The sequence below is a fragment of the Sciurus vulgaris genome (genome assembly GCF_902686455.1).
Source record: "Sciurus vulgaris genome assembly, chromosome: 16".
Lineage (NCBI taxonomy): Eukaryota > Metazoa > Chordata > Mammalia > Rodentia > Sciuridae > Sciurus > Sciurus vulgaris.
This window is the reverse complement of record NC_136477.1, coordinates 2,238,938-2,308,810: the sequence shown is the minus strand read 5'-3', so window position 1 is coordinate 2,308,810 and position 69,873 is coordinate 2,238,938. Positions and strand designations below refer to the sequence as shown.

The 69,873-nt window shown below is 61.8% G+C and overlaps 1 protein-coding gene across 5 annotated transcripts; it reads right to left on the bottom strand.

Annotated features, from left to right (window-relative positions):
• Nucleotides 1-27,304: 27,304 nt before the first annotated feature.
• On the bottom strand, nucleotides 27,305-69,212 carry CELF5 (CUGBP Elav-like family member 5; the record flags this gene model as incomplete). Of its 5 annotated transcripts, none has more annotated exons than XM_079115194.1 (12): nucleotides 68,900-69,212; nucleotides 55,897-55,979; nucleotides 41,999-42,050; nucleotides 40,297-40,425; nucleotides 39,136-39,215; nucleotides 37,464-37,610; nucleotides 36,672-36,813; nucleotides 36,445-36,591; nucleotides 34,819-34,881; nucleotides 33,750-33,833; nucleotides 30,991-31,134; nucleotides 27,305-29,756 (listed from the first exon to the last, which is right to left on the bottom strand). In XM_079115194.1, exons 1-12 carry the CDS (start codon nucleotides 69,156-69,158, stop codon nucleotides 29,629-29,631), a joined length of 1,458 nt encoding a protein of 485 aa, XP_078971320.1. In that variant the 5' UTR covers nucleotides 69,159-69,212. The 5 variants fall into 5 exon arrangements, with proteins under 5 accessions (XP_078971320.1, XP_078971321.1, XP_078971323.1 ...); XM_079115195.1 differs by having other exon boundaries at nucleotides 42,002-42,050; XM_079115197.1 differs by having other exon boundaries at nucleotides 29,615-29,756; nucleotides 30,991-31,093.
• Nucleotides 69,213-69,873: the final 661 nt, after the last annotated feature.

Below are 69,873 nucleotides of genomic sequence, written 5' to 3'. Positions count from 1 at the left end.
GGAGGGGCCCTTCCTGGGGGCCGCGGGGCGCGGGGGCAGGAAGCAGCTGCGCGGGGCGCGGGCTCCTCCACTTCCGCGGTGCCAGCAGGCGGCTCTCCTCGGTGCCCTCGGTGGGGACTGGGCGCCTGCCCCTCCCGGGGACTTGGCTGGGGACTTGCCGGCCGCCCCCGCCGGCATCCCGACGTCCAGGGCCGGGCCTGAGGAGAAGCTGCCCACTGGGGGATCAGGCGTAGGACGGGCGCACGCAGGGCGGTGGCGGAGCGGGTCCTTCCTGCGCCGGACTCCGCTGGCCGAGGGGCTCCAGGCCCCGCAGAGGGCCCGGGGTGGCTGGGGCGCGGGCTGGCGCCGCCGTAGCCCCATGTCCTGGATCTGGCCAGCAGCACCCAGCCCCGGGCGTCCACCAGAGCTGGGGGGGTCTGGGACGCTGATGGGCAGGCGGGCTCCAGGACCGGCACCAGCAGGGCACCCCCAAGCTGGCCCTCCTCCCCCCAGCTGGGGAAGCTGGGGATCCAGCTGGGAGGGCGCCAGCTCTGCCAAGGGCTGCGGGTGGTCAGTCTGGGAACCGTGCCTCCTGCAGACTGATCTCCAGGCCCTGCCTGCACACTGGCTGGCTACCGCCCGCCAGCTCCAGGCCTTTTTCTCTTCTGGGAAATGGGTTTGTAGGGCTACGCATTTGGAACCTGGTACACAGTTGGTGTGAAATAATTGCTTGCCTTGGTTGGGCTGCAGGAACTGGAATCAGGGCCACACAGAGAGTGGGTGGGGTGTCAAGCACAGTGATCCCGACGGTAAGAGCAGCCGACGAGTCACTGTGGCCACACTTGGCATCCCAGCCTCTTGGGAGGCTGAGGCAGGAGGATGGCAAGTTGGAGGCCAGCAACTTAGAGAGACCCCGTCTCAAAATTAAATGAAAAGGGCTGGGTGCAGCTCAGGGGCAGGGCAGCCCTGGGTTCCATCCCCAGGATCAAAAATAAATGAACAAATAAGAATAAGCAGTGGGCCTCTAGGGACAGCCCACCTTGTGGCGCCCGCTGCCCTCCGCGTGACCTCGGTTTGTGCTGGTGACCTGTCTCCCTCCCTGGGACCCCAGCAAGGCAAGGCCGGGCTGCTGGGTGGGGCCGGGAGCGAGCAGGTTTTGAGAAGGGGTGGCACACGCCCAGGGTCGGCCTCAGCCTCCTGGGCCAAGACCCAGGCTCCCTAGGTGACAGGCTTGTCCCTCAGGCTCCTCAGGCCTTCTCGGTGGCCAGAGGGCAGCAAGAGGAGGAGGCTGGTGGCTGAGCCCTGTGGGGTGGACCGCCCTGGGCTGGTCACTCAGCCGTCCACCTCTTTCCCTGATGATCGTGGGACCTGGGAGAAGGCCCAGCCTCGAGTGGCAGCTGTGGCTGTAATGGCCAGACCATGCCTCTCCTCACAGGCGCCCCTGGGGGCCCTAGGCTCCAGCTGTCCCTCTGGGTGGCCGCCGTGTGGATCCACCCACCATCCATCGCTCCCGCAGGCCACCCTCCTGCGGAGCCCCCATCAGGCACAGAACCAGGGACGGCGGGTCTGGGTGCCTCAGACAGAGCTTCCGGGAGGAGAGAGGGAGCGCAAGCCCCAGGCAGCCGGCGAAGCTCCTGAGGTCCAGAGGGTGGGCGCGCGCCTGCGGGGCGGGGCTGGGCGCGGGGTCCACGCCCCAGAGGGGACTCAGGGAGGCTGCTGCAGCCCCAAGGCTGTCCGCTTCCAGACCCGCACCTGCCCCCCAGATCGCCAAGACAGAGGTGGGAGTGGAGTCACGTCCCCGCCTGCAGCGCCCCTGGCTCCCCGCTGCCCTTCAGGTAAGACCCCTCCCTCGACCCGAAGGCCCTGCACAGCCTGCTCCCCGCCTGCTCCTGGGCAGCAGCCTCCATGCCCCAGCACCGCGCCCTCCCTGCCTCCTGGAGGCTGGCTTCTGCCCTCCGCCCGCAGCCCCACCCTTCTGCTCCAGGGTGTCGCCTGGCCACTGCCGTGCCCGGAGCCTGGGGCAGGGCTCAGCCTTGTGGGAGCTTGGTGGACATCTAGACCGAGGGTCGGCAGACGTGGCCCTGGTTTTTGTGGATGGTTTTAACGGCACCCGGGCACCATCATTGTGGGTCTGCAGCTTTTGTGTGGCGAGGTCAGAGTGAGGGCCCGCCAGGCCCCAAACAGTCACTCTCCACCCCTCGTAGAAAAGGGTGCTGAGACTAGCGGCCAGCGACCCGGCGGCCGAGCTCCTCCTGGGCCTGTCCTGGTTCCCAGCACCCAGCAGGCGGCCTGGGGACACTTCCCGCCAGAGCCTTGGTTCCCATCTTCCAGGCGGACGGCGGAGCCCGAGGCACAGAGCGCCAGGCGGGAGCGTGTTCACCACACCAAAGCCCCTGCCAGCCCGAAGCGGGCCCTGGGCCGGCCAGGGAGGGGAGGCTGGCCAGGGAGGGGAGGCCGGCCACGGTCCCCCAAGAGCTCCGCCACCCGCCTGGCGAAGCCACTGGGTGGAGGCTGGCTGCCCCGCACCTGGGAGGCAGAGCTGCCAGCACGGAGAGGCTCACCACGTGGGCGCAGAGGGGCTACGTCGGCCCAGCGTCCCATGGCGGGGGACGGGCACAGGGAGAAGCGGCGGGGGTCACCCAGGCCCAAAGCCCTGCTCAGGGAGGACGCCATCCTCACTCCTGTCCACCCGGACTGCAAGAGGCCCCAGGAAAGCTGGCCAGAGGGGCACAGTGTGGGGTCCTGCCCAGGCCAGCACCCCAGAGCCAAGCCGAAGGGGCTCCTGAGACCAGCAGGCGCTAGGAACCCTCGGCTTGGGTGGCTGCACAAAGGAGATGACGGTGACGTCACCTCACACCCACCTGAGGGGAGACTGAGGACAGGGACGCCCGGGGCTGCGGGCGGGCCCCTGAGAAGCACTGCGCAGCACACAGCTCGGCACCACGGACAGGCCGCTGTGCCTGCAGCTGGGCCAGTACCAGCCCACGAAACGGCCAAGAGCCTCCACCCTCGAGGGCACGAGAAAGTGAGGTGGCCCCGAGGGTGGAATATCACACAGCCACGAAGAAGACCCACCTCCATCTCCAGCATGTGTGTGCGTTGACTGTCCTCCCACAGAGGCCCGTGTTCGGGCGCCAATGCCCAAGACCGCGGAGAGCAGCAGGTCTGTAGAGACCGTCGAGTGAAAGCAGGTCATTAGGGTGGGTCCTGACTCAGGAGGATATGGTCCTCAAACAGGACATCCAGGCAGATGCACAGTGGAAGGTGCTGCATGGACACTGGGCCGTGACCAGTGGCCCAGGAGGGGCGGGGACAGCCACACCTGGAGCTTGGACTTCCAGGCTCCAGGACCGTGAGAGCACACCGGCCTGCTGTGGGGCCTCCCCTGTGAGGCACGGCCGACCCGGTTCAGCCAGGCGGCGGTCACACCCGTGATCCCAGGCACTTGGGAGGAGGCAGGTTTGAGGCCAGCCTCAGCAACTTAACAAGACCCGTCTTAAAATTAAAAATGGAAAAGGCTGGGGTGCAGCTCAGGGTGGTTAAGTGCCCCTGGTCGGGCCCCCCTCCCCGCACATGCACCCAGGTGGCTCTGCTCCCGCTTTGTCCTTACAAATAAAGCTTTATGGGCACAGCCACCCACTCATGCCACGTCCAGGCCTGCAGCCGCCCCACAGGGAGAGCCGACGTGCTGACAGGGTCAGCCGCAAACCCCAAAACCCTTCACAGGAGAAGCCGCTGAGCCCAGGCTACAGCAGCACCACCGAGGACCCTCTCCCACTTAGGGCCCAGCGCGACCCTGCGCCCTGGGACCAGGCGCCACCCAGGTGCGGGGAGCAGAAGCCAAGCAGAGCTCGGGAGCTGCGGGGCCTCTGGGGCCGCTGGGGGCATAGGGGCGTCATTTCCTGCACAGAGGCTGGCTGGGGACAGTTCTTAGGTGCGGTGGGCGCCTTCTACCTGGGCACAGAGCCCCACAGGACGCGGGAGAAATGCAGGCAGGAGGCGGGTGCCGCGGGTCCGGGCACAGGCACCATGACAGAAAAGTGATTCTGGAGGACTCAGATTCGTTTCCAGGACAACGCTGACCTGGGCAGAGGGAGGGTGGAAAAAGGGAGAGGCGCGCAGAGGCAGGTGGCACCCAAAAGAAGCCCTGCGCCCGCCTGGAGGCCGGTCTCCTGGTCAGCGCTGCCCTCTGGTGGGACTCACAGGCATCACACCGGCTGTCCGAGCTGCACACCCTGGTCCTAGGCTGCGGGGGTCCATCCGTCCTCGCACAGTGCGCCATTTAAAAAGCACCCCCAGCCAGGTGCCACGCCTGTGACCCAGCGGCTGGGGAGGCTGAGGCAGGAGGTCGCAAGTTCAAAGCCAGCCTTGGCAACTTAGCAAGGCCCTGAGCAATTCAGTGAGACCCTGTCGCTAAATAAAAAATTAAAAAGGGCTGGGGTGTGGCTCAGTGGTTGAGCGAACCTGGGTTCAGTCCCCAGTACAAAAAAAGAGCCCTTCTCCCTCCGGCAGCCTGTCTCGTCCGTCTCCATCCTTTGCCACCTCAAGCCAGGTTCCCTGAGCATTCTTACACACTGGCAGCCACGGACGCCGAGGAAACGGGCTGGGACGCAGCAGAGCCATGTTAGAAGATTTGCAGGGGGGCTGGGATGCAGCTCAGCTGGTAGAATGCTTGCCTTGCAAGCTCGCGGCCCTGGGTTCAGTCCCCAGCACTCTGGGGGGACAAAAAAGAAGCTTTGCAGAGTTGACAGATAGGAAGATGCTATCCACGTAGGTCCTCATGCCGCATGCGCACGCGCACAGGCTGCCTCTCCACCCACGCCCTCTCACTGTGAACAGTGACCATCCACCCAGGAGCACCCCAATTTGTGACAGATGCAAATGCCCTTAGATACCACCCAGTGTCCCCTGGGTGGTCAGAATCCCTCCTGGTAGAGAACACATGCCCTACATCTACACAGAACAGTGTGGAAGGAAATTTGTTCCTTAACAATGTGAATTTTAGATCTCTCATTATAGTTTTAATTAGAATTTCTTTTTCTATGCATAAAACTAAACAACTTTTCATACGTTTTAAGAACTCTATTTCTTTTGGGTCTTTTCTGGAATGGTTTGTTCAAGTCCTCTGCATAGTTTTTCAGTTGGTCTTTTCTTGTTGATTTCTGGATACTCTTTACATATTCATTGATCAGAAAAAAATTTTCAAGTATGGTACAAATATTTCTGTAATGTCTGTAGGGTTGTTTTGGCCTTTTTACCTTGCAGAAAAAAATTAATTTTCATGTAATTAGCACTAATTTTTTATGGCTCTTGGGCTCTGTACTTGCTACAAAGGCCTCCTCCTTCTGAAATTCTCACTCTCATTTTCTTCTAGTACTTTTAGTTTAAACTTTAAGTATGTATATGCATGGGTAACTATATTTATGGTTAAATCTTTCACCCTTTTGTGATGCATATGGGTAAAAGATGTGTCATAGGGGAAAATTTAAGTTTTTCTTAGATACCAAAATATTGTCTCACCTATAGGCACCCCTGAAAGGGCTCCAATACCTACAGCAAGATATTAATAATGCAGTGTCCGATCAGAAGCCACAGGATAACATTAATATGCATAAATTCATACCGGTAGTCACAGTATTAGATAAGAAAATAGAAAAGAATAGGAAAAACTTCCTTAAAAAGCAATTTCAAGTGACATTTGTAGAGTCCCTCCCTGGGGTCCGGGGGCTGAAAGCTCCCCCCAGGGCTGGGCCGCCTGGTGAGCGCTGAGAGCAGAACAGCCGTGCAGCGGGGGCCCTGGGGTCCCCGTGCGCAGCGCGTGGCCGAGGCGTCTTGGGTCGGAGTGGAAGCTCTGTCCAGGTGCTCGTCCCAAACCCAGGTCCCCAGCCCGGCCAGGCCCAAGAAACCACCGACACCCAGGAGGACACCCCAGCCGGGAGGAGCCCACAGGGACCGGTGCACCAAGGTCAGGAGGGTCCTGTGGGGCCCTGGACCCAACGGGGATGTTGGTGGAAAAACTCAACTAATCACTAAAGCCGAAGGTGTGGGTTTGGGGGTGGGCATCGCGTGGGTCTCGGCTACCTCGGCACCAAGGGTCCACTGTTCCTTTAGCGTGGACGTACCTGTGCGTGAGGCACTTTGTACCAGGGACTGAACCAGGGCCTTAACCACTGGGCCACACCCCAGCCCTTCCCTGTCTTATTTAGAGACAGGGTCTCACTGAGTTGCTGAGCACCTCGCTGAGTTGCCGAGGCTGGCTTTGGACTCGAGGTCCTCCTGCCTCAGCCTCCCAAGCCACTGGGCCACAGGCGTGGCCTGGCGCCCAGCCTTGGGTTAATGCTTCAGCTCCTGTCCCATCTTAGCCGTGAAGACGCGGATCAGGAAGGGTGTTCACTCGGGAGCAGCGGCGCAGGGTGGGGACTCTCTGAAGTCTGTCTAACCTTCTGTGTTTCCTTTAAAATGGTGCCACCGAGATTCGGGCCAGAGTCGGGCTTCTCTCCACTCACTGGAGCCCCCTCCCCACCTGCTGTGTGTTGTGGGCACTTCAGTCCCTGACCCAGTCCCGCCCAGCACCGGAGCCTGAGAGCCGAGGCCGTCGCCAGCCTGGGGACACGCTGTGCAGCACGTCGCCTCCCCTCGCTAGCTGGTTTATTTGGCGCCCATGGTGTACCGGGCCCCAGTGCTGAGCGCTAGGGACCAGGCGGGGCAGGACGGGAGTCTTGGGCCCTCTTGTCCTCACCCCACAGACGCCTCCCGGGGATGCGCAAGGGCCCAGTGCCCCAGGCTGTGGCCCCAGGACCTGCCCTGTCTGGGGAGGGCTGGGGCGGTGCTGTCCTGAGAACGGAGACCGAGCTGGAGCCGCTGGCACGCTGAGAACAACCGCCCAGGAAGGAGGACGTGCGTGGGCCAGGGCCCTGGGGCAGGAGGGTCCTCCTGAGAGCCGGCGGTCACCGTGCTCCTGGCCCACCCCTCCCCACCGCTGCCACCACGCGGCTCCACCACGGTGCCCCCTCTCCCAGAGGCACTGATTCCAGACACCAGGCCCCTCAGATTGGGTGGCTGAGGCCGACCCCACCCCCAGCCACCTCCAGCTGGTAACAATCCACAGAAAGGGGTCATTAAGCCGCCCGGCTGGGGTGGCCGGTAACCAGCACACAGGCACTATTTTAATTTTCCACTGATTTGTCTGCGGTGGGTCCCCCAGAGCTTCGCTGTGTGTGTGTTGGGGTCGGGGGTGGATATCAAGTCCCAAAGCTGTGTGCCAGGCAGGAGGGCAGAGGAAAGGACTGGGTGGGAGGGGCAGTAATGGGGTCAGTGTGAACAAAGGCGCTCAGCTCCCCACATCTCCTCTGCTGAGCTGGCCCACGTCTCGAAGGCTTTGGGAGACTGCCACTGACTAACCTCCACCTAACCGCCCACCATCCACCCATTCACCCATCAGTCCCCCACCCACCCATCCATCAATCAATCATCTACCCATTCACCCAGCACCCATCCATTTATCCACCCACCCATCCATCCACCTATCCATCATCCACCCATCCACCCATCCATCCACCTATCCACCCATCCACTCATCCATCCACTCACCTACATACCCATTCATCCACCCATCCATCCATCCACCCACCCATCCATCCACCCACCCATCCATCCACCTATCCACCCATCCACTCATCCATCCACTCACTTATATACCCATTCATCCACCCATCCATCCATCCACCCATCCATCCGCCCACCCATCCACCCATCCATCCATCCATCCATCCATCCACCCATCCACCTATCCATCCATCCACCCACGCACCCACCCATCCACCTATCCATCCATCCATCCACCCATCCATCCACCTATCCACCCATCCACTCATCCATCCACTCACTTATATACCCATTCATCCACCCATCCATCCACCCACCCATCCATCTATCCATCCACCCACCCATCCATCCATCCACCCATCCACTCATCCATCCACTCACCTATATACCCATTCATCCACCCATCCATCCATCCATCCACCCATCCATCCACCTATCCACCCATCCACTCATCCATCCACTCACTTATATACCCATTCATCCACCCATCCATCCATCCACCCATCCATCCGCCCACCCATCCATCCATCCGCCCACCCATCCATCCATCCACCCATCCACCTATCCATCCATCCACCCACCCACCCACCCATCCACCTATCCATCCATCCACCCACCCATCCACCCATCCATCCGCCCACCCATCCATCCATCCATCCACCCATCCACCTATCCACCTATCCATCCATCCATCCACCTATCCATCCATCCACCCACCCATCCATCCATCCATCCACCCATCCATCCATCCACCCACCCATCCATCCGCCCACCCATCCATCCATCCATCCACCCATCCACCTATCCATCCATCCATCCACCCACCCATCCATCCATCCATCCACCCATCCACCTATCCATCCATCCACCCACCCATCCATCCACCCACCCATCCATCCATCCATCCACCCATCCATCCATCCATCCACCCATCCATCCATCCATCCACCCATCCACCTATCCATCCATCCATCCACCCACCCATCCATCCATCCATCCACCCATCCACCTACCCATCCATCCACCCACCCACCAACCCATCCACCTATCCATCCATCCACCCACCCATCCATCCACCCACCCACCCACCCATCCACCTATCCATCCATCCACCCACCCATCCATCCATCCATCCACCCACCCATCCACCCACCTATCCATCCATCCATCCATCCACCCACCCATCCATCCACCCACCCATCCATCCATCCACCCATCCATCCATCCATCCACCCATCCACCCATCCACTCATCCATCCACTCACTTATATACCCATCCATCCATCCATCCACCCATCCACCCATCCACTCATCCATCCACTCACTTATATACCCATTCATCCACCCATCCATCCACCCACCCATCCATCCATCCATCCACCCACCCATCCATCCATCCACCCACCCATCCATCCATCCATCCACCCATCCACCTATCCATCCATCCACCCACCCAACCCACCCACCTATCCATCCATCCACCCACCCATCCACCTATCCACCCACCTATCCATCCATCCATCCATCCATCCATCCATCCATCCATCCATCCATCCACCTATCCATCCATCCACCCAGCCATCCACCTATCCACCCACCCATCCATCCACCCATCCATCCACCTATCCATCCATCCACCCACCCATCCACCTATCCACCCACCTATCCATCCATCCATCCATCCATCCATCCATCCATCCATCCATCCACCCATCCATCCATCCATCCATCCACCTATCCATCCATCCACCCAGCCATCCACCTATCCACCCACCTATCCATCCACCCATCCACCCACCCATCCATCCACCATCCCTCACACCTCTCCACCCACCTGCCAACCTACCCATCCACCTGCACTCCTCCGTCCACACATACATCCATTTTTGGATCCGCGCATCCATCCATCCGTCTTCCCATCCACCCATCCTTCCCCTGACCACTGGTGGCCGAGGGCAAGATCACAGGCATTGGCCAGGGTCCAGTGAGCTCCTGCCCCACTCAGCGTCTCAGGACGCCCTCCAGGTTGCTGGCCTCAGTGCGTCCTCCCGTCTGCCCTTCTGCGCATCCCTACCTCAGGGACAATCCACGGCCACTCCCCATTCCTGAGTTCAGGGTGCACACATCGCCTCTCTTGCTCCATCTTCCTGGCTCGGGACCTGCTCTCTGGGACCCTCTCTGGCATCTGTCCCCATGGCTCCCTGCTGCCTTCAGTTCCACCACCTCGTGCCCATGGCTGGGTACCTGCACCACACCTCTGGACAGCCCCTGGGCTGGGCCTGCTGTCCACGCATGACTGCTGGACGGCTCTGGTCCTCCTCCAGCAGACCCAGGCATCAGGAGACCTGGTGCCCTTGCCTGCCAGGCTGTGCCCTGCCCCTGGTCTGACCCATGGCTGTGATGTTAGCTGGTCACCCCCTGGCCACCTCCTGAGAGGCTGCCCCTTGCCAGGCTCAGCCTCCCCATCCAGAGATGGGGGGATGCCCGTTCCTTCCCAGCAGGCTCATTGGGAGCCGCCGTGGGCAATGACCAAGGGGCTGCTCTTGGGGTCTCCTCAGGGCTCTGCGTCCCCGACCTCGGGAAGGCAACCTGGTCTCTGAACCTGGACTCCCGGCTCTGGGTGCTTCCAGAACTGGCCCAGACAGGCGCTGCCCTTCTGGACTCCCAGAAGAGGGCAGGAAGACCCCGGAGGGAGGAGAGAGGAAATGCCCAGGTGGGATACGTGGAGGGACTTCCAGATGGCAGCACTGGCAAGTGGGGCCATGGCTTGTGGGTGAGAGGCTGGCCCTAGGTGCAGCGGGTGGCCGCTGGCCTTTCACCTCCTTCCTCACCACCCAGTGGGGACAGCTGGCCCGGTTCTCAGCCCAGCGCTCTGGGTCGGAAGCGGGTGTGGTCCCCAGCTCCTGGGGTCCCCTGCCCCAGGCCCCGGCTTCCCCGCTGGTGAGGCACAGGCGCCCGCCCTCTGGGGTCAGGGTGGTGACTGTGCCGGCCCCGCCGCCCGCCCGCCGCAGCCACATTCCCGCGGCTCTGGGGAGCATTCCGTGGTTAGAGCAGACTGCCCGGCTCCGGGCGCCTCAGATGTGGGCAGAGTGGGTGGCGGCCGGCGGGCGCGGCGGGGCGGGGACGCAGCCCAGGGACCCCCGCCCCAGCGCCTGGCGCGGCGGGAGGCGGCGGGCGGCACTCGAGGCTGCGCCGGAACCACGCTGAGGGGGCCTCCGCCTCGCCCCCCAAGGCGCCCGAGGGCTCTGGAAACCAAGGCTCCGGCCCCAGGCCCTGGACTTGCTGTCCTGTCCCTGCTGCCTGCCCGCTAGCCCGCTCCCTGCTCCAGCCACACCCACTCCTCGGCAGCCTCCAACACCAGGCCCCTGCCCCAGGGCCTTTGCAAGCTCCTCTTCAGAGGTGGCCCCTGCCCGGGGCTTCCTCATCCGCTTGTGAAGCCCCTCTAACTGGGCACAGCCCTCATCCTGGTTGCAGATTCTCTCATCTGTGTGTCCATTTGCTATCGTCAGTTCCCCTGCTGGGCTGCGCGCCCAAGAAGGGCAGGCTGGGTCTCTTTGGTTCACTGTGGACACGTAATAGGCACTCAGTGAACTGATGGAGCAACCGCGGAAGTCCTTCTGGAATCAAACCACAATCTTTCCTGCTTTACACAGTTCCTGACCCGGGCAGGGGCGGACTCTGTGGACACCTCCGTGGCCACTGGTGGCTGGAATGCCCACAGAGGCCGAGCTCTGGCGGCTCCACCACTCATGCCTCCGCGTCCTACAGACGGGAAACAGACGGGCTTCGCGCTCCTGGACGGACCCGGGAGGCAGCTGCAGAGGGCGCCCCAGGCCGAGGCGCTCCGCCTTAGGGGCCCTTGCTGTGGCCGGGATGCCGACCCGCGCTGCTGTGGCGCCCAGCTGGACAGAGGGGCTGATTCATCACCACGTGCCCATCATCACCCGCCGCCATCTTCTTCTGGTTTCAAAGGAAAATGAAAGTAAAGGACCCCGCGGGGCCGCCGTGCCCCGGAGGCCGGCCCGCCACCCCCGACCCCGACCCAGGCACAGATGCCACCCAGGCGCCTGCTCCTTGGGTCCTTGGTGTCCAGGGAGTTGCCGGGTCCACTCCACCAAGAGAAGGGAGCCCGGCCGCCGGCGTCTCAGCCAGTAGCCGAGGCTGGCCCTGCCTTGGCCTCCTCTGCCCCAGGGTGGCCCTGCCCCTGCCCGAGGACGCGGTTCCAGAGGTCCTGGGTCTGGCTGCCTCGTCCTGGAGACTCTCTGTGGGTCCCGGGGGAAGGGAGGTGACGTGTGGCAGCTCAGGCTGAGCACGGCAGTCGAGACCCCTCCCCGGCTCTCCTGCCCCACAGGCCATGGAGCCAGCCACGCCCTCTCCTCCTCTGGACGCACTGCCACTGACTGGCCAGTGGGCCCGCAACCTCCCCTGTCCGGGGTGTCCATCTCGACTGATAAGACCTCGAAGTTGAAGAGAAGCGTTCTTTTCTCAAACTGCCAGTTCTGCCTGAGCCTGGAGGGGGGGTGCGGAGGGCGGCCTGGCCTCTGCTGGGCCTCGTCCTGCCTCCCACTGCCAGCTCAGCCCTGCGCCAGCCGTGAGACCCGAGCGGCTCCGCCTGCCTGGGCTTCTGGCCTCATTGACGAGCTCCAGCCGCCCTTCTCCCGAGACCACCCTCCGGCTCCAGGCCCCCTCAGAGCTCGCCCCACCTGCCGAGCCCCCAGACCTGGCTGCCACGTCCGCCCACCACCTGCAGATGCCCGAGGAACTTCAGAAAACGTACAGTGGACAGGTCCCTCCTCTGCCCACAGCCCTGTGGCTCTCCCAGCTGTGCCAACAGGCCAGGCGCATCCTGCCCCAGGGCCTTGGCACGGCTGTCCCCTTTCCTCTACTGGCGAGTTCGTCACTGCCGGGTCTTGGCACCGACGTGCCCTCCTCAGGGCAGCCTCCCCTGTCACCCTTGCTTCCCCGTCACAAACACTTCCCTCCCGGCACCAAGATTCCCTTCCCCTCTCCCCGGAGCTCCGTGGCCAGGGCCTTATCTTGGTCCCTGCATGTCCTGGGGTGGGACTGGGACCTGGGACACGGGGCTCGAGACACGTTGACCCACAAGGAGCAGAAGTGAAACCATGCTCCCGGGACATGGGGAGGCCCTGAGGCGCGAGGCCCTGGGAGGCGGCCGCTGCCCAGGGTGAGACCTGCCCCCGTGAGACCCAACCCTCCCCGGGACCCCAGAGCGCCAGTGGTGAGAAGTCCAGACCCTGCTGCATGTCCCTGGCGGGGAAACCTGTGGGCCAGAGAGGGTGAGCTGCTGTCCCAAGGGCACAGAGCAAGACAGAGTGCAGAGTCCAGCCCTGTGTGGGAGGGTTCGGGCTTGCACTGCGGAGGGCTGGGGCAGCGACCAACAGAGGGACGGACAGAGGGACAGACCCAGGCGTGGGGCCTCCAGGGCCTCAGACGTGGGGCGTCCAGCCAGGTCTCCTGCAGCCCTGCCCATCCTGCAACCTGGCTGCCCCGGAATCACTCTGGCTCCATCCGGCTGGTACCAGCTGCAGGCTGTGGCCTTCCCCGAGCCTGCAGTGGCCGCAGCGCCTCGCCTTCCCCAGCCCACCCAGGCACCAGCCCGGGCCACCCTTGGCCTGGCCCACTGTCTCCCCTGCAGTGAGCGGCGTGACCGCCCTCTGCAGTCGGAGGACACAGATGGGAAGGCGTCGGGCCAGGCTCACACAGCACCTGACCCCGGCCTCCGACCCTGAGCCAGCCAGCCCAGTGCTGCCCCGCTCCTGCCCGGCTCCCCGACCTCATTGCACAGGACCCCTCGGCTGAGGCCCAGGGACAGTGGGGTCTTGCTGAGTCCACGCCTGTGGGTCCAGGTCTGGCCAGGAGCTGTCCCCGGGAGCCCACCGTGGCCGGCCAGCAGGCTTGGCTGTGGCGTGGGAGTGGCTGGGGGCACTTCCAGGTGCGCCGTGCCCGTGGCCTCCCCTCTGCCTGCTGTCCCCCTCGGACACTGCACGCGGCCCTCCCAGCGAGACCCAGGCCCCTGGAGAAGCCCCGGCGAGCGTCCACTCACCATCCACCACATCCTGGCTGTCACGTCATAGCACAGCTGCCACTGGACGGAGCTCTCGCCCGGCCTGCTGGGCCCCGGGGGCCCCGGCACCTCCATGCCAGCGGGCAGCCGCAGTCCCCGGCGCCTTATTCAGACAGAGCTGCAGGGTGCGCCGGCCGCTTGGCCCCCAGGTGCGGGCAGCCGGCATCCATGGTGCCTGGCCTGGGAGGGAGGCAGGGCGGGCGCTGCCCCAGGAAGGTCTCCACCAAGTGGCCACCCACAGCTCCAGGAGGCTGGCACGGTGGAGCGTGTGTGTGCGTGCGTGCCCGTGGCCAGTGGTTGGCACAATCAGAGCCAGCGAGGATTTGTGAATGAGGCTCAGACTCTGATTGGAGACCCCCGCCCCCGGAAGGAGCGGCTGCTCCCGCCCGCGGCCCAGGCAGTGCTAGGGCTGCTGCTGGGAAGGACCGCAGGGCCAGGGCCTGGTGGGGAGAGCGGGCGCAGGGTTCTGACGCCTGGGACCGTGGACAGGGAGACTAGAGAGAGGGGGCCAAAGGCGCTGGCCCTGCAGAATGGTGTGGAGCCCTGGCTCGGGGGGGACAGCTGGGGTCAGCGTCCCCTGGCCCTCCAGGCTTCTGCCTCCCCAACACCAACAGCCCTGGGAACGGTGGACGGAGATGCAGACCCCAACCAAGGAGCTCAATGGCCATTATTTTGTCTTCCTTCGCTCTCCCAATTTCTGAGACAAGCCGAGGCTCTTTGATGTCATTATTTAATCGTCGTGTGCATTTCTGGGACACCGAGGGAGTGTCCCAGCTGGAGGAAGGGCTGATCACTGATCTGTATTGGTTGCACGTCCTGACCCCACACTGATGGAAGGCAGGATTAAAGGGAGACAGCAGGAAGAACTTCCTGGGGAGGAAGTCCCCTTGGCTGGGGAACTGCGTGAAGAGATCAGGCTGGAACTCCTTGGCCTCTGCCTTTCCATGTGGCGCTGGGGTCTCTTAGGGGTAAGCAGAGGGAACTGGACATTTTGGAAAGCAGGTACAGGGCACCAGAGGGGACTGATGTACATCTGGGGTGCAGGTGAAGCTGAGCAGCACCGGGGGAGAGGGCCACTCTGGCCTTGCCCCTGAGCCCTGCAGGAGGCTTCCCAGGCTGAAGCTCTGCTCCCCTGCCCCTCATGGTCCCCAGGACAAGGTCCCCACGTGGCTGGCCCCCACTGTCCACTCCCTGACGGCTCTGGGGACTCTGGGCCTTTGCTCAGCCCTCCCTCAGCCCGTATGCCCTCTTTCCGTCATCAGCTCCTATGCGTCCTTCCAAAGCCAGCTGCGTCCTCCCCAAGAGAGGTGAACAGAGCCAAAAGGAAGCAGAGCTACAGAGACAGAGGGACAGAGACAGAGAGACGGACAGCAGGAAAGCTCAGAGCCAGGAGGGCCCGGATCACCGCCTGAGTCCCTGCCTAGACAGCCTGGACGAAGCCCACACCCCAGCCTAGGCACACAGGGCTGGGGATGCCTGTCCAGCTTGGCCTCCTCCAGCTTCAGGGGCTGCGAAGGGCCTCACCAGGGACTGTACTGTGCACCTAGTGGGGCCATTGAGGGAGGGCAGATGGGAGCTCGTGGTTTGGATCGTTGGTGGTGGCGGCACCTGCTGTGTGCCCGCCCTGGGGAGAGCCAAGGGGGTCACCGCTGTGATGTTCCCCTGTACAGACAGGAAGCTGGAGGCTGGGGAGGCTCACTCAGGAGCCAGGGCCACAGCGGGCGTGCCCCTGGGTTCCACTTATCTGAGCTTTTCTTGGGGGCTGGAGGTTGGTGCCATGGCCCTGGTCAGTCTTTTTAATGGATCTAGAAGGTCAGGGCAGCCCTTGTCCCCATTTCACGGAGAAGGAAATGGAGGCTCAGAGAGGGCAACCCAGAGTTGCCTAGCGGTTCTAGGGGCAGCTGGGTGTGGGAGGTGGACAGGCCCGCTGCGCAGAGAGGCCCCTGGGTTTTCCCATTAAAACCCTGGGGCCGTAGGGAGAGGCCTCTGGCTCAGGCTTCCCCAGAGCCGCACCGCCATGGCTGTGGTCGTCTGTCCCGGGGCAGTGGGCCCCGAGGTGCCCGGAACCCTCCCCCCAAGGGTGCCCGTGAGGCAAGAGCCCAGATGCGCGTCTTGCAAACAGGGAGTTTCCGCCGTTTTCATCCGCACCGACCGCGCAGGCCCGCTGGGGGCGGGGCCTCGCCTGGCCCCGCCCCGCCCGGCTCGCCCACGTGCGGCCCCGCCCGGGCCCTAATTTGCCTCGGTACCTTGTGGTCGCAGGAGGCAATTACCCCACAGCTGTGCGGTGGGCAGGAGGCACTCAGACGGCGGGTCGAGCCGGCCTTGGCGGAAAGCAGATGTGGGAGGTCGCCTTCGGGGGAGGGCAGGGAGGGAAGAAAGAGGCAGAAAGCCGGGGAGACGCCAGAGAAGCAGAGGCCACGACAGCCCGAGGGACGCAGGAGGGCGAGGAGGGATGGGAGGGCGCGTCACCTGGTCTGCCACGTTCTCCACGCCAGCAAAGGGGCCCAGGAGGCCTCGCCCAGTGACCGAACCTGCCCACAGCCGGGCCAGGATGCCCGTGAGGGCCCCCGCCCCACCCCACCTCCTGTCCCCCACACTGAGAGCAGAGGGGCCAGGTCCTCGGTCCTTGCCGGCTCTGGGCTGCAGGCTCCCCAGCACGGCCTCTCTGGGCGCTCCTGTCCCGCTCCATCTGCAGCCAGCTGTTATCGACGCTTTCCTCATGGCACAGCCATTTAGCTGAAAGGACTCAGCTGTCCTTCAGAGGGTGGAACGGGCGCTCCGTGCCGCCTGCAGTAAGAGCCCCCACCGGCGGCAGCCGGGCCCAGTGCGCAGCGGCCTTCCAGAGACGGTGGAGGTGGACGGCGGAGGGGGGCTGAAGCGGCGGGAGCCCGCGGAGGGCTGTCCCCTGCTCCCCGGAACGAAGCAGAAGCTTGTTATTGTTGGGGCGCTGAGCTGCACCCCAAGCCCAAAGAAAGTTCTCGAAGGCAGAAGAGGGATTAAAAAAATAAAAAGAAAAAACAAACAGAAAACCCTGTGGTGTGGACGGGGACAGGTGGGAGGAGCTGCAGACTCCTCCCCAGGGCTATGCCAACAGGGAGACGATCGAGTGGCATCTGTCCTGCTGACAAGGGACTGTCCACCTGAACCCATACCCAGGAAGCTTGGGTAGCAGTTCTCAGGGAGAGAGAGGGAGGTCCTGACCAGCAACACAATAGTTTGGATCTTGAGTGTCCCCAGAGGCCGGTGTACTGGAGGCCTGGTCCCCAGTGGCACTATAGGGAGGTTGCAGAGCCTCTCTGAGGTGGAGCTGGAGGGAGGTCTCAGCTCCCTGGGGTCGAACCCTCAAGGGATGGTGGGACTCTGTGTGTGGCTCTCTCTCTCGCTTCCTGGTCGCGAGGAGAGAAGTTCATGCCTCCACATGCTCCTTCATGATGAGCTGCCGCACCACAGGCCCAAAGTCACAGGCCAGCTGACCATCAGACTGAAATATGCACAGCCATGATGAAAAACACCCTTCTCTTTATTAGCTGGCTTTCTCCAGGTAACAGAACGCCGACTAACGCAGGGCTCCTGGACGGAGAGAATCAGCTGAGCCGTCCAGTCTCCCCAGACTGGCTGATAAATTCGGTGCGATCTGATTAAGACCCAGCGAGGCTAGGCGAGGCTCAGCGATGAAGCACTGTGGAGCGTGTGTCAGGCCCTGGGTCCTGCGCCCACCCCAGAGCCGGGACAGAGGCCTCAGCAGGATGTTTTTGTTAGCTATTAATAAGCTCATCCTGAAATTTATGTGGCATGGCAAAGGAATAGAAAAATGGAGCAGAATTGGAAGAGTCGCACTCCCTGATTCCACAATGACCACCAGTGATTCAGAACCTGAAAACCGCATGCCCAGCAGGGTCGGGAGGGGCGTGCAAACGCGGCTGCTGCGTTTCTGCGGATAAAGTTTCACTGGAACGCGGCATGGCCATCCGTTTACACCCGTTCTTGGCTGGTTTCAGGGCGCAGTCTGCCATGGCTCGAGGCTGTGGCCTGTAGAGTAAGTCTTCCTACCTGGAATCTGTCAGCTCTCAATCAAGACAACGCGGTACCGCCCAGAGGATGGGCCGCCAGTCGATGAAACCCAACAGTCCCGCACCAGGCCAGCCCGAGCCCAGTGCCTTTCAAAGGCCAGCGAGGGAGGGGGCAGGGGGCTCTCAACGTGCAGGCCCGTGACAACTGGCCATTCACACACAGCCCTGGTCTCGCACCGAAAGCCACCCCGAAATGGATCCCAGTCCTAAAAACAAGGTGAGGAACGTTTACAAGGGAAAAGTCTGTGCTCAGTCCATAAAAGAAAAGTGTGATAGACCAGACTCCGTCAAGATCAGGAACTTCTGCCCTTTGTATATGTATTTTATTTTTTTGTGGTACTGGGGATCAAACCCATGGTTTTGTGCTTGCAAGGCAAGCACTCTACCAACTGGAGGCTGAAAGAGAGCGAATCCTAACCCAGAGGAAACGGCCTCAGGGTGCAAGTCTCTGGAGGAACTTGCGTCCAGAGTATCCAATGGACTCTCAAGATTCACAAATAAGAAATGAACCAGGCAAAAAGTACTCAGTGAGCAGAGGGTGGGAGCAGGCCAGGAATCACAGAGGAGGCCCTCGGTGCCACCAGCCCACAGGGAGAGCACATACGCCACAACGAGACATCACAGCACACCCACTGGAGACACTACAATACATAGAATTTAAAAACGGGCAATGCCAAGTGCTGGTGAGGATGTCGAGCAGCCGGAAAGGTCACACACCATGACATGGTCTGGTCCCCTGGGCAGGGGCTTGGTGACAAGCCTCACCCGGCTCCAGCCTGCCTGCTGCTTGGAAGGCCTCCTCTGCCTTTGACCCCCCCACACACACCCCGCAGCCCTGTGCACATGCCTCCTCCCCCTGGAGACTGTCCAGTCTCCGGCACCCACTGGGTTTGGTCAGCCAGGCAAGCTGCTCCCATCTTTGGGTCTTGTTTCCCATCTGCACAGTGGACCTCCTGAGGGGCTCTTTGTGGATTTTGTCATGAGAGTCCCTGGGTCATCAGACGTCTCCAAGCAAGGCTGCAGGCAGCCACCTTCATTCACCCACTCGTTTATTCATTTGTCAGACTTTCATTGAGCACAGGCTGTGCACAGAGCCCCAGGGACGTAATGGGACCCTCCTGCCCTTGGGAGCTTAGGGCTGATGGAGGGATGGACGCACAGGCACACTCACCTGGTGCTTGTGCCGGTTCTGCTGGGGGCTGAACCCCCGCTGCACACATCCAGGCCCCCTGTGAGTGGCAGGGAGGCGGCAGCTTGCAAACCCCGAGGCACAGCTGGAGCCCAGTGGCTGGACAGAGTGATGTGGAACAGAGGGAGGAGGGAGGCCTGGAGGGTGGGCAGGCCAGGCAGGGCCCTGTGGGCCACAGGGAGGACTTGGGTTTGTATCCCAAGGGAAGTGGCACCATGGAGGGCTGTGGGCAGAGGTGGGTGAGACTTGAGTAGGCGCTCCAGTGCCCGCAGGTGCCAGCTGCCTGCTCTGGGAAGACACTGGGGTGGGTCACGGGTGGAGAGAGAACGGCCAAGGGGCCTGGGCTGGTCCAGGTGAGAGCGGTGCTGGGGTGGGCCCGGGTGGAGGCAGAGGGGCCGGAGAAGCAGGCGTGAGAACGGATGTGCTCTGCTGAAGCCACAGGACTCGGCGCTCAGAGAGCACCAGCCAAGAAGGAGGAGCAGATAACGCTAAGCAGCGGGTTTGGTCCTGAGAAGCAGCTGCTCTGAGAAGTTCCCGGGTTGGCGGCTGAACACATGTGACATTTTGATGAAGGGGAATAGGCAGGCGTAGTAGAGAGATCAGGTCGGAGGCCCTGTGGGCTGGCTTCTAAGGGAAGCAAGACGAGAGCTCCCTCCCCTCCCATCCGCTCTCCCACACCGCACCGGAGTCCCTCTGGCCAGGGCTTGGAGCTGTCCGGGACCCCCAGTGCTGAAGTCCGGGCTGATGCAAAATGCCTGCTACATAAGTGAGGCTCAACTCGAAACCCTGGATTTCATCCAGGATGGTAAAACTGTTGAGGCGTCATTGCTCCTCGCTGGTTTCTGTGCCTATGCAGCCCAACCTGCCTCTTACAGCTGTGCAAACTGGGGTCACAGAGAACCAGGAGCCTCATTTCCAGCCTCCTTTCTGAAAGGTTACTGCGCCTTTAAGGATCACAATCACCAGGACTCTGAAGAATTCAGGCTGTGGATTGGCTGACGGCCTCATGAATATGTAGATCACACGGGGGTGGGGGAGAAGAGGCGGGGCGGGAAACAGCGGCAGGTGGGTGGGCGTGGTCAGGGATTTTTGTACAAATTGTTCTCTACAGCGAGCGTCCCCAGGACCGACAAGAGCCCCTAGCACACAGTAGGTGCTTAATGAATGTGTATTGACACTCGGGTCCAGTAGGATAGGAGGTCCTACTTTTCCCTATAATAATATAAAGGCTGCTATTTACGGCACTCATTTTGATCTGCACAATAATTCTGGATGTGCCCACTATCACGGGCCCCATTTTAGAGACGAGGAAATCAGGACAATAAGGTTCAAGGGCACGCAAACCTTGGGTCGTTGAGCAGATCTTGAGGCTGGGCCTCCTATGCTAGTTGCTTAGTTTGGCCCCCATGGGCCCTGCTTCCATCCTCTGCAGCCCGAAGGTCAACCAGGGCCTAGGAAATTCCTACCTGTTCGCCAAGGTCGTTCCTGTGCCTGGAAGGCCACATGGGTCTCTGTTACAGTCCAGCATCTAGGAACTGCAGGGTGGGAAGGGAAGGGCTCCTGACTAGGGAGGAAAGGGCGGGTGCAAAGGGTAGAGAAGGAGGCGCGGGTGCTGCAGGCTTTAGGGGATGCGCAAAAAAGTTTAGACGCGGTAGCTTTTGCAACCGCCCACCGAAACCAGGCGGAGAATCACCGGGTCCCCTGGTCCTCAGCGCAGCGCGCCCAAGCACACTGGGGCCCAATGAACGCCCGGACGCATTTAAGCAGACGCTGCTTCTGGACGCAGGCGTGGGTCTCTGCTGCCCCCTGCTGGTGGTCCGGGGCGAAGCCTCCGGGAGTGAATTCTGAAAGGAGCTTTTACGCTCCGCACGACCCTCTAGACCGGGAAGGGCTTCGGGTTAACCCGATTTCCCTCGTTTTCCAAACGCGAAGCAGCCTCAGACGACTTCGCTACTTGTCCAAGGTCACACTGCTGACCAACGTCAAACCGGATTCAAACCCCGGACAGCCTGGTCTGGACGTGACCACCGTGCCTTTGGCGAAGGTAGCAGGCAGCCTGGAGCCAGGCCCGGGGCAGAGAAAATACTGCCAGCCCCTAGCCAGCGCCGGCTCTGCAGCCTGAGCCCCCACCTCGGTCGCCCTCACCGGGAACCAGGTCCCGGTGCATGGTTGCCGTGGCGATTCCAAGGACCTCCATGAGGCACTTGGGTCTTCATGAAACCAGCCATTCCCACTGGTCCCGCCGGCTTGCCTCTGGTTGCCTCCTCCACAGACATTCCGTGGAAACCGTTGGGGGGATCTGGACACAGTAACTGGGGTCGAAGTCCCCAGTGGCTCCACCGGAGACCACTCAGTTCTGTCTTCCAACAACATGGCTCCCCTTTGCCAGGCGTCTGAGGGCACGCGGGCATTTTTGTCACAGGGCGGCTTAGCTGGGTCCCTACCCCAAGGGTCTCTCACGGGCTCTGGCCAAGAGGTCTCATCTGAAGTCTGGGCTGGGAAATAGCCAGTCCCTGCTCACAGTGCCCAGCTGCTTCGCCCAGAGCCAGCACGAGCGCCCGAGACCTCTGGAAAGATTGTCCTCCGCAACCCAGCCTTGGGGGTGGCGCTCCCTGGCCTGCGCTCGTTGGAAGCGAGTCTCAGGTCCCCCCAGGGGAGGGGATTCCACGTGGGGTGAACACCAGGGTGCAGGGGTGACAGGCCAGCTCGGAAAGTGTCCCCCCTCCCCCGCAGCTGAAGATCCGTGACTGCACAGCAGCTTTCCCAGAGAAGAGCGACCTCTGGTGACGTCGACCGCACGGCCACCTTACAGGTGGGGAGACGCCGGTTGCAGTGGGCTCCCACCCCGCTGCCGGCCTCATGGTGCCTCCATCTTGCTCACCTGCTCCTCCTGCCACATCCTCGGAGCGCTGACTGCGTGCCAGGCTCTTGCTGGCTGCTAGGGATGTGGTCGCCTCGCGCCATCTCTGCACGTGGGTCCTGAGCCTTGCTCCCCAGCCGGCCTGCCAGGTCCCCCCAGGCACAGCCAGTCCTGGGCAACTTCCACATCTGGCTGGTGGCAGTTTTGGGACAGGGACTTGCTCCGCAGTATCGGGAGTCAAAGCATATTCAGGGGGCACCCCGCACCTCCCGGCGGACTCTGCCCAGAAGCACGGTTCCTGCAGTGAGACCGACACTTGGAGAGGCAGCGGGCGGATCAGGACGGGCCTGACACTGAGTGCCGCAGAGAACGAGCCACCAGGGAAACCGAGGCGGGGCCCGCGTTCAAATCCTGGTTCTTCTGGTACCAATGGAACCATGGCACCCGTCACCGTTCTGGCCCTTGGTTCCCATACGTGGGTGGGCAGGAACGAAGAGCGGGTCACAGGTGGCCCACACAGGGGTGCTCAGTGGACACGGAGCTTTGCCCTGTGGCCACCACAGGTGCCTCAGGAAGGAACCTGCTGGGAGTTGCAAGCTGTCCACTGCTGTCCTTTCCCTGAAGCGCCTCTTTCCCGTGAAAACAAAAGTGTTTGCAATGAAGTCTTAATTTCCTAAGTGACTCGTCAGGATTGTTATTATAATGCATCAATCGATTTTACTACTTCACTGCTGGTCCATCAACAGTAAGTTAATTATTAGCTTATCATGCACCAAAATGTCTATACTTGCTAACAGTGATATCATTAGCAAGTATATTAAAATAAAGAACGTGGTGGGATTATCAATGAATCAACTTCCTGAAAAACACCTCCACCTCGTAATGATTGATCTGGGGCTCAGATCCCAAAGTCTCCTCCCCGGGCCACACCCATGGCCATTTTGGCAAATCATAAACTTGTCTCCACAGAAAACACAGTAGCTCTTGGAAATGACTTTTATTAGACCCTGTGTCTTGGGAGGATTTCCTTCTTTTTAACAGATGTGTAGTATTCCACAGTGGAACTGCCCTGGCACTGGTGACCAGCGCATCCACATGGCCCCATTGGGCTCCACTTGCTGGTCTCTGTGCTCTTGTGTCACCCCACCTCTGGGGGAGGTCCGGACCCAGTGGCTCCCTCACAATGAATAGGACAAGCGGGGGCAATGCGTGTGACCGGAGACAGGTGAGCACTCTCTTCTCGGATCACCCAGTTTGGGGGCAGCAGGCCGCCGTGGGGTGGAGAAGGCCGTGCCGTGCCAGAGAGCCACCCGGTGATGAGCCGCCAGGCCTCCATGCACAGCCGGTGAGGGAGGTGGCTGGGCAGCAGCGCCTCTGGCCCAGGCACCCGCAGGGGAGGCGGCCCCGGCTGGCACGAGACCCGGGGTCGGAGCCACTCGGCTGAGCCCGTGTGGCTGGTGATGGCCGCGTGCGGCCTCGGCTGTCTGGCAGGGAGGGCGTTTGCCCACTCTCCAGAGGGACGTGTGTCCTCCCCTTTGAATCAGGCTTTGCTCTGGGCACGGAGGCGTCCCAGCCCGCGGGGCGCAGGGCTGACCCCAGCTTTCCCTGCTCTCCCTGAGTCCGGCCTCCAGTGGGGACGGCGGCCCTGCCCACCATTACGGACACACCCAGGGACTGTGGTCTTGGGGTTTCCTAGTTGTTGATGGGCCTTTACTTTATTTGTTTCTATGTGGTGCTGAGGATCAAACCCGGTGCCTTGTGCGAGCCAGGCCAGCGCGCCACCGCTGACCCAGCCCCAGCCCAGACGGTGCTTCGAGGTGGATTTAGTCAGCCTTCTCGCTGCCGTGCCCAGACACCAAGCAGCGCAGCCCTAGGGGAGGAAAGGCTACGCCAGGGCGCTCGGCGTCCGAGGTCTCAGTCCATAGAGGCGGCTCCATTCCTCGGGCTCGAGGAGACAGTGCGGCAGAGGGGGACAGCCCCCTCACGATCAGGAAGCAGAGAGGCTCGGCTGGCCAGGCCCCAGTGCACACCCCACGTCCACGCCCCAGTCCCCACCTCCTCCCCACACCCTCTCAGCCAGCCCAGCGGGGTGAGGTCCCGCAGCGGGGTGAGAGTGCCACCAAGCCATTTCTCCGACCTGCCTCTTCCGGCCCCCGCGGGAGCTTTGGGGGACAGTACATCCGAACAGCAACAAGGGTGCCCGCTATGAATGCCAGCGACGCGGAATTACATTAAAAGTCAAAGCTGGACCGTTAGACACTGTAGCTCGAATCCCAATCTAACATACTTGAATTTTAGCCGCTGCACAGGCAGAGAAGTGGTTCAGCCCAGCAGCCAAGGCCAACCAGACGGCCTGGGGTCACCTCCAGCTGTGCGATCTCAGGCAGGTCACTTGCCCTCTCTGGGTCCCTATACCCTGATATTATTCACAGAACATTTCTCAGAGGGTCGTGTCAGGTTAAATGAATTAATCCCATAAAGCTCAGACAGTGCTGCTGCTTGGCTCTCTGCAGTGATGGACATGTGGGAACTGAGCCCTTAAAAAGGGGCTTTGTGGGCTGGGCTGTGGCTCACTGGTAGAGCATTTGCCTGGCACCTGTGGGGCACTGAGTTCCATCCTCAGCACCACATAAAAAATAAACAAATAAAGGCATTCTGTCCATCTACAGCTACAAAAAATTAAAATAATACAAGGGGGCTTTGTGTAACCAAGGAAGGGAAGGGATACTTTTATTTAAACTCAAATAGCCACACTTGGTTTGTGGTTACTGTTGGACAACATAGGCCAGATATAATGCCTGGCAAAGAGTAGGTGCATAATTGGTGCTTGGGAGGAATAGTGTCCTGCCACACCACCTCCAGAGGTCAGCTTAATGCTCTATGAGCAGCACCCCAGGTCTCCTCGTTACGCCAGCCTCCACGCATGCCTTCTGCTCTAAGTCTCTCTGTGGCTCCCTATTGCCCCCAAGGTAGGGCCCAGATTTGCCTGGCGTCACTTAGAGTCCGGCCCGCAGCACCATCTGGAAGTGCCTTTTGGATCCGGGTGGCTTTCTCCGTTTCTGTCCACATTCCTCCTAGACTTTGGCCTCTGGAGGGCAGAGACCGGATCTGGCCACCATGGGCACTTATTGATGAGCGCGCCTTCTCGCCCCCTGTCCCTCGCCCGCCGCGGTCATCGTCCTGGCGTCCCACCACCCGAGCCGGCCCCGCGGCTGCGATCCTCTCCAGCTCTCGCCCCAGCTGGGGCCTGGGGGGCAGCCTGGGCCTCGGTTCCCTCGGCCTCCTCCAAGAGGCTTCTGCAGAGCTCCTGGCAGGCAGCGGGCGGCTCCCAGAGCCGAGGGGCCATGGCTCGGCTCCGAGGTCACCCCAGCGCCCCTCCCGCCCCAGGCTGTCCCCGGAGGCTGCACCCTCACAGCCTTCAGGACTTGCTCCGAGGACGTGAAGTGCCCCGTGGGCGAGCCCCCAGCCCATCCTGTCCACCTTCCCACCCTCCCGCCGCTCACCCAGGCCCCACGCGCACTCCCGAGCCCACTGGCCTGGCCTCCCGCGCCCGGCTCTGGGCTCACTGGCCGTCTTCCCCTGGCCACGCAGCACCTTCCCAAACCCCCGGCTAGGGCCCTGGGCTGGGCCCGGCCAGCGTCTACGCAGCTTAGCCCCCTCCTCGGGGTCACCCCAATGTCGCCTGAGCCAGGTGAACGGGAGCCCGCCAGGGCCGCCGAGGGCAGGACTGCAGGCTGCAGAGACAGGGCAGGCCGTGGGGCCAGGTCCAGCACGGCGCCTGGGGACAGCCCCGCCGAGGCGAGCCGCCTGCGTCCAGCCCAGCAGGTCCACGCCGCGGGCACCACGGGAGTGAACACCTGCTGCGCGGGGGAACTCGGACACCCAGGCTGCCGCGGCAGGTCGCGGCTTCCGAGGGGGAGAGACGACAGCCACCGCCACCGAGGGATCTGCTCCACGCACGCCCACCCGGCCTCGGCCCCGGGCAGGAGCAGGCGAGGCAGCTGCAGCGTGGACGCACCTGAGGACCTCCTGCTGTGAGAGCCAGACACACAGGCCACTCTGGGTCACTCACTGGGTGACCAGACACGGGGCGTGGACTTGCAGGTACCAGGCTGGGGAAGGACTGGGGCTACTCATGGGGAAGGGGCTTCCTTCGGGGTGATGGAATGTTCTGGAACTAGACAGAGGGGGTGGTTGTGCGACCACACAAACGTGCCCAGTTGCTGTCTGTCACTCTGAAGAGGCTGAAGTGCAGGGTGGACTTCACGCTACCCGAGCTTCAGCTCCATTGTTGGAATGGTGCAGACTCCCAACCCCACGGCCCAGACCCCGCCGACCGGTCCCGGCCAGCGCCGAGTAGGCGTCTGGTAAGCGTCTGTTGAGTGAGTAACGGGATGTGTGGGAGGACTTCCGCACCTGCTGCTTTTGGAAAAAGGACAGACACTTCTCAGGCTTCTGGACCAACCCCACGGCCCCTGGACCCGGACGGGCGTTTCCTTGTGACTCGGAATGTCTCCTCCAGGTCCCCTCGCCCTGTCTGGCTTCCTCCGAGCCTGGCGCCGCTGGTTCTTCATCCACAAGAGAGAAAACGAGGCGGGAGGCGGGTCTTTAGCAAGTAAAACTTTTATTAAATAAACTTTTAGTTTTTCTCAGACCAAAGAGCGGCGTTTGGACTTGAAGACGCTTGTCGCTTCTCACCTGAACAAGTGACAAGGAGCTCTCCAGGCACGGGAAACCTGCTGACACGAAAGCCAAACCACGTCAACCCAAGACTCCGAGTCCTCGCCCGGCCCTCGTGTGTGCGTGTGAGAAAGTCGGTCGAGGTTGAAACTTCATGAAAGTACTCGTAGCAGAAATAAAGTACATCGTACAAATCACGCAGGTCTCGATGTGGAGTATAAAAATGGTATTTACAGCCAGTAAACATGGACTATCGACACCGCCGGGCGCCGCACGCACTCCCGCAGGCCCGCGGGGCGGGTGCCGGGCCCGCGAGGCTGCGCAGCACTCGCCGGCGCACGCGGGGACGGGACACAGGCGCGCACAGGAGTGTCTCGGGACAATCACCAAACTCGGGAACACCGAAACGAGTTTGCCAGGAATTTTTTCTTTTCTTTTCCTTTTTTTGTTTCGTTTTGTTTTTTGTATTTTTTTTCTTTGTTTTTTCTTTTTTTGCTGTGGTTGCCCCCCAGGTCAGTCACCACGTTTTGGTAGAAACAGAAGGGAATGCTGTATCTCTTTCTCCTCTTAGAAATTCGTTTTGTTTTTGAGCTTAAGTCATCCGGAGCCTCATCTGGCAAGAGGCCCGGCTGGACGTCCTGACGGACATGCCTCTGTGCTTCGCGGGGGCGCGGCGGCCGGTGGCTGTACAGGAGCGCCCCCAGACCCCCAGCTAGAAACAAACACCTGTTATCGCTGGATTTCCCCCCATCTTTTTTCTTTGTACCTGCTCAAAAAGACAGAAACAAAGAAAGAAAGAAAGAAAGAAAGAAAAAAAGAAATACCGAAAGAAAGAAAGAAAGAAAGAAACAAAGAAAAAAACTGTCGAGGTATGAAGGTCACTATCAAGGTCACGGTCTTCCATAAAGGGGTGCTTGGGCAGTCAGTCGGGTTGGGCGCGTCCGACACGCTTGGCGATCGTGGTTACAAGACCTTAAATTCGAGGCTGGTGATTCAAAGGCAGGGACGATGGCTGCCTGCCCGGGAGCGGGCAGTGAGGGACAGGGCCTCCCCCAGCCCTGGCTGCCCCGGCGGAAAGCTAAGGGCTACTGGTCACACAGTAAGGCTATGACTGAGGGGTGGGGCAGAGAAGGGTGTGGGGCCAGAGGGGCTCCTTGTGCCACAGGAAGGCAGGCCCTGGCGGGGGCTCCCAAGAGCAGCAGCCCAGTCAGGGACGCTCCAGCTGGCCGGGTCAGAGGCCTGGGAGAATCAGGGGTGGCGGGGGCCCAAAGTCCCAGAGGTATTTCTGTTGGCGCATTCCTGGCCTGATGTTCCAGCTGTGGGTGGACGGGCACCTGGCCGCCCGGCCAGCCTCGACCCCTCCTCCATCCCTGCGGAGTGACCGGCTCAGGGTCACCTCTTAGATGGAAGGAAGTCGGAAAAGTTTGGCCCCATGAGCAATACTCAAAAATATATATATATACTGTCTATAGCTCTCTGTATATACGCATATGTATACATATAGGAAAAGCTGTGATTTCCTTCTGGGAAGCCACCAAGGGGTCCGACAGGCAAGGAAGGCCCTACAGTCGGGGGCAGCGGTTGAGCCCTTGGCTCCCAGCCCAGGAGCCCCGCCCAGGACAGAGCGGAAGGCCCCTCACTGTGGCCTCAGAAGGCTTCACATTTTGGGGACGGGGCGAGGGAGAAGGGGAGGGGCGGGCTGGTGTCCACACGGTTGTGACTCAGGGGAAAGTCCTGGTGGGAGGGAGCCTCCTGGGGGAGGCCCCTCGCCTGGGGGAGGCTGTCAAGGAGCAGTCCTGGGGCACCTGCCTAGGACGCCGCCTCTCGCTCGCCCCAGCCAGGTGGGGACTGGGAACCCAGGGCCCATCTTGTCCAGAGAGCACAGCCCCTGGTTCTGGGGACAAGTGGGACAAGGGTGCTTCTCTTCCGACCCCTTCCCGCTCCCAGCCAGTTAAAGTCCAGAAGCCAGTTTCCCCCCCGCCGTGTTCTCGCTCGTTGGCAGTTGAGCACCCAGACGCTGGTGACAGCCGAGCACATAGTAGGCTCAGTGAGGCTTGCCAGCTGAGAGCGCATCGTGAGTGGACGGCAGTGTGGTCTCTGCTGTGGCTTCCGGTTGGTGGTCCCCAAAGGCACTTCCCTGCAGTGCCTGACCGTGCAGGTAGGGTCCCCTCCAATCTGTCCCAGTGCCCCACAGATTCTAAGACACACTAACCGGCTCTCGCCGAGCACCTACTTTGTGCCAGACCCCAGAGAGGTTCTCTGATGATGATGGCCAGGGTGATTAAAAAAAAGAATCAAAGCAAATTATCCAGAGCTTTTTAGGTGGTGGTTCTGGGCTCGGCTGCAAAAAGACCCAGCAGGTCCCTGGGTGGATCCTTCCTTGGGAGCCCACTGCGCAGACGAAACTGGTCCAGATTTGGGACCAGCTTCCTGTTTCCACAGAGAGCCCTTGGCTTGCTATTCCGTTGCCAGAGAAACTGCCAATAAGTGTGTTTGTTCTGATGCAAAACATGCTTGGGGTTTTGTTTGGGGTTTTCTGCACAGTGGTTGGCGGGACATCCGCTCCACCTTCTCATCAGCCCCCTGGGTGCATGTTACGCAAGGGGAAGCTGGGGCCTGTCGAGCTGGCGGGGAGCGGGAGCAGGGGCCTCGGGCGCTGTCCCCACCTCCTCTGCTCCACCTAGTTCCACGCTGGATATTCTGAGGTCCCCACCTCAGGGCCAGGGTCTGGGGTGTGCGTTGAACCTTCTTCCTCTGGGTTCGGGCTTTCCGTCAGGGAACAGACCCACAGGACGGGGCAGAAGCCCCCCCCCACCTCACAGACCAAGGCTGGCTTCACGTGTGGACTTCTCTTCATCCTTCAGAACCTCCTCCTGAAGCCCTTCCCCAGCCAGCCTCAGTGGACCCCCCCTCCCCACCCTGATCCCGCCCTCTGGTCCAGCCCTGGCCACAGGGTTATCGGGGGCATCTTTGTCCAACTCTGTCCCTGCCAACCCAGCCTGGGGGCTTCTTGTCGCCTCCTGCAGCATCCCCCGGGGGAGGGTTTGGAGAGTAAGCGAGGGGAGGAGGGTGTGGACAACACGGGGCTGGGGTGGGGCATGGGGCCGCCTGGCGGCTCACCTGGGCCAGGCCCGCAGCCTCGGGGCGGCTGTGGGCACGGTCAGTAGGGGTGTCCGGGGTCTTTGGGCCGCTTCAGCTGCACCTTGAGCCTCTTCGTGCCGATCTGAAAGCCGTTCATGGCCTGGATGGCGGTCTGGGCGCTGGCAGGGTTGTCAAAGCTCACGAAGCCTGCGGAGACGGGGTGGGCGGTGAGGTGGGCACAGGGCCTCTGCTCTTGAGGGTCCTGAGGGCGTGGTGCGCGCTCGCACGGGCAGGTGGGCCTGCCAGAGGGCACGCGGCGGCGGCCCTGGCTCTGTGCTGCTGCCTCTGGACTCGTATTCCTCTGTGGACGGGGAGCTCACTCCCGACCTGGGGTCCAAGCTGCAGGAACTTCCCATCTGGCAAGGGAGACAGGTGGGTCCCAGAGCCACGTTCTTTCCTCTCCCCCAGGACGCCTGCCTCCATCAGCCCCGGTAGCCACCCTGCTCCCGAGAGACCCTGTCTCCAGGGCGTCTCCCTCAAGGGCACTCCTCCCCTCCCCTCCCTGTCCTCTGTTGGGCCTGCTTCGCTGTGTCCATCAGCCTCCTGGAGGCCGGCCCTCAGGAACACCCCGCCCCTTCCTGAGTAGCCCTCCTTTGGTGTTCACCAAACCGGCTCCCTCCACCCGGCACCTAAGGCCACCAACCCTGCCTCCCGGTCTCACAGGCTTCCTGAGGACCAGGTGGAGGCCAGGGGGCCAAAGGCCCTCCAGGTGGGGAGCATGAGCAGCAGGCGGAGGTGGAGAGAGAGCGGGGACAGAGCGGCTTGGGTCCTGCCTGCCTGGCCAATGCCCAGGAAGAGCTCGGGGCCCACCTACAGCTGGGGACAGGGTCTGATGTCCTGCTGGTCACAATCACCTCTGACTGACCTCACTGTGCCGTTTGGGAAATGGGCCCAGAGGAGGCAGATGACCCCGAAGGTCACGCCGAGGGCCCACCCCTTCTCTCACCTCCCTGGGAGTAGGGCAGGGGCCAGCTGGGAGGGGCACAGTTGCATCCCTTCCTCGATGGTGACCTCAGTCCTGTCACCTGCCCATTTTGAGACTTTCTTTCCTCCCTCCGCGAACGGGGATACTCTTCCCTTCCCACCACTGTCCCGTGATGGCCCTCGTGGGCTGCCTGCGCCACAGGAGGGCGGAGTCCCTGGCCTTCCACTGGCCTCTGTGGGTGCTGCACGCTGTGCCCGGCACAGTGCCCGGCACACAATGGGTGCACACAGTAGCTCTGGGTTGACGGGTGGGCCTTTGAAAGGGATATGAGGAAAGTGCCGGCATGCAGTGGCACCCTGTAAGTGCACCTTCTGAATATGAATGTGCTTCCTTTGGCCCAGACCTGTGCTGTGGCCAGCCACGGCCGCCCGTCCCTGCTCTAGGGCCTCTACTCACCGAAACACTTGCTCTGGTTGGTGGCCCGATCCATAAACACCTTGGAGGAGATGATATTGCCGAAGGGCAGGAACATCTGCGTCAGCTCCGTGTCTCCAAACTCCTGGGGGAGGTGGTAGATAAACAGGTTACAGCCTTCGGGACCTGCAGGTGGGGGAGAGAAAGACATAAAGCCCCCAAGGAGAGGAGGCGGACCCCCGGGAGGGGCGCTGTCCGGGCCACATCCTGGCATCCAGCTGCAGGGGTAGGGGAGGCCGCATGGAAGCCGCAGCCTGGAGGGGGGAGCGAGGGACAGACCGCCATTCCCCGTTCAGTCGGATCCCACCCTCAGGCAGGCGGGCAGCAGGGGTCGGGCCCAGGAACTGGCACGCCAGCTAGTCTAGTCCAGACTCCGGACCACCCAGACCTCCAGAAAACCCATCCTGCGCTCTGCTCCAGGCCACTGGCAGCCAGTGAACGGGGCCTGGGCACGAGGGCGCTTGGCCGTATCTCTGTGATCATTGCTTAGTCCTTAAGTGTTTTAAGGTGCCACTGCCACAACCCTCAAGCGGGGCAGCCTGGGGGAAAGGGGCTTAGCAAGTGCAAGGCCTTGGGCCCCAAACCCAGCACCCCCTTGAAATAAAATTAACTTTTGAGAAAGTCCAATCATCGCAAAATAAAACAAAACATTTCCGGACTCTCAAGCCCTACACAGGGAGAATCCCCCAAGCCTCCGGTAATTTTCAAAAGTCAGATGGTACAAAAAGAAACTCAGATGAAATCAACATGGTTTTTCAGTCCTGAACCCCAGACGTACAGGAACAATAGATCACTGAGCAGGGTTATGTCATACCAAGCAGAAATTGTTGTTAAAAGAGTCACGATTAATCCTTCCAACCATCCCCAACCCAAATAATCCCCAGTGCCTGGCTAATATAAAATTATAAATTAAGCATCAACAGCACTCTAGAGCCCCGAATGTCCTAAGCCATCAGCCCCTGATGCAGATCCCCTCCCCTCCCACCACGGCACACAGCCCGGACCGCAGCCATGGCCGGGCCCTTCCTCGTGAGGACCACAGTTCTGCGATAAAGCTCGGATTGGAGTTCATGTTTGTTCCAACTGGCAGGTGACAGGGTGACTCTGAGCGTAACTTGAATTCTGTGTTTGTTTACTGCCCCCAACACTGGGTGACTGTGGAAAACCATAGCCAGCAGAACCGCACCTCCCAAGGACACACAGACAGCAAGCACACGCACACCACAAACTGCGGCCCGCTGGACGGTTCCCCGCACCTGACTCCACCCTCCTTCCACCTTTCCACAGTAACACATGGCCGCCGCATCCATGCGCAGACCACAGGCCTCTCCCACCATGGTGTGCCACAGGGGCAGTGGCCACGTGCTCATGGTCATTTAAGGGGCAGAAGGCTGAGACCACTTCTACTAGGTTCTGCCTTTTTTCTTTGACATGCTGCTGGTGGGTTTGGACTGTTGATCTCCGGCCCCCCTTTGGGTTTGGGACTCATGCTGGTGAAGCTGTAGAGTGCACACCAGCATCACAGCAGCCTCAGGAGACAGCTGCCAGGGCCCCGGAGACACCAGTCTCAGATGCTCGCGTCTACAACACGACGCAGGGTCTGATGGACCTGCTGGTCCCCCCGCAGACTTAGGTCGTGGTGGACGACTAGCACCCTGATCCAAAGTCAACCACGTGCACACGTTGCTACACCGCACTGCACAGGGAGCAAGGGCAGGGGCCATCCACAAGCATTCAGTGCCATATTTCCATCTGACGCTGGCCGAATCCTACACCGAGCCTGTGGATGCGCAGGACAGGGTGTGTTCCAGGCAGCTTTTGCCCAGCCCACTTGGGTTGAGGGTGGAGGTGGAGAAGGAGCTTGGAGGAGACACCCAGACCAGAGTCATCCCCCCGAAAGGACAGTGACACTTCAGAGTTTTCTCTGAAGTCCCTGCTGGTGCCATCCTGTGGTAGGAAAATGGGGGTGCTGTGGGGTCTTCTCGGACAAACACGGGTATCTGGGAGAGAGGCTTTTCACACAGTCTCCATGGGACATGCTATCTGACCCAGGATAGGGAAGCAGCTGCTTGGCAGTCAGGGGAGCCCCCTCACCCCAGGGCTCGCCTCCAAAGTTGGCGCCTGCACCCTGGCAGTGTCCCCATCCACAGGCAGATGTCAAGGGAGAACTCAGTCCAGGGCCAAGCCATCAGTCAGGGGCCTTGCCCTGGGACGGTCTAGAGCCTTTCTGGCTGGACCCCTCCCCAACACACACTGATACATGGGTTAAAGAGAGGAAGGGCCCCCTTGGGTGCTGAGGACCTACTATGTGTCAGGATCAGCCATTGCTCACTCCCACTCACACCTCTGGGCCCAGACGCACGCCCGTGTTGCATATGAAGAAACTGAGGCACAGGGTCGCTAGGGGCCTCCAAGTCAGAAATGCACGGACTAGAACCTGGGTTGTCAGACCCCTGACTCTATCTCCTGCCTCCCTCCTGGAGAGGCCTCGGCTTACCCAAGGCTCATCACGGAAGCCATGCCCCCCCTCAGAAAGGGTTTTCTCTCCCAAATTCCAGACCTCTGGAGAGGTTGGTAGGGCCACTGCTGTTCCACACGGGCCGGGCCTCGCACGGTTCCCACCGTCCAGGGGAGGTAACAGAGGCTGAGCGGGAGATGCCGTGGGCAAAGACAACCCCGACGGTGCGGCAGGTGGAGGTCAGAGGGGGGGCTGGCGCCCGGGGAGGTCACGGCCGCCTCACCTTCTCGCTGCTGCTGCTGCAGGAGGGGCGGCGGCTGGGGCACGCTGTGCGCGATGGGCGTGATGGCCGCGGTGGGGTACATGGCTGCGGAGACCGGAGCGAGACACCCCGCGAGCGGGCGTGAGGCGGAGCCGGGCGGCGCGGGCGGGGCGGGGCCAAGCCGCGGGGCGGGACCAGGGCGCAGGGGCGGGGCCGGGCAGGGGAGGGGCAGGGCCCTGACTCGAAGGGTGGGCCCTACAGAGCAGCGGGGCGGAGCAGCGCTCTGGGGGCGGAGCAGGGGCGGGGCCGGGCAGGGCAGGGGCGGGGCCCTGACTCGGGTGGGCCCTACAGAGCAGCGGGGCGGAGCAGCGCTCTGGGGGCGGAGCAGGGGCGGGGCCGGGCAGGGCAGGGGCGGGGCCCTGACTCGGGTGGGCCCTACAGAGCAGCGGGGCGGAGCAACGCTAAGGGGGCGGAGCAGCGACTACAAGAGGGGCGGGGCCGGGCGGGGCGTGGGAACGCCAGTCGAGGGGCGCCGACACAGAGCCGGTCCTACAAGGGGCAGGGCCACGGCCACATGGAAGAGGGGCTACCTGGGTGGCCCCCAGAGGAGGGAAGGGCAGAGGCCACAGTGGAGCGGGCAGGGCCATGGCAGGGGGCGAGACCACTGCCAGGCCTTCTGAAGAGGAGCCAGAGGCGGGGCTGAGGCTCTGGCAAAGTCGTGGTCAGTCCCGAGAGAACAAGGGGAACGGGCCGGGCGGGTCTGGGCGAGGGCCGGAGGCGTGGTGAAGGGGAGGCCCCACACCGCAGCGCAAACCTAAGCGGCGGGGCTATGGTGAAGCCCAGGCCCTAAGGGACCGGCCCACTTCGGGGATCTGGTTTGGGGCTGGCAGGAGGGCGGCCAGGAACATGGCCAGGGGATGAATGCAGGACATGGGCCAGGGGCGTGAACTGAGAGGGTGAGCCAGAGGCAGGGGTGTGGCTGGGCACCGGAGGCCAGAGGAGAGGGAGGCCCTGCGGGTGTGGCCAGAATCGGAAGTGGCCGGTGCGGAAGGGGCGGGGCCCGCTCGGTCCGGCCGAGCTGCCTCCCTACCTGTGTACTGCTGGACTCCGGAGAAGGCGGGGTGGAGCGTTTCGGCCATCGTGGGACTCTGAGCTGCGGGACAGATGGAGGAGTGGGGTGGGGCGGGGGCGGCGAAAGTCTTCCAGTCACCCCAGGCCTCTAAGGGCAGGTGGGAGAGCAACAGACATCCGCCCCAGCTCCGCTTCTGTGCTGAACCCTTTGTGGGTGTGACCCCATTTCACAGGTGGAGAAACTGAGGCTGAGAGGTGAAGTCTCTGGCACTGAACCACTCAGCAAATGGCAGAAGCCAGACTGGAACCCAGGTTTCTCAGACTCCAAAGGAATTTAACCACCCCCCTCACCTCACTCTCCCACCCTGACGCACTCGACTTCTAGGGGTGACCCTGGTCCCTCCCTTGGTCTCTGGATTCAGCAGCACTTCAGCCCTTCGCTGCTCACGCCTTCCCCACCCCCATCGGATGCCCTACGGATCCCCCATCCAGCTGAGACCTCCTGGCTGCCACTAGGAGAGGAGAGGGGAGAGGCTGTTCTGACCCCTACAACCAGCACAGAGGCTGCTGGAGGACAGCATGGCGGCCTATAAAAGGATGGTAGGAGTTCCTTTGTGGAAATGGAAAGGTTTCTTGATTGTGGTGGTTATGCAAATCTCTAACAAAATGTCTCAGACGCGTGTGTGCGCGCACACGCACACAGGGGCATGTAAAAACGGCAAAGTCCAAATGAGGTCTGGAGCTGACTGCACTATGCCAAGGTCAATTTCCTGGTTTTGACGGTCCACCGAGGTGGTGTGGGGCGTCAGCCCAGAGATTGGCGTAGGTGGAGCCGGGCAGCTCCTGGAGCTGCTCTGGACTATTTGTGCAACGTCCTGCGCCTCTAATTACTACTAAATAAAGGAGTTCAAACCCGTTCTCCTCCATGGCAGAGATGACTTAGTGACAGATGTTTGGGAAGAGGTTTGTCCTGAAGTCATGGTGTAAGGTAGAGAGCAGCGGGGCGTGTTTCAGGAGGGCAGGCGCAGTCCTAACTGGCGCATGGTCAGCATTCATCCATGGAGTGAATGGATGAAGGCGTCCATCCTTCCCCAGCTGGGGCATTAAAACCTAAGGCTCTTGGGCTGCTGCTCCTCCAGGGGACGAAGTGCCTTCATGACGGGCTCACCGTCAACGCGACCTCCTGAGGCGATGCATTTGCCTTATTTCTGTTTTCTGGCTTTGTTCTTCCGTTCTGGGGTGTGAATCCAGGGGCACTCCACCACTGAGCCACATCCCCAGCCCTTTTTAATATTTGAGACAGGGCCTTGCTAAGTTGTGGAGTCTGGCCTTGAACTTACGATCCTCCTGCCTCAGCCTCCCAAGCTGCTGGGATTACAGGTGTGCACCACCACACCTTGGCCCCATTTTCTGGATGAGCTGAGACTTAAAGAAACAACCCTGGGCCACCAAACTGCAATTTGAACCCAGAACCATCCAGATGTAGTTCCTCTGTTTATCCGCCCTGCCAAGACCTCCCTTCCTGTGACCATAGCTCACATCTGCTCTGCTGGGACTCCTCTGTCCTGCCCTTCTGTTCCCTGGGTACCATGGGATAAGGACTCATGCTTGCCCCACTGGGCTCCAGGGGACCACCCTGAGTTACCTGGGTAGGGCACGAGGCCATTGGCATATACAGTCTCCAGGGCAGGGTGTCCACCAGGGAAGGGCACAACACCTGCGAAGCCATTGGTGATAGGAGCTACGAGGCCAGGCACCGCAGCAGTGCCGAGCAGCGGGGGCGAGTGCAGCCCTGTGGAGCGGAAGAGGGTCAGGAGCCTTGGCTGTTGGGTCGGGGTCCTGCCCGCCCATCCTGAGGCCCCCGACGCTCACCAGAGGCAGGAGCGATGGGTGTGGTGGGCAGCCCATTAAGGCTGACGGCACCAATCTGCTGGATGTGGCAGGGTGAGAAGGCCACTCCAGGACTCAGGTAGCTGCCCGAGGTGGACAGGACCGTCGTCTGCTGCTGCATGAGCTGGGGGTAAAGAGGGCGTCAGTGGGCACAGTCTGCCCTGAGAGGGCTCTAGGGATGAGTTCTGGTCCAGCAGGGGTAAAGAGAGCAGGACATGCTGGGTACATATTGGCCCAGGCTGGGATCAAGGCTCAGTCAGGAATTAAAGCTCAGCCTGGGATCAAGGCTCAAGCAGGTCAGACCTCAGGATCAGCCTGGATTTGGAGTTTTAGCCAGAACTGGACCTAATCTAGACTTGGGACAGCCAGGATCTTGGTTCAGCCCAAGGGTAGGTCTTAATTTGAGATTAGGGTTTAGTCCAGGGCCAGGGTACAGTCTGGATTAGGGACTCAGTCTGAGTTTGGTCTCAAGTTGGGGTTGGGGCTCAATCTGGATTTGGTGGCTGAGCCTGGCATTGTGTTTTGTCCAGAATTAGAGTTTTAGCCTAGACTTGGGGTTCAGTTCACAGGAAGGGGCTCTTCTCGGTCTGAGGCTTAGGAACCAGGTTGGAGTTGGGGGCTCAGGCACCCAGGATAGGGTCCTGAGTCAGAGAGGTGGAGCAGGACACAGGAAGAGGGCAAAGAGGCGGGCCCTCTGGGCAGGGAGGGAGAGGCCGCCTGCATCTCCAGCGTAGTCTTGGAAGTGCTGGGCACACCTCCACGGGGGCCACTCACAGCCTGGGCGTAGGCACTGTAGGGGCTGAAGGGCAGGGTGAGGGAAGGCGTCAGGATGCCCAGCTGGCCCACCATCTGCTGCATGCGCCGCAACGTCCGCTCCTTGTCTGTGTCTGCGAACTTGACCACCAGGCTGGAGGAGGCTCCCTGCGGTGTTGGCAAGCAGCGGGAAGAAGGGCAGGAGGTAGCCAGGGCCGGGGTTCCCAAGCCCTGGTGGCTCAGGCCCCTCCTGTGGGGACCTGACGCCAGTGCTCCCAGCCATGTCCGCAGGCTCACAGCTGAAGGGGCCAGGGCCACCGGAAGCCCAGGTGGCGGTCAGCATCCCGGGCCTGGCATCTGCACAGGTGTGTGTCCAGGCCCTGGGCTGCGTCTGGGGAACAGTGCATTGCCAGCAACCTATGTGACTGTCACCCCACACCAAACAACAGCTAAAAGGCGCACCTACTAGGACAGGGGTGGGACTATGGGACAGGTGCCACACAGCCAGGCTGGGAAATGGGTGTCACACCAGCAGGCAGCCCAGGGCGGCCCAGGCACGACCAGCAGGGCTTTCTTTGCATCAGGACGCAAGACAGGCCCAGATGGGCGCCAGAGAATTCCGGGCACAGGGGCAGCTCTCCACCCCTAACAGGCGGCGCACACCTGACCCCGGCTGGGAAGGGAAAAGCCCTTCCTCCAGCCCCCAGACACACCGTGGCCTCTCTGTGCTGGTCGGCAGAGAGCTCCCTGCCCACTGTCCTCCCGCTCCAGTCAGGGACAGCCTGAGCTGAGGAGCTGGAGGACAGCTGAGGAGAGCAGGCCCTGAGGCTGGCAGGTGTGGACATGCACAGGCAGCAGCAGTGGATCCTGGGCCCCTCCCTGGGGACAGGGCATTGCAAGCCTCATGGTCCTCCTCAGCCTGTCCCTGCCGCAGACCCCAGACATGCTTCCTGCCTGCACGTGGGCCAGCAGGACCCACATGTTCACCCCGTTTTCTTTCCAGACCAGCCCTTCTGTCCGCCTGGCCCTGGCTCAGGCCTAATCCTCCCCTACCTGGACCCGGGTCCAGGCCTCCAGTCTTGCCCCCTAGTTTGACCCAAAGGAATATTTGCTACTGGCTGGGCTCTCCCTCACTCTACCCTCTCTGTGGCTCCCCACTGCCTCAAGAGAAGGCCTGTGCTCTTCAGTCTTGAATTCCTGGGCCTCTGGCCCCATCTTCCATGTCCCTCCTGGCTGCCATCCCCAGCACCCAGGCTTTGTCCTTGTCATGTTCCCCAGTTCTCTCCCCCTCTGGGACACACACACACACGTGTGTACACACGGTCCCACCTATCCACGTGCGCCATTTGTGCTCACCCAGACCTGCACACACTCAAATGTGCACACACGCCACCTGCACATACATGTGGGGACGCAACCACACACAGGCACCCCAGCCCTGCACAAAACTGCAGCACACACACACGCACGCACTGCCCTGTCATCCAGTACACCCACATTTGCACACTCGGGTCTGGCAGGCACATACACTAGCTCATGTGCGCACACGTGTAGACATGCGCGCACCCCTGCACCTTCCCCAGCCTCCTCCACCTGCGCCCTCGCTGAGGAAGAGCCAACGGCTGCTGGCTGGGTGCAATGGCTTTGTCCAGGTCCCCCTCACTCTGCCTGTGCCCAGGGCACTGGTACTCACCGGCATGGTCTGGCTGCCATGGAGGGCGTGGATGGCTGCCTGGGCCTCTGTGTGAGACGAGAATTTCACGAAGGCACAGCCTGCTCCAAGACAGGGGGGAGGGGGAGGGTTCAGAGGACGAGGAGGTGGGGCCACAGGGAGCCCTGCGTGGCCAGCACCAGCACAGTCGGACAGCTGGACAGTTGGATGGTAAAGACAGCAGCCACTTGTTCAGACTGGCACACGACCAGAGGGAGCCAGTGTCAGACGGTGGCCCAGCCAGCCAGAGAGAGACAGCAACCTTGGCCACTGGACTCCCAGTGGGTCAGCCAGAAAAGCAGGCTGTCTGCCAGTGGTTCAGACAAATGAACAGAGAGGCTGTCAGTCACACAGATGTGGACAGTGCGCGGGCACTGTGGGGAGTCCTGTCTGTTAGAATGAGGGAAGGCCAGGCCTGGAAAACAGTCCAGCACCCACAGAAAGTCCAGATGCCGGCACCAGATGTGCGGGGCAGAGAGGACACACCACTAGACAGGGAGTCTTGGGGCTAAGTGCACGGCCTCGGAGGCGTACAGACCGGCCGTGAGCCACCACGCCAGGGCAGACCCAAGCAGTTACACCCGCAGCATCGGGCAGACACACCGGACCACCAGACACCGCAAATTCAGCCAGACGGCCGCATGGACAGAGGCCTCAAGGCGCACAGAGACCACGGACTCGTCCCACAGCAGGAGGAGGGGCCAGGCAGCTCTGGCGAAATGTTCCGGAATTAGGCAGATGGCAGCACGATTTTGTGACTGTTCTAAAAAGCGCTTCATTACACGCTTTAAAAGGGTGGATTTTATGGTGTGTGGATTATATCTCAATTTCAAAAAAGAAGACACTATTGGGTACGGTCGGTCCGGCGAGGCGCGACGAGGACGCGGCAGAGGGCCCTCATTCGGACACTGGCGCAGATCCCGACGGAGACATTCCAGGTCGGGGACACCGAGGTCCGGACGCAGCTGCCCCGGACCAGCCGAGGGCACGCGGGTGGAACCCGGTGGCCCTCTCCCGGGCGCGCCCACGGCCACGGGCCATCAACTGCCCGCCCCTCCCGCTGGCCCCTCCCACAGGTCGCTGGCCCGCCCGCTTCCCCTCCCGCGGCCCCGCCCCCTTCCCAGGCCCCGCCCCGCCCGTCACCTTTGCTGCTGCCGTCAGGCCCCCGGAGCACGGTGCACTCATCGATGACCCCGAAGGGCTGGAAGAGCCGCAGCACATCCTCCTCCGACTGCTGCTTGTTCAGCATCCCCACAAACAGCTTCCGGTCCCCTGTGGGCGGAGACACCACCTCAGTCGAGTCCCGGGCCTCGGTGATTCCTCTGGCCCTCCAGTGCGCCACGGACAGCGTCCGGCTTCCGCTGGCTCCGGTTCTGCTTGTGCAGATCGGGATCGGGGAACACAGCCTCCCGGCGAAGAGGCCAGTCTGTGCCTGCCCAGTTCCCTCCGACATGCTCTGTACCCTGCGTGTTCCCATCTCCCAGGCTTTGCGCCCACTTGGGATGCCCTCCCCGGCATCCCGCGCTCTGTTTGGCTACTCCTGGGCAAAGACGGTCTCTCTCCTGTGCACTCAAGAACCCGCACACGGTACCAGGTTGCTGCGTACTGCCTTGCCGGGCCCAGGTCCCTGCCTGCCTGCCCACCTCCCTCCAAGTCTGCAGGCCTGGGTACCTGCTCTCAGCAGTGCCCGGCAGAACCCCCTGCCCAACCCTGCTGGGGCTGAAGGGCACAGGCAACCAATGTCCAAGGAGAGAGGGTGTGTGCACCAGAACCAGGTGCCAGGGTGCATGGAGTCCCATCTGGCATGCCTGGGTCAGGGGCTGGCTGGACCTGCCTGAGTCCGAGGCCAGAGGCTGGGCCAGCCTCTCTCATGTGAGGCACCAGAGCTGTGCCCTCTATAATGGCACTGCTCCCTGGTAATCAGGAAAGTGGCAGCTTCATCTCCCGGGGATGGTGAGCTGGTTTCTATGGAAACCCTTCTCGGGCAGCTGTCACTCATGAGGGTGGGGGAGAGAAGCAGAGAGACTGAGCATCAGGGAGAAAAAGAGAGAGGGAGAGTAGAAAGGACCAGAGAAACAGAAGGAGAGGAAAAGGAGAGAGAAACAGTCCTGCAGACATGGCCCTGTCCCTCTCCTCCTTCCCACCGTGGCAGCCGGGGCGGAAAGTGAAAGTTGTTCACGACCCAGTCCGGTTTACCAGGCTCCTACACAGGCACAGCGGTCCTAATGGCCCTGCCCCACCCCTGCCCCCCTCCGTCTCTCCAGTAGCTCCCCTCCACCCAGGCTAGGGAGAGGATATGAAATGCCCATGAATGACCAGCCTCGGAGCCAATGAGGATGGGTCACACCTCCCAGAGGCATCGGCCGCGCACACAGTGGCCCCAGCCTCCACCGGCCAAGTACATACACAGGCCAGGCACAGCTGTGCGTGCACGTGGGCAGGTGCCCATGTGTGTTCATGGCACCAGCAGCACACGCACACAGGCTTGCATGTGTGTGGACACAGGAGCGCACTCGCACACACACGCAAACATGCACACGTGCGTCCCAGAGAACGGCCCACAGCCCTCGGGACCCGGTCCCCTCTGAAGACCCCCATTAGCACGCCCTGAAAGGGATAGGGTATTTGCAAGCAGCCGCACTTGGGCAGAACCCATTCCTGGACCTGTCCCACCACCAGGGGGCGTGAGCCACACGTGACCGCCAAAGCTCCTGCAGCTGAGGCCAGCTGCATCTGCCGTCCACAGGCCACACCCACTGTTCCCTGCAGTGACAGGTAGGAAGGGATTTCCCTCCTCCCTGTTCCCCTGCCGACCCCAGCTTGGCAGCCGTGGAGAGATGACAACTACCTCCGCGGCTCTCGCTGTCTGCTGGCTTCACCTGGATTGGCCGCGCCATCTGTGGAGAGAGGGGAGGGCAAAGTCAAGGTGGGCAGTGGGCAGTGGGCAGGCGGATTAAGGGGCCACTCCTGAGCCTGGCTGGGCACTATGTGCACCTCCCTCACTTCAGGACCCGCCAGCCCACAGCCCCCACTAACATCCCAAACTGAAGGACACACAGGTCCCAGGGTGGGACCTTTCAGGACCCAGTGACAATCATCCCTCCCTCCAGGAAGACTGCCTCCCACACTCGACAGGCTGTTTGCAAGGATGGCCCCATTCCTCTTGACCTTGTATGTGACGTCACCTTGTGGCTCCCACCATAAAGAAGTGGACTCTACTTCCCAGTCCCAGCACCTGGACTTGACTCTCTGACTTGTCTGACCAGCAGAATGTGTTGGAAGTTCTAAGCCTGGGCCTCAGGGGGTCTGTCCCTTCCATCCTGCCTTTTGGAACCCTGAGATGCCAGGGGGCAAACTTGGGTGAGCTACTGAATGACCCCCAGGAGGGGCCAGCAGAAGGATCATCTAGTGAGTTCACACTGCCTTTGCCAACCCAGACTCACGAACAAATAAAGTGCCTGGGACTGTGTGTTACTCAGCAGTAGCTAACAGATACACCACAGGCAACTACTTTTAGCCAGATCCCTGAGCTTTGGGTAGAAGGACCATCATATCTGTGTGGACCAGCAAATCATCTGGACCCATTGTTCCATTGTTCTGGATTCCCCTGTCCCCAACCCCAAGCACTGAAAGTCATGTTCCGTAGAAGGTACTTTTCCCCCTGCTGCACCTCCACAGCATGCACAGTCCTGGGCGCCAGCTAATGTGCATATCTGAAGTCAGAAAGTAGGGGAGGCAGGTACTCATCCTGGGACAGGGTTCTCCTCCCAAAGTGGAGGCTTGGGTGAACGCGTTCATCCTTCAAAACCCAACTCTAAAACCCCGGGGCTGGCAATCCTTCTACCCCCTGGGCTCCTGGCCCCTCTGCCTGAGGGCCGGAAGTGTCTGTCTTGCTGTCTCCCTCCAACTGGGGACCACTGCGTCAGCCCACACAGGGTAGGATGTGGAGAAATCAGAGGAACTTGCAGAACTGAACGTCCAGAAGGAAGTGGCCTATGTCCACCAGCATAGAAAGGCGCCCCTGGCTGGAACTAGGCCCTCCCGGGAGGGACATCCCCTCAGCCCTGAGGGCTCCGGGGTGCACTTTCCACCTCTCTGCCTTTCGATGTCTGGCACAGAGAAGGCCCTTGAAAAGGCATCGGCTTTTCAATCACGGCGAGACTGCCCGACACCCCGAGACAGGCACAGTGTGCACCCACCTTCCCGATGCCAAAATCAAGACCCAGACAGACGTGCGGCTGCAGACAGCTCGGCAGGAAGGCCCGGGGGACCGCAGACGCGAGGCTCCGCCCGCGCGTCCAGCCCGCCGCTCCCTCCTCCCGCCGGCCCCGCCCCTCTGAACTCCTTCCCCTCGGGTCCCCCCTTCTCAGACCCGTCCCCGCCGCAAGCCCACCTCCACTCAGGCCCCCTCAGTCCAAGTGCGCCCCCCTCTGCGCCCTTCCCCTCTCCGGAGCCCCTCCCTTCGCTGAGTCCCCTCCCCCTCGCTAAGACCCGCCCCTTCTGACACCCGCCCCCTTTCTGCGTGCTGTCGGGCTGGGCTCCTGTGGGCTGCTTGGATTTGAACTCAGCCTTGGGAGCCCCAGAACCAGGAGGCCTCTGCTCATCCCGACGCTCCCAATTCCCCCAGCCCAGCTCCTGCCCCAAAGCCACTGGCAGCCACAACCTCAGACCACCTAGGAAAGCCCCAAAGCACCCCTCCCTTCCCCCATCCTTCGGCCGCTGCCCCCCACCCCCGGCCCTCTGCACCTGGGTGCCACACCCTGCTAGCTGGAGGCAGAGGGGAGATTATTTCAACCAGATGCGACCAGCGTCTGGGTTGGGGTGGCCAGACGTGGGGGGCCAGGGGCACCTGAGATCTAGCTCCTGCTGCCCCTCCTCTCCCATCCGCCTCCGCTGGCCCTCACCTCCTCCCTACTCCCAGCACCTTGGGCAGATGAGGATGGGGTTACCATGGCAACGCTGATTCACCACACGGAAGCTGGCAATTGTTGTTGCCATGGAAACCGCCTCTTAGGGGCGAGCCCAGCTCCTGCCTTGCACAAAAGAGATATTTAAATATAATCTTTGAGAGATGGATGGGCCGAGGGAGGGAGGGGCGGCCGCGGGAGAGAATCCGCCCCCATCACCCAACCCTGCCCCCACCTATTCTCGGGGCCTGGGGTACCTGCTCCCCATCCCCCGCCCTTCCGCCGCTGGAGCTGGGAGCTTCCGCCTCCTCCTGGGTCAGCCTGGTGGTGGGGAAGGGGGTCCTAATCCGGCCCGAGGAGCCCGTGGGTAGCCCTCTCCTCCCCAGGTCCCCACGCCGCCGCCGGTCTCTAAGGCCCGGCGCTCCCCGCCCCGCAGCCCGGCGCCCGCCTTACCCACCGACCGGAGACGCGCGCCAGGCTGGCATCCACGTGCGGCCGCCCGGCCGGCCGCCCCGGGCGCACAGGCGCGCGCACACCGCACGCAGACTCGGGCCCCGCGCCACCCCTCCTGTCGCCCCTGCCGCCCATCTGCCTCTGCCCACCTCCTTCCGGCTCCCTCTCTCCATCTGTCCCACCGAGGTCTCTGCTGAATGCCCTCCCTCTCTCCTCCACCTTCTCTGGCTCCCCATCTCTGCAGCCCTTCCCTGACCCCTCCCTTCCTCTTTTTATGTATTCGACAACATTTCCGGTGTGTCCAAGTTGAGAAATTTTGGGATCCCAAGGAGGGGCCCCATAGTCGTCTGCTGAAGGGGAGACTGGCAGACCCTGCCACTTTCATGGGGTCAGGGCCAGGTGGAGGGAAGAAGGACCAGGGCTGGAGCAGAGAACAGTGAAGAGCCAGAAGTTGCCGGGGCTGCACTGAAGACAGAGACCGCAGGGGCGCTGAAGCACGAGTGGGCGCTGGGGTGGTCCGACAACTTCCCCCGCCGCAGCACCGCAGAGTGGCCGTTTGATCTCCACGCAGCAGGGAGAGCTGCGGACATTCGCTCCCACTTCACAGATGGGATACCAGAAAGGAAGGGGAGGCAGCAGAAGCCAGCCAGGTTCTGCCGGTTTTCTCGGGGTCCTCTGAGGACTCCCCCTCCCTCCACCTAGGGAGGGCCTGGGGCTCCCCGGGTGCCTGGGGCCTCTAGGAGGGGTGGGCACGCACTAGGCGTGGGACCCAGTTGGCACTCTGCTCCCGGGGGGGGGGCGACTCCAGCCGAACCACATGGAGAAGCCGCAGGGGCTGCAGGAGGGGTCTCTGTCGCCCGCAGGAGCCAAGAATCCACCACATTTGAAAAGTTGTGCCTTAGAAGACTTTGGGCCAGGGGAGACCCCAACCAGATGGCGCGGGGAAGGAAGGAGGGCGGACACCCATCTGGCTGCCCACCCACACTCCACGTCCTCCTCTCCCACCTGGACCCCCGCCTATGCCACGCAACAGACCCAGCCCTTCTGCGCCGCGTGCCGCTGTACCTCCCTGTTGCCCTGGGTGGACGCCGGTTCCTCATCCTGGCATCCGAGGGCCCCTCTGAGAGCCCAGCACGGCGTTCACAAACGGCAACCTATGGTCCCCATGCTCCACAGAAAGTAGAACTGCCTGACCCTCATGGGCCAAGAGCATGTGGGCAGTGCCTGGCATGGGATGCACCCAAGGCACAGCGGGACGCCCGAGCCACCCGTTTGCCCTGCCTGGCTCCGTCCACCCACCACACACGCGTGTCCGCCCCAGTCGCAGGTTCGGGGCCCAGCCGGCAGCACCTCACAGCACCTGAGAGCACGTCCACAGCCCAGGCTTCAGAGGAGGGGACTGAGGCTCAGAGGCCAGATCAACAGATGCAGCAGAGCGACCCCCACGGGACCGTGACCAGCCGAGTCCCCCAGCACGGGAGTGGGTGTGGCCATGATTTCCCCTGGGGTCACCCAGAGACCCTTGGGGATTTCAGGAGGGCACCAAGCTGAAGGCATCTGGCCCTTCTGAACAGCAAGGACTCATGGACGGGCTGACTCATCCCTAGGCAGGGAGCTCGAGGGAGCTCCAGGCATCCCGGCCTCACAAGACCTGGTGAGGAAAGGGACAGTGTCCCCCTAGTGGCCTGGCTCCTGGCTGGCTGGTGCAGCCCCCACCCCGTGAGGGGCCTCCAGATGCAGGGCCAGGGGGTATCCCGGCTTCCCCTGGAGCGCAGGGCCTCTGCCGGCCTGGGCTCTGCGGTCCTGCAGTCTACTCGGTTCTATTCTGGGAGGCCCTTATTCAGTTTAGGACCTTATTCTGGAATGCTGAGCTTTGACTGACCGGTGTCCCCCACGGGCACTGCTGTCACACTTGCGGGGGCGATGGGCGGGGGCTGCCTCCGAGCAGGGCTGGGGCGGGAGGCGGCAGCCCGCAAGCACCGGCCAGGCCGGGTCCTCCTGGCCCACACGCAGGGGGAAGAGTGTCAGCACTGCGTCCCCAGCACACAGGACTCTGCAGGGGAGGAGGGGCAGCGCTGGGGCGGTGGCCTCGTGGGCGCCCTGCTCTAGCTCTGCCACCAGGCTGTGCGTGTGCGTGTGTGAGTGTGCATGCACGGTAGGACACGTGCACCAGCCCCGTGGCCGCCTCTCAGTGTGGAGAAGCCCTCGGTGACCAGTGTGCTCAGCTGTGGCTGACAGGCGAGGGCCTCCGCCCCAGCAGCCCCCTCTGCCCTCAGAGCGAGCCGGCCACGCAGGAGGGGCCGTGAGCGCCTGGTCTCCAAGGCAGCGGTGCGACTGGTGCCACCAAAGCCACTCTCAAGCGTCCCTGCTCATCAGAGCAAGTGCTGGACCCCATGGACCCCATGGACCCCTTGGTCGCAGGACGGATAAACAAGTGGTGCCCTAGTGCTGGGAGTACCACGCAGCCCTGGAAAGCACAGGCCTCCGCTCTCCCCGAGCAGGGTCTCCGCCACACCCCGGGGCGAGACAAACCAGCACCTCTGTGGCTGCGTGCTGCTCGGTGGGAAGGGACAGGCCAGGAGCCCCTGTCCTGAGAAAGCCGGGGAGACGTCCAGGAGGTGGCGTGGCTCCCGCGGCAGGGGAACAGCTGCTGCTCCCTCCCGCGCTCCTGCCACTCCTCCCCGGCAGGGATTTAAAGAATCCTTTCAAAGTGCTGGTGCCTCTCAGCAGCAGCTCCAGGCCTGGGGTGGGGACGCAGCCCACCGGGCCTCGGCCGCAGCCTGAGCTCTGAGCAGCCTCCCCTCTGTGGAGCCTCTGCCTCACCTCCAGGAGGATGGGTCGGCTTGCGGGAACGGAATCAGACACCAGGGGAGAGAGGCCTGAGGAGCTGGCGGGTCTCAGCTGCAGCCCTCCCCTCACTACCTCATGGCTGGGCAGCCCCTGAAAGACTCCTTCCCCTCTCTGAGCACATCTCCCCCGACAGGGTGAGCCTCAGCCCCAGCCTCCAGACTGAAGACGAAGTCACCCAGTGTGCTCTGGAATGGCGGCAAGGCACGCTCCGGGCCCTCGTGGAAGGCCAGGAAAACTGAACCCAGGGAGAGGGACATTACTTGACACTCCCATCCTGCCAGCACCCACCAGCTGGTATCAAGGAGGCCTCACTCTGTCGTCGGGACATGGCATGGTGGTGCCTGGAAGTCACCCACACAAACCCTCGCTGGCGGGGATGCTGGACTCCAGACTTCTGCTGTCCAGCGTGGCAGTTGGCCTCGGTCCAGAATGCATCAGGACTGTGCCGTCCAGCGCTGCAGACGTCAGCCCCAGGTAGTGGCTTATGTTTAAATTTAAATTCATGAAAATTAAATAACATGAAAAACTCAGTTTCCAAGTCATGCTTTTCTCAAAGGCTCACAGACACCTGGTGAGCTGGTGGCCACCATGCCATACCCTCGGAGAACATTTCCACCATCCCGGGATGCCCTGTGGGATGGCTCTGGGCCAGAGCGGAAACCAGCAAGCAGCACCCATGGCCCCTTCCGGCCCACCTCTTGCTTTTGTAAATAAAGTTTTATTGGCAGAGACGTGTGCATTGTGTTTACACGTTGCCTTCAGGTGCGTTCACACTGAGTGGCTGCCATAGGTGGCCTCATGGCCTGCAAAGTCGAAAGTATTCGCCCTCTGACCTTTGTGGAAACAGTGTACTGACTCTTCATGCAGAACATTCTAGAACTACACCATCCAACATAATGGCTGCTCAGCACTTATGGCTGGTGGGACACAGACAGGGAGCTTGTTCCACTGAGTTAAGTGTAAATTAAATCTAAAACCTGATGCCCGACTGTCCCTGGGAAACGTCTACCTTTAGAACACTTGGCAATGACTCTACTTTCTCGACCATTGATCCTATAAAATGCAAACACAGAGATCAAAGGTGCTGATAACGACTGAGCGTCCAAATCTGTGTGAATGCAACACGTGAAAGATTTTGAGCATGGCCTGAGAAAAAGGAACGTGGACACGTCACTTGTCATTGGTGATGTTTACCTAAACCACATGCTGAAAAGATGAGACTTGGATTTGCTGTGTTAAAACTGAATATCATATTAAGATCGGTTTCTCCTTCAAATGCGGCTCCTGGTGAATTCTGAATCGTGCGCGGGGCGCCCATACTTCCTGATGGGGTTCTGGAACATTCCTGCTCCCTGTGGTCCTGAGCAGGGTCTCCCTCCAGCACTCTAGCCTTTAGAGCTGGCCCTTTCCCCGGGGCGGGCGTCCTGGGCACCATGGGTGCTGGGCAGGGTCCTGCCTCCGCACTCCATGCTGGACACCCGTCGTGACACCACATGCGTCCCCGGGAGTCCCGGGCCTGGGGCGGGAGCCACGGAGACGCTGCGCTGACCCGGCGGCCCCAGGGCTCCCTGAGCTCTCAGCAGCACGCCCAGCCGGAGTCCTCCAGAGTCCTCCCCGACCCCCAGGCTCGGCCCCGCCGCTCCCTCCCAGGAAGCCCTCACTGCCGACCAGCCGTGGGTCTCCCTGGCAGTGGGGAGCCCCATGCCCTAGAAGGGCCTGTGAGCAGGAGGCCATTTGAGAGCCCAGGGAGGCTGTGGGAAGCCAGGGCAGGGGTGCGGGTGACCGGGGTGAGGCCACCACAGGAGGGTGGACGGCTCCTCCCCAGGAGCCCGAGGGGGCAGGAGCAGGCCTGCCCCACCTTGACCCAGCTTCTCACTTCTGGACTGAGAGAGGCAGCTCCCCGCTGCCCGAGCCCCTCCGGAGGCCATCTGCCGCAGCTGCCCTTGGAACCAAGAGCCCAGCCCAGCCCGCGCCACCCCAGGGCCCCAGGGGTCCTCGACACATCAGGCACGTCGCCCTGCCCTCCTCAGGGCACCTCCACGCAGGCCCCTGGCCACCCCATCCACACTGGTGCTTCCTGAGTCTGCTCTGGAAGACGCGCTCCACTCCTCAGCTGCCCCGGCCACTCCCCTGCTGGCCTTCCTTGTCGCCACGCCCTCCTGCCCCACCAGGTGCTCAACCGTGTGCAACAACCCCAAGCCTGCGGCCCGCCCAGGGTCCACCTCCGCAGGCAGCCGAGGGGCAGCCTAGGGGCAGACACAGACACAGGCGCCCGCCCCCCGGGGCCAGGGCAGCAGGAGGCCAGGGTGGAGATTCTGCAGGTAAAAAAACCAGTCCCAGGTGAGACCCTCAGCAGGACCCGGGGGTGGGTGCTCGGGGGTCCTCAGGGTCTGGGAGTGAGGAATTCCTAGGAACTGGGGATGAACAGAGATCAAAAGACAAGGACCTGGACGTCCCCAAAAACAGGACCCGCCTCTCCCCTCACTTTTTAGAGTCTCTCCAGCTCCGTCAGAGGAGATAAGTAAACCAGAGAGGGAAAGATGCTGGCCCGGGTCGCACAGCTCCGCAGGCTAGAGCAGAGGCTCAAGCTGAAGCCGTCACAGAGGCAGAGGCCAGGGAGAGGTGACAAAGAGGGAGACCCTCTGGAGAGCAGGATGCGGGGACTGTGGACCTTGGGGACAAGTAGGAGAGGTGGATGCCCAGGGACTGGGGAGAGGAACTGCTTCAGGGGGAGTCGTGGTCATTTTGAGCCTTGCCAAGTCTGGGGCACCTGTGAACAGTTGGGGGAGTCACTTAGAGGTGACAAGTCACAGAGAGGATAGTAGAAGCTTAGCGGAGGGCCTGGCAAAGAGCAGGTGCTCAGTGAGATTTTGTTGAATGAATGGATGGAGGGAAAGGTGGCGTTCAGGTGAATGATGGACGTGTAGGAGGATGTGTGGCTGGGTGGGTGGGTAGGTGGGTGGGTGGGCGGGTGAGTGGGTGGGTAGATGATTGGGTGGTTGGTTGGGTGGATGGGTGGGTGGATGGGTGGGTGGATGGTTGGGTGGATGGTTGGGTGGATGGTTGGGTGGATGGGTGGGTGGATGGGTGGGTGGATGGTTGGGTGGATGGTTGGGTGGATGGGTGGGTGGATGGGGTGGTGGATGGGTGGGTGGATGGGTGGGTGGATGGTTGGGTGGATGGTTGGGTGGATGGGTGGGTGGATGGGTGGGTGGATGGGTGGGTGGATGGGTGGGTGGATGGTTGGGTGGATGGTTGGGTGGATGGTTGGGTGGCTGGACAGATGGCTGGCTGGCTGGGTGGCTGGACAGATGGGTGGATGGGTAGATAGTTGGGTGATTGGTTGGGTGGATGGCTCGGTGGATGGGTGGGTGGATGGGTGGGTAGATAGGAGGGTAGATGGGTGGGTGGATGGGTGGGTGGATGGGGGGGTGGATGGGTGGGTGGATGGGTGGGTGGATGGTTGGGTGGATGGGTGGGTGGATGGGTGGGTGGATAGGAGGGTGGATGGGTGGGTGGATAGGTGGGTGGATGGGTGGGTGGATGGTTGGATGGATGGTTGGGTGGATGGGTGGGTGGATGGTTGGGTGGATGGGTGGGTGGATGGGTGGGTGGATGGGTGGGTGGATGGGTGGGTGGATGGGTGGGTGGATGGTTGGATAGATGGGTGGGTGGATGGGTGGGTGGATGGGTGGGTGGATGGGTGGGTGGATGGGGGGTGGATGGGTGGGTGGATGGATGGGTGGATGGGGGGTGGATGGGTGGGTGGATGGATGGGTGGATGGGGGGTGGATGGGTGGGTGGATGGATGGGTGGATGGGTGGGTGGATGGGTGGATGGATGGTTGGGTGGATGGGTGGGTGGATGGGTGGGTGGATGGGGGGTGGATGGGTGGGTGGATGGGTGGGTGGATGGGTGGGTGGATGGGTGGATGGATGGGTGGATGGGTGGGTGGATGGGTGGATGGATGGTTGGGTGGATGGGTGGGTGGATGGCTGGATAGATGGGTGGGTGATGGGGGGGTGGATGGGTGGGTGGATGGTTGGATAGATGGGTGGGTGGATGGGTGGGTGGATGGTTGGGTGGATGGGTGGGTGGATGGTTGGGTGGATGGGTGGGTGGATGGGTGGGTGGATGGTGGATAGATGGGTGGGTGGATGGGTGGATAGATGGTTGGGTGGATGGGTGGGTGGATGGGTGGGTGGATGGGGGGTGGATGGGTGGGTGGATGGGTGGGTGGATGGGTGGGTGGATGGATGGGTGGATGGGTGGGTGGATGGGTGGGTGGATGGGTGGATAGATGGTTGGGTGGATGGGTGGGTGGATGGGTGGGTGGATGGGTGGATGGATGGTTGGGTGGATGGGTGGGTGGATGGCTGGATAGATGGGTGGGTGATGGGGGGGTGGATGGGTGGGTGGATGGTTGGATAGATGGGTGGGTGGATGGGTGGGTGGATGGTTGGGTGGATGGGTGGGTGGATGGTTGGGTGGATGGGTGGGTGGATGGGTGGGTGGATGGTTGGATAGATGGGTGGGTGGATGGGTGGATAGATGGTTGGGTGGATGGGTGGGTGGATGGGTGGGTGGATGGGGGGTGGATGGGTGGGTGGATGGATGGGTGGATGGGTGGATGGATGGGTGGATGGGTGGGTGGATGGGTGGGTGGATGGTTGGGTGGATGGATGGGTGGATGGGGGGTGGATGGGTGAGTAGCTGGACAGATGGCTGGATGGGTAGATAGTTGGGTGGATGGTTGGGTGGATGGGTGGGTGGATGGTTGGATGGATGGATGGGTGGATGGGTGGGTGGATGGGTGGGTAGATGGTTGGATGGATGGATAGGTGGATGGGTGGGTGGATGGGTGGGTGGATGGGTGGGTAGATGGGTGGATGGGTGAGTGGCTGGACAGATGGCTGGCTGGATGGGTGGCTGGACAGATGGCTGGATGGGTAGATAGTTTGGTGGTTGGTTGGGTGGATGGGTGGGTGGATGGTTGGATAGATGGGTCAGTGGATGGGTGGGTGGATGGGTGGGTGGCTGGACAGATGGCTGGAGGAGTAGATGGTTGGGTGGATGGGTGGGTGGATCGTTGGGTGGATGGGTGGGTGGATGGTGGGATGGATGGGTGGGTGGATGGACAGATGGATGGATGGGCTGGTGGATGGGTGGATGATTGGGTGGATGGGTGGATGGGTGGAATGGATGGGTGGGTGGATGGGTGAATGGATGGATGGGTGGATGGATGGGTGGATGGAATGAATGGGTGGGTGGATGGGTGGATGGATGGACAGATGGATGGGTGGATGGATGGATGGGTGGATGGACGGGTGGATGGAATGAATGAGTGGGTGGATGGGTGGATGGATGGACAGATGGATGGGTGGATGGATGGATGGGTGGATGGACGGGTGGATGGAATGAATGGGTGGGTGGATGGGTGGATGGATGGACAGATGGATGGGTGGATGGTTGGGTGGATGGAATGAATGGGTGGGTGGATGGGTGGATGGATGGACAGATGGATGGGTGGATGGTTGGGTGAATGGGTGGGTGGATGGTTGGGTGGATGGTTGGGTGGATGGTCAGATGGATGGATGGGCTGGTGGATGGGTGGATGATTGAGTGGATGGGTGGATGGATGGATGGGTGGATGGATGGGTGGATGGATGGACAGATGGATGGGTGGATGGATGGGTGGATGGAATGAATGGGTGGGTGGATGGGTGGATGGATGGACAGATGGATGGGTAGATGGATGGGTGGATGGAATGAATGGGTGGGTGGATGGGTGGATGGATGGACAGATGGATGGGTGGATGGATGGGTGGATGGAATGAATGGGTGGGTGGATGGGTGGATGGATGGACAGATGGATGGGTGGATGGATGGGTGGATGGAATGAATGGGTGGGTGGATGGGTGGATGGATGGACAGATGGATGGGTGGATGGTTGGGTGAATGGGTGGGTGGATGGTTGGGTGGATGGTTGGGTGGATGGTCAGATGGATGGATGGGCTGGTGGATGGGTGGATGATTGAGTGGATGGGTGGATGGATGGATGGGTGGATGGATGGGTGCATGGATGGACAGATGGATGGATGGGTGGATGGATGGACAGACAGATGGATAGGTAGATGAACAGATGGATGGATGGACAGTTGGATGGATGGGTACATGGATGGATGGATGGACGGATGGATGGATGAATGAGTGCATGGATGGATGGATAGATAGATGGAAGATGGGTGGATGAGTGGATGGATAGACAGATGGATGAATGGATGGATGGATGGGTGGACCATGGATGGATGAACAGACAGCTGGATGAGTGGACAGATGGACCATGGGTGGATGGGTGGACCACGAGTACATCCAGGAACTAGACAGGTGCACAGGGGGCATCGCCAGCAAGGGTCTGGAGTTAGGCCATGAAGGTCCTCGTACTGGCTCTGGGCTTGCTGGCATCCGGACATTGGACAAATTTAGTTCCAATTTGTCCAATGGTCCTCCTCTCAGTCTTTCCACTGTCCTGTGCCCTGGGTTTCTAGCAACAACATGTGGTGGAAATGCCAAGTGCATCACTGGAGGCGAGCGCATGAAGGGTGCCATGGCCTCCTCCATCACGCATGGGTCTGTACTCTGGGGGAAGCCAGCCGCCATGTCATTGGAGATGCCCACATGACGAGGACCTGAGGCCTTCGACCCAAAGTCTCATAAGGGGGTCAGCTTGGAAGCAGATCACCAACAAAACCAAGCTCCTGCTGACCCCTAGCCACAACCCAGGCAAGGAGACCTGAGTCAGGAGCAGGTAGTGAACTCACCCCCAAACCCTGCCCCCAGCAGCCGTGAGACAGAGCTTACTGCTCGGAACCGCTAATTCATGGGTGATTTGTTACGCAGCAGTAGATAGCTGATGCATCCTCGGTCCTCAACACTGCTGGCCTCGGGGCCGATTGTCCCGCATCTGGTTGGGTTGGGGAGGTACAGGCAGGAGGCCCAAAGAAGGGGGAGAATGAATTTGGGGTTTTCATTCCGTGGACTCTAGATTACTTTCGCCCATGCTGTGTGTCTGTCCAGAGACTTTCTTCTCACCTGCAGGGTTGGGATGTGGCCTGTCCCCCAAGTTACGTGTTGGGAGCTTGGTCCTCAGTGTTGGGTCGTGGGGGGCCTTTAAGAGATGAGCCTGGAGGAGGGGTTTAGGTCGCTGGGGGACGTGTCCCTGAGGGTCTGGACACAGCCCTCACAGGGGAGGCCAAGGTGTTAAAAGCGCTGGACGGCCCCCCCTCCCTCCCTCTGGCTTCCTGTCTTGGCTCATGACTCTTCCTCTCCTGTCACCACCACGGTGACGCCATCTACCACGGCATCCTTGCCAGATCTGGGCCAATGTGAGCACATGCCCTGGAGCCGCCAGAACTGCCCGCTGAATAAAGCTTTTTTTCCGTTATGAACCAGCCTGCCTCTGGTATTTCATCATAGTTACAAAAAACAGGCTAACACATCATGTCTCTTCTCAAATGTCACTTCCTCCGTGAAGCCTCCCCAGCCACCTTATCTACAGTTTCCTTCTCCACTCTGACATGCTGCCCTCTTCCAGTCCCAAAGGACAGAGAGGTTGAGTTTCTGGCTCTCTGTCACACAGCAAAGGCAGGTTGGCGATGAATGAAGCATCAACTGAAGAGGCAACCAGAGTGTGCCCTGTCGCCTGAGCCACACCAAAGCCCCAAAGGGGGCTTTTCCTTCCCCAGATGAGGACAAGGCCACCCAGCGCTTCCTGATCCTTGTTGAAATCGAGTCAAATGCAAGCAACGCTTGAGTGCCCAGGGTGCCCCCAGCTTCCCGCGGTCAGGCAAGCCTCCCTCCCTACAGAAGCCCTACTGCCCAGGAGCTGCCGGGTCCTGAGAGCCCCAAGGGACTTGGCTCGGGGGGACCACCCAATCCCTGGCACCCGGAGAGGACAGGCTGACAGGAAGACTCACAAGGGACAGTGCCCAGGCCAGCCTCCCCTGCAGATGGGACAGAGCAGCCCCCACATCAAGGCTGTGGCTCTCTTAGCTCCATAAGAACATATGGCCCTGTTTTCCTTGTTATGGGAAAAGCGGGCAGGATCCAGGCTCCTCCTGGCCCAAGGACGGACTCGGCGTGACCCGCCCGTCCCCTCCCTGCCTCCTGCTCCTCTGCTCCCCACAGGGCTCCTCCCTGTGCCTCCAACAGCCAGCTTGGTCCTGCCCCAGGGCCTCTGCACGTGTTCTTCCCTCTGCCTCTTGACACTTCCTCCTCTTTGAGGAATGACCCTTACACGCTGGGCCTGCACCCTTGTAAGTAAACAACCTGCCCAACGGCACACACCACTCCTGCACAGTGGGGAGGGGCCCAGCAGGTGCCCCTGGATGGTGACTTCTGCCCCTCGGCTTCTGAGCTCTCTTTTCAGGTTCAGAGGCACGTGGACTTCACAGCGAATCCCAAGAAGGGCTTCGGCCCCAAGGCTGAGAGCAAGTCCCCACCCCCGCTGCCCCAGACACCATGTAAGACTCACCCCGGGCAAGGTCTTCTGTTCGTGCAGGGCAGTCTGAGCTTTGATCGCGGAGTCCCTGGCACAGTAGGTGAGGAAGGCACAGCCTGGGGGGAGAGGAATAGGTGTGTCAGGAGAAGAGCCCACGTTCATGGTCACATGATTCCCAAGAGCCACTGGAGGAAGCAATCCCACACACTGGAATACTACTCAGCCATGAACAGGAACAAAGCTCCGACACATAGCAATGTGAAGGGACCTTGAAGACAAGTTGCTCAATGACGTGAGTCAGACACAATAGGACACCCACTGCAGGGTCCACTCACAGGGGTTCCCTGGAGTTGTCACACCCACAGACACAGGAAGTGGCATGGTGGGTGCCAGGGGCTGGGAGGGCATGGGCAGCTTGTTCTTAGGAGACAGAGCTGCAGTTCAAGTGCACGGAAACTTCCGGAGGAAGACAGTGGCATGCGCCAGACAGTTGTGATGGACGGCAGGCAGCTGGAGCTCGCCCACACTCACCCTTCCTCCAGGGCGAGATGGAGGAGGAGAGAGGAGGCCTGGGGGTTAGATCGACGGTGGCTGAAGCTGGAAGAGCTACCGAGGATGCTGGTGGGGCAGGGAGAAGGGAGCCAGCCGCGCTGCCCCAGAGCTGGGGCACCCAGGTCCTGACAAGATGGCAGGGGACCTGGCGTCGGAATACGAGTGCCGGGCTCTTGCCGTGGACCTGCTCTGTGGCCTTGGGTCAGGCACTGCCCCTCTCTGGGCCTCGGTTTCCCCCTGAAGAAGATGGTCTGGAGGGCCACAGGATAGACCACCACGGGGCGGGGCGGCAGGCGGGGACGGGGCAGGCTGGCAAAGGTCAGGGCCGACAGCAGAGGGGGCCAGCCGCCCGCTTCCGGCCACGCTGCCCCTGGCTGGGTCCTGGGCGGGCCAGGTGAGAGGAACCCAGGCAAGAGCCGCTGACCCGCAGACAGAAACAGAAGCAAGTCCAGAGGAGCCCCAGGGAAAGACCTCGGAGCCCCAGGGCATTCTGACTCGGTTGCCTGGAGCGGGTGGGGCTGCAGGCCCCTGGGAGGCCGCCCAACCTCCTTGCCGCTTCCTGTGAGGCGGGACCATTGCTTGCCACTCTGCAGCGTGGCCCCTGGCCTCTGCCCCCCGCAAACGCCCGGGACAGCTCGGGTGTCCACCTCAGCCCCCACAGGAGAGTGACAGCCACGCTCCCCACCCTTGCCGCCAACCCAGTGGGCAGGGAAGTAGGGGTCCCCACCCAGGGTGTGACACGTCCCGGGCTGCATGCAGGGAAGGGGCCATCAGGCAGAGCTGAAAACAGTTTCTAGCAGTTAGAAACCACGTGAGCTGGGGATCTCCAATGCTGCAGCCACTGTGGAAATCGGTTTGACGGGTCCTCAAAAATTAAATGTAGCATTACCATAGGACTCAGCAATTCCACTTCTGGGCACATTCCCCAGGGAACTGAAAGCAGGATTGAGAAGAGATTCTTGGGCACCCACGAACACAGCAGCATGGTTCACTGTGGCCTAAAGGGGGCAGTAACCCAGGGGACAGTATCCCAATGCGGTGGAATATTATTCAGCACTGAAGAGGAGAGAAGCTCTGACTCCCAGGCCAATGCAATCGACTTTGAGAATGTCCTGCTAGTAAAGAAGGCGGAGGGAGGACAGACACCCAGCATTCCACTGAGGACAAATCCATGGAGATGGGAAGTAGCATGGTGGGCGTCAGCTGCTGGGAGGGGACAGGGTTTCAGTTTGAGAAGATGAGAGATTTCTGGGAATGGACAGTGGGGATGGCTGCACACACGGAATGTGCTTAATGCCACGGAACCATGTGCCTAGAAGTGGCTGAGACGGTAAATTTTATGTCCTCTATATTTTACCACCATAAAAATCATAACGGTGTGTATTTCAAATATACCCCCAAAGGTGAGACCGCAAAACATAGAACGTAACAAATAATTCTGAAGCCACAACATCTCCCGTGTTGAAAAATAGAACATGACAGTCCCAGAGGTCTCCAGAAGTCCCGTCCCCACATGACAAGGCTCCCAACTGGAGGGCTGACTGCCACGCTGGCCCTTGGGATCGGCGCACGGCTGCGGGCATCTCTGATCACTGCCACTGCGCATCCCGGCCTTGAACTTGTTCTGCACGGGGAGCGGTGTGTGCGCCTATGCTCGCTTCTGTAACGGCAGGCGGGACGCGGGTGGGGGTCCCTCCTTCCTGCTCCCCGCAGACCTTCGCTGGAGGACCCCACCCTGGCACCCCCTCCTGTTGTTGGCTGGTCACTACGGGGCTGTTGTGGACGAAGCCGCGATGCCCGCTGTTTTAATGCCCACAGGCGGGCGGGGAACGGGTGGCTGCCGAGCAGGCAGGTACCTCATCGGTTCTTCCAAACAGTGGCCCAAAGTGATGGTCCCGATATCTGCCGCCCACAGGGCCTACGCCTCCTGGGCTTCACCTTGGAGTGGGGCCACCATGCTGTTCCCGTGGTTGCCTCTGGCTGAGGTTTGGGGCTCGTTGCGATTCTCCTTGGTAAAGTGGGCGCGTCGGTGCTTTGGGGAGCCCGTGAGAGTCTTCGTGCTCTTTCTGGGTGAATGGGAGGCGAACATCTTCATCCTGTGGCCTGTTTTCTAGTCTCCTCTTGACATTTCTCCTTTCTGAATTTTATTTCCCAAGTTCTTCAGGGAAAGGAACCGTAAGGCCTGAGAGAAATCAGGCGTGAGTGGCAAGAAATTGGGCTGCAGGCAACCCCCCGCCCCCCCGCACACACACCATCTTTTCTGCCCGCGAAGTCCTGGGCTGCAGGACTTGGCGGGTCTGGCGGCCGGGCAGCCCCGCAGCCTGAGCTCCGCCGCCGCGCCGCTGTCCGCGGTGCTGAACCGCCCTGAGCGGCCGCGGGCGGCGCGCTCTCCTCCGACGTGGCGTCCCCACCCATGCCTGGGTCCGCCCGAGTCCCTATCGTGCGTCCAAGTCCAAATCTCCTGTACCTGCAGCCTGACCTTATTTGGAACAAGGGACTTTGCTGATGTCACAGTTGAAAAGAGGTCACTACAGGGGGCCCCTAATCATTGTGGCTGGCGTCTCTATAAAGGGGAACAGTCAGGGGCTGGACAGAGCACCACGTGACATGGGAGCAGACTGGGTGACACACAGGCCACAGGCAGGGACAGGAGGGACTTCGCGGCGACCAGGAGCGGGGAGGACAGACTCGCTGGTCACGCTGGGGCAGTGCTCTGCCACCGAGCCGCCCTGCCAAAGGCTTGAACTCGCTTTGGCTTTCATGTCTCCTGGCAACCTGCGTTGCTAGGACTGGCCCCACGTTACGGATGAGGGACTGGGACACGGGGATGCACCCTGCCCAGGTCACACAGGTGGTAAGGGGACATCAGGGTTGAGCCCAGGCAGTCTAGCCCCATGGACTCCATGCTGACCACTGGACACCCACCTGGAGACTGTGTTTTTTCCAAATGTGTCCCCAGGAGCTGAGGGTTGAGTGGCAGGCTCCTCCCTTACCTTCCCTGAAAGAACCTTAGGGAGCGCCACCTGCCAGGTGGCCAGGGGCTGGACCACAGCTGCAGGGACACAGACCCCATCCCAGCTGCGGGGCTCTGCTCTGCAGAGGGCCTCAGCTTGGGCCACAGCCGCCCGCCCGCCACAGGGCAAGCCTGCAGCCCTGGCCCCCCACCTGCCGACGGCGAGGGGCCATGTGTGCAGCGGCTCCTCCCCAGGCACGCTGACCTGCATCCTGGAGGGGACAGTGGACAGGTCCGTCCCCCCTGGGAGGACTTCCTGCCCAGAGGGCCAGTGCACGACGATCCCACGCTCCCCTCATGTCAGCCCTGGGGGACAAGCAGAGGCTCTGCTGGGGGTCCCCCTTCCCTCTGCCCCGAGAGTTTCGCGACCCGACGTCACCAGGACGTGGATGATGATCCACCGCGGCTGAAGGCCAGGTGTCTCCCAGGGACGCGTCCTGAGAGAGCAGCGGGTCACTTCCACCCTGCCCCCACTTCACAGCCACGAGGGCCAGAGATGGATTTGAACCCCGGAGGTCTGACCAGCCTGTGCCTCCTGTCACAACAGCGTCCTTTTGGAGACAATCAACAGCAACAGCAAGAACCCCCAGCGCCTGGGTCGGGCAGACGGTGGCTGGCACGCGCCCCGGCCCTTCTTTCTTGCAGGGATTCTCTGAGGTGGCCGTTCTGCAGGCTGTGGAGGAACCGAGGCCCAGAGAGGCACAGTGACTCCCTGGGACAGCACGGGAGGTGGAGGGGTGGAACTGGCCACCTGAGCCCAGGGCTTCTGATGGACCAGCCCCCAGGCCTGGCCGCTGGGCTGCAGGGCTTCAGTGCTGGCGCTGGAAGGAGCCAGTTCTGCCACCTTCCCTGAACTGCACCTGGACAAAGGTGGCATCAGAGCATCTGTGGAAAGACCGTCCAGTGCTGCCCGCAATCCAGCCTGGACATGCACTGTGGGATCTGCAGGTAAAGTGAGTCGCCGGGAGTCGGTCTGGGTTTGTGGGGCTCTGACTCCCAGAGGCTGGGCCAGGCAGCCCAGAGCTCAGAGTGGGGAGAAGGCACCACCCTGCACAGCGGCTGAGGTTCAGAGAGGCCCAGGTCGCCGCAGGTCACCGGCCCCAGCTCAGAAGGACTCCAGCTCTGAGGACGCCCTCTGGGGAGGGGCACAGAGGTGGCGCTGGCTCCTCTTGTTCCTGCTCAGCAAAGGGACATGACCCAGGCTGCTGGGTGGTGCCAAGACACCCAGGCTTGGACAAGGCAGGGACGCATACCTCACCGGGTGTGTCCTCCTGAGCCAAGGGAGGGACACGGGGCTGGCCTGAGTCGGAGGGTGAGGGGCGCAGGTGTGGCTGTGCTGGGACAGGGGCTTTCTGAGGCGTGTGGCAAGGCAGGAGATGCCTCCAGGATGGGGGCCAGGGACTTTGATTAGCCATCGGGGTGGACTGACGTCCAGGGCAATGGGGAGCCATGGAAGGTGTCTGAGCACAGTCAGGGCTGTGTGCTGGAAGGGGCCTCCTGGCTCCTGGGACTGGAGTGCAGACAGAAGGCTGGAGTCAGCCAGGAAGCAGAGCCAAGGTCAAGGTCAGCAAGCAGGCCCAGAGGAAAGGAAGAAAACGGGGCAGTGGACGCAGGGCTCTGGATGTGGTCTGAGAGGGCGCCGCGGGTTGAATGGCAGTCCCCCCAGAAAAGACAGGCCCGCCTCGGGACAGAATGCAGCCATATTTGGACAAGGGTCTGTGCAGACTGCAGATCCGGGGGTGAGACGTCCGGGGCAGTCAGCTGGCCCGCAAGTGGCGTGACGGTGCCTTGGCGACGGGAAGGGCACTGGGAGTGGACCTGGCGGAGCGCTTGCCTGGCGCGAAGGAGTCCCGGGGCCGCCCAGCGCCAGACAGAGGGAGAGGAAGGGACTCGGCACAGAGGTGGCCGTGCGGACAGAGGCAGACAATGGCCACAAGCCAAGGTTGCCAGGAGCCACGAGAGGCAGCCCGGAGCACAGAGGACAGGGCGGCTTCTGGCCTCCGGGACCAGGAGGACACGTGCCTGTGGTTTGAAGCCCCACTCTGGTCATCTGCTGTGACAGCCCCAGGCACTTGCTCAGAAGGGAACCCCAGAGAGGGGCAGTGTGGAAGAGGGACGCAGAGCCCAGGTGGACTGAGGGCTTGCGGACCCCAGGGAAGTGCTCCCTAAGACAGGCAGCAGCCGGGAGGTGCTGGCCACGTGCCCTGGGCGCCCAGGAGGTGCCCTGCCCTGGGTAGGCGTTTCCCCACCCCCAGATTCTCACTGTCAGTGTTTCTGTCCTCGTGCTAGGATGTGTGGACCAAAGCGCAGAGAGGCAAAGCAACTTCCTCCAGGCCACACAGCAAGCCAGAAACCACCTGTGGACTTGAATCCAGGCTGGGCCTGGGAATGAGCAGTGAGGAGTGTCAGAGTTTCAGAAAATCTCAGAGCACTGGGGACAACTTACGTCACGAAGCCCGTTCCACTGCTTAGGGCCTAGACACACCACCACCACCGCTTTTTACATGGAAAGAACCGACTGCTCCTTTTATTCCTCGCAGTCTTTATTTGCACTGGAAGTCAGACTCTTGTCCCTTCCAGGGCCTGGGCAGATCTGGGGTCTGACCCTGGACAGATGCTGACGGTTTGGGGCTGCCCCCGACCGGTCACATGCCATGCCCTTGGCCAGTCACCAGGCTCCGAGCGTCCCCACCACCCAGGCCACACACTGGCACAGGCACCAAAATGGCCTTGCTGGCCCCTGTGCATCCCCGGCACAGCTCTGGTCACCATCTGGTGGCATTTCACTGTCTCCTTGGACCCTGAGCCCCAGAGGATCTGGACAGGTCTGTCCTGGCCGCCAGGGGTCTCCAATGCCCAGCATGGTGCTCAGCACACTCAGCAGGCTCAGGACAAACATGGCCACTGCTCACAACCTGCACCCGGACAAGCCTAGGTCCCTCTGGGCTGGTCCTGGTCTCCCACTCTGGCTCCCCAGACAGAGGGCGCCTGTGAGCACCTGAACCAGGCCTCTCCGCTGCCCACAGCCCTCCATGGCGCCCGACTCCCTCAGGATCAAAGCCCAAGCTTCCCCTACAGCTCACAGGGCCCTGCACAGCCTGCCCTGTCCCCTCTGTCTCCCCGACTCTCTCCCCTTGCTCCTTCTTCTCCAGGTACAGGGGTACCTGTTGTGCCTCCAGCCCCCCAGGCTTGGCCCTGCCCCAGGGACTTTGCACGACTGACCTCGCAATCTGCAGGGAGTTTCCCTTGACTTTAGAACAACAGCTTTCCTATCTGTCATTCTGGTCTCATCTCAAATGTCACTCCTCAGGCCATCTTGACTGCCAAGGTAAGTGGTCATTTCTCAACACACATGATTACTTTTTCACAGCAAGTAACACCTACTAAACCTTATTTGTTTACTATTTTGTTATAAAAAATAGTAAAAACTATAAACTAGTAAAAAAAAAAAAAACTTTTTCCATCCATCCCCTCACCCCCTCACCCAATCACCTACCCGTCCATCCATTCTCCCATCCATCCATCCAGTTCTCCATCTGTTCTTCCACTCATCCATCTGCTCCTCCCCACTTATCCATCCACCTGTCCACCCACCCATCCATCCATCCATCCATCCATCCATCCATCCATCCATCCATCCACCTGTCCACTCACCTGTCCATCCATTCACTGGTCTATCCATCCACCCATCCATCCATCCATCCATCCATCCACCTGTCCTTCCACCCACCTGTCTATACACCCATCCATTCACCTGTCCATCCACCCACCCATCCATACATCCATTCATCCATCCACCTGTCCATCCATCCACCCATCCATCCACCTGTCCATCCACCCACCCATCCATCCATCCATCCATCCATCCATCCATCCACCCGTCCATCCATCCATCCATCCATCCATCCATCCATCCATCCATCCATTCATCCACCTGTCCTTCCACCCACCTGTCTATCCATCCATCCATCCACCTGTCCATCCATCCATCCATCCATCCATCCACCCATCCATCCACCTGTCCATCCACCCACCCATCCATCCATCCATCCATCCATCCATCCACCTGTCCATCCATCCATCCATCCATCCATCCATCCATCCATCCATCCATTCATCCACCTGTCCTTCCACCCACCTGTCTATCCATCCATCCATCCACCTGTCCATCCATCCACCTGTCCATCCATCCATCCATCCATCCATCCATCCACCTGTCCACTCACCTGTCCATCCATTCACCTGTCTATCCATCCACCCATCCATCCATCCATCCATCCATCCATTCATCCACCTGTCCATCCACCCACCCATCCATACGTCCATCCACCTGTCCATCCACCCACCTGTCCATCAACCCGTCCATCCATCTATCTGTCCCATCTACCCACTGTCCACCCATCCACTGCCCATTCACTCAAGGCGTCCATCCCCCTCTTGCTTTTCCGCCCTCCAACCCACGTGGTGCTGACTTGCTGTTGACCTCCCACCTGCCCACTGCCCTGCCTGGTCTGCCTCTCGACTCCCTGGCCCGCTCAACCCGACGGCATGGGGCCCACCCGTCCTGTTCCCTTGTGCCCTGTCCCTCTGCAAGTCCACTTCAAAATGGTGAGCAAGGCTGTGTGCCTCCGTGGCGCCTGCCAGTCAGTGGCGCTGGCTGTGGCCCAGGCAGCTGGACTACTGGCCTTCCAGTAGCTGTGTCAAGGCCTTCCAAGCCCAGCGCCCCTCGCTCTGTCCTGGGGACACTGAAGTCCGAGGACGGCCAGCCTCCTGAATGGCTGCGGTCACAGCCACAGCTCATCCTCTGCTGCCTTTATTCCTCTTCCAAAGTGGGTCAGGGCTCAGGCGGGGGTGGCCAGCTGTGCTGCTGTGCGACTTGGGCCGGGAGCGGCCCCTCTGGGATCCAGGCTCCACACCTCTTCTTGTGGGGGGGGGGCTGGCGCTCTGGGGACCACCGCGGTCTCAGCATGGCCGTGCTCTGGCCGACCCCGACGGGGAGCCCGCTTCCAATCGACGTGGGCCCGGGAATTGAGCCATCTCACACAGGGCTGGGCTGGGGAGAGGCTGGCCGAGGCAGGGGCAGTAAGCGGGGCACGGAGTGCCCTTCCACAGGGCTGGGCTGGGGAGAGGCTGGCCGAGGCAGGGGCAGTGAGCGGGGCACGGAGTGCCCTTCCACAGGGCTGGGCTGGGGAGAGGCTGGCCGAGGCAGGGGCAGTGAGCGGGGCACGGAGTGCCCTTCCACAGGGCTGGGCTGGGGAGAGGCTGGCCGAGGCAGGGGCAGTGAGCGGGGCACGGAGTGCCCTTCCACAGGGCTGGGCTGGGGAGAGGCTGGCCGAGGCAGGGGCAGTGAGCGGGGCACGGAGTGCCCTTCCACAGGGCTGGGCTGGGGAGAGGCTGGCCGAGGCAGGGGCAGTGAGCGGGGCACCTGTGCCCTTCCACACAGGTCTGAGCCTCTCCCTGCTCTAAACCCTCCCCCCGCCCCCCGCGCCCTCGAGAAGCTCCATCCGGACAGGCCCAGCCTGCAGACTTCCGGGCCGTGGCTCACCCAGAGCCCTCTCACACATCAGGTCCCAGGCGTCCACCTCGCCTGCTCACCCCAGGGCCCGCACAGATCACAGTGCCCATCTGGGCATGCATAAGCCAGGTGCTTTCCCTGCCTGGAGAACTCCTACCCATCCTTCAACGCCCCAGCCGCCCCGCCCCACGCAGAGCGCCCCTTCCGATCCAGCTCCCTCCACCCGAGGCCCCTTCTGCAGCCCCCTCTGACCACTATGGCTGGATGTGTCCGTGTCTAGCTCTGACCTCAGGTCCCCTACTCAGTCTAGGGCAAGGTCCCTGGGTGCTTTGGGGAGGTGTCCGCCGAGTGAAAGCACCAAGGGAAGAGTCAAGGGGCCCGACGGCCAGAGCCCTTCGCCAACGTCAGAGCCAGAGTCACCTCGACCTCAGGGGTGGCCTCGGGTCCCGCCCAGCCGAAGCCCTCAGAAGAGGCCTGGCTGATGGCCCCCCTCGGGGTTCCCGCAAGCTGCCAGGTGAACACGACATCCCGCCCTGCCAGGTCCCAGGGTAGGTCTCCTCCGCGTGTCCCCTCCCTCTGCCGAGAACTCCTTTCCTGTCCAAAAATCCTTCTGACCCTCCGGTCTCAGCTTCAGACCGCAAGAGTCCAGCTCCAGTGACCGAGTGCAGACCACGCGCCCACAGCTGCAGTGAAACTCTGGACCTCGGCCCTGTGGCTTCCTCTGCGACGGGAGGCCCCGGAGGCGCAGGGATGAGACACACAGGGAGCACACAGCCAGTAAGATGCAGCGCAACCAGCCGGGGCCGCTTCCCCGCCGGCCGCAACCTCCGGGAAGCCTTCCTGGTCTCCAGGACCGCAGGAGCAGGGGCCTCCGGGTGGTCACTGCCAGTGTGGGACAGCGTCACATCCCTGCGGGCAACGTCTCGCACCCTGGTTCCTCAGCCTGGTCCCCCAGTAGCTTGGGATGTGGCTGGACGGGCCTCGGGACTTCTCTCTTTTTTTGCCCAGCCCTACACCCCAGTCTAGACCCAGGCCCAGCCGGGCGATGTCTACCAGTGCTGGCCACATGGTGGAGGGGTGCATGCCTCGCCCACTCCCGCGGGAGCCCCGAAGGAAGCTCACGCCCGGCCAGCTCCACCACCACGGTGACAGTAAGCCCAGCAAGTGTCCGCTGCTAGGGGGCGTGTGCAGAGAGGTCACCGTCACAGAGGTGAGGTCCCCCCTCCTAAGAGGCCTTTTATTAAAGGCAGCTGGCGAAACTGGAGCGCCGGGAGGCAGAGCCTGGCTCGGAGCCCCTCCAGGGAGGGTCCTTCGGCAAAATCCCGGCCCTGGGGCCGCCCAGCTCCTGCTACCGCAGGGCAGGCGAGGCTCCCTCCCCCGCAGCCCGCTGGGCGCGTCACCGGGATCCCACGCCCGCCGGCTCCGCGCTGCGCTCCAGCCCCCTCCTCCGCGCAGCTGGTGCTCCCATGGAAACCGCGCCCGCGCCCGCACCGCCCCGCAACCTCGCTTTAAGACAAATATTGTCATTAACATGCAAATGCATCCGCCGTCACCGTAAATGGGGCCGCGCAGCAACGACGCCCTATGGGCGCCTTCCGGGGCAGGGTGGGCACTGACAGGCAGACCCCGCCAGGACAGCCCAGGCCCGGGGTCGGTCTCCCCAGGGACAGGGCTGGAGGGGACCTGTAGAAACCCGGTCCCTGGGGGGCCCAGGAGGCCTGGATCTGGGGTGGCCGGCCTGCTGCTGGCTCTCCGGCCTCTCCCTGGGTTCCTGCTCTGGCTCCATGTTTATTTCTTGCAGGCAAGAGGCCCCCGCCTGCTGCCCCCACCCGCAGCCCGGCCTGCCCCTGCCTCTGGCCTGGCGCCCCGCCCCCGCTGGGTCATGGCCATCAGGTGCCACAGCCCTGCCCCTGCCGTGCCCACGCCATCCCAGCTGGGGATGTGCTCCCTGTGCCACGTGAATGAACCTCCACTACCCTGGCCTGGGCAGGAGGCAGGGGCAGTGCCGGGCTCCCTGCCTGGGGACGGGTGCCTCCGGTGGGCCTCAGTTTCCCTATGTGTGCTCAGGAAGCCCCTCTGGGTGACGCAGGCTTTTCCGGGATGACACAACCAAGAGTGGAAATCACGGACTGACACTAGTGAGCTGGTGATGCCAGTGACCCTGGGCACCCGGCGCCAGCTGGGGTGGGAAAGGACCCTCAGCAGCCAGGGACTCGCCTCCGGGAGGACCGGGGAGCATGGGGAAGGGGCTTTCCTCCACCCCGCTGCTCTGAGCCTGCCCTGGGGGACAAGTGTGCTGCAGCCTGTTGGCTCCCCAGAACTGAAGCCAAATAAGATAAGCATTTGGCAAGAGGTGTCAGAGTTCTCCTCCAGTCATCCCAGCTTCCATTCATCATTCCAGCCCGCTTTGGCAGAGGCCCAGAGAGGGCCAGCCACTGGTCAAAAGTCACACAGCCGAACCTCAAAGACAAGACCAGATCTCAGATTCTGGCTCCAAGCACCCCACACTCTTTCTCCTCAACTCTCTCCCACCAAGCAGCCAGGCCCTCCCAGGTGGGGACTCCCTGCCCCAGGGAGTACTGGGGTTGGGCCCATTTTTGATAGCAAGTGAAGCCCCTCCCTGTCTCTCCCAGCTGTGTGCAGGTGTGGAAGGTGAGTGCCACCAGCCAGGAACTCCCGTGCTCAATTTCCGTCATCCTAGAAAGCTCCTGAGTCCCAAGACCCCCAGGTGCCCTGACCCCGACAATCTCCAACCAGAAAAAATAACTGCACGTTCATGGCCCCCGCCCTCTGTTGCCAGCAGGGAAAGGGAGGAGAGCCGTCCCCACCCTCCTGCACTCTGCCCAGGGTTCCCAGGGGAGACTTAAAAATCAGGAAAAGAGGGAGGAGCCACAAGGAGCCCCCAGCACCCGTCTGTCTCCCTGACCCAGACCCAGAGCCGCTCCAGGCAATGTTCCCAACAGCATCCTTCCAGCTGTGGGCACGCGGGCAGGGGGGTCCAGTCAGCCAGGGACCCCGGAGCTTGACTCAGGGCCCCCTGTGCACCCTCTGCCCTCCAGGGCCACGCCAGGGCACTGGATTTCTTAGGTCCCATTTTTGGGGGTGGTAGTGGTTTTTAAAAGAGGCGGCGTTGGGAGGGGTTTCTTCCCTCCCCTCCAATACCAGGCGGAGGTCTGGCTGCAGGGCCAGCCTGGGGTCCCATCCTGCCCGTGGCCTGGACAGGACCCTCACTGCCAGTCCACACCACGCTTTCCTGCTCCTGTAGGAGGTCGATGGGAACCAGATCTGAAATAGGTCGCAGGCCCTGGTCCATCTCTCAGGCCCTCCAGGGTCTGGCCGGAGGATGGGGACCCAGATGTGTCCAGCATAAAGCTTGGGCAGTTGCTGCCCTGTCTCCAACACCTGACAGAAAGCTTGTCAAAGCCACCCACACTCAGACACTGGGCCCACAATCTGAGCCGAGGGCTGGGGCCAGGACCGCCGGGCACCCCCTCCCCAGAAGCCAGCAAGGAGAGGCTGGCCAGCCAGGGCGGCAGGCCACCTCCCTCCCACCTGCGTCCGAGGCCGGCCGAGGCCGCCCACGCCTCCCTCCTCCCTGTCCACCCCAGGATTGGGGCTCTGCCCAGGCGAACAGTTGGGGTTCATTGTCTTGGCTTCGGACCCCACAGGCCCGGCCAGGTTTAACCTGGGCCAAAGGAGGACGCGGGCGGGGGGCAGGTCCGCGCCCCGGGGAGGCGGCGCTTCCCAGCCCCCGCCCGCCTCTTTGTAGTTACCGATCCGCCCGGGTCCTGGGCGCCCGCGTCCCCGCGCCGCGGACCTGCCCCGCCGGCCTGGCCTTGTGGAAACCGGCCGAGCCGAGGAGGCCGAGGTGCAAACTTCCCCGACGGGCCGCGCGGGCGGGGGCGGCGCGGGCGGGGCGGGGCGGCTGTCGGCGGCGCGGGGGCGCGGGCGCCCACCTTTGTGCATGCCCGTGTAGGGGTCCTTGAGCACCGTGAGCTCGTAGATGCGGCCGAACTGCTCGAAGAGCGGCTTCAGGTCCTTCTCGTCCAGGTTGCGCGGGATCTGGCCCACGAAGAGCTTGATGGCGTCCAGGTCCTTCATGCCGTCGGGCTGCGCCCCGGGGGGCTCGGGCCCGCTGCCGCCCACGGGCGAGGGCCGCGGCTGCAGGAGCTGCTGCTGCTGCCGGCGCGCCTCGCTCTCGGTCAGGCGGGCCATGGCGGGCGCGGGCCGGCGGCGGCGACTCGGCTGGGGACGCGCTCCGCCCGCCGCCGCCCCGCCCGCCGCCGCTGGACCACAAAGGCGGCGCCGCAGCGGCCCCGCGCGGCCACCGCGCGCACTGCAGCCCGCGCCGGGGAGGCGGCGGCGGGGCGCAGTGGCCACCTGAGCCGACGGCAGGAGGCCAGGCGGGAAGGAATGCGTCCACCTGTCGCGTGCCGGGCACTGTGCTCAGCACTTCCGAGTTTAACTGGTTCGACAAAAATTGCAATGATTGTATTTATAGCACCTGCGGCCAGAAGTAACAGGTTGTAGAAGTCACCCTGGCTGTCTGCACAGTGCTTAAGACACTCCAACGACATGGACGCATTGGGCCAACTACCCTGAGGGCATCATGTCGCCGGCGCTTAAATCTCCAGAGGTGGCCCCAGATTAAAGCCCAAGTCCTCCCTGCAGCCCCCAGGGCCCTGGGCAACCATCTCGTCCCCTCCCATCCTCCCTCCTTCCTCTGCGGCCGTCCCTCCAACTCCTGGTGAGTCTCAGCCTGCCAGGCCGTGTCCAGCCCCAGAGCCTTTGCTCAGCTATGCTCTCACCGGGACACCTTCCTCCCAGGGTGCGTGGGCTGGGTGCTTCCGCGTCCCCTGCTGCCTGGGCCCACCGGGCTCAGACCACACTACGATCACCTCTCTTCACAGCCTCCCTGTCTGCTCTGCGG